This window comes from Taudactylus pleione, unplaced genomic scaffold, assembly GCF_031769625.1.
Source record: "Taudactylus pleione unplaced genomic scaffold, aTauple2 ptg001446l, whole genome shotgun sequence".
Classification (NCBI taxonomy): domain Eukaryota; kingdom Metazoa; phylum Chordata; class Amphibia; order Anura; family Myobatrachidae; genus Taudactylus; species Taudactylus pleione.
In genome coordinates, this window is record NW_028285845.1 from 93,814 (window position 1) to 165,902 (window position 72,089).

General features: G+C 42.2%; 1 protein-coding gene across 1 annotated transcript; it reads right to left on the reverse strand.

Moving 5' to 3' along the window:
- Positions 1-21,706: 21,706 nt before the first annotated feature.
- Positions 21,707-52,280, reverse strand: LOC148442579 (cell adhesion molecule CEACAM7-like; the record flags this gene model as incomplete). Its single annotated transcript, XM_088463779.1, has 4 exons — positions 52,199-52,280; positions 47,257-47,613; positions 23,295-23,412; positions 21,707-21,753 (listed from the first exon to the last, which is right to left on the reverse strand). Coding segments are annotated over exons 1-4 (604 nt in total), but the record flags the coding sequence as incomplete, so codon positions are not given.
- Positions 52,281-72,089: the final 19,809 nt, after the last annotated feature.

Sequence of the window (72,089 nt, forward strand, 5' to 3'; positions counted from 1 at the left end):
AATTAGCATATTTTTTATAAATTCTTAAACTTTTCGAAAAAAATCTTAATTTTGTTCCTTTTATGAATTTTCTATGGATTTTTTATGATTTTATAAACCCCCTTTTATAATCACTAACCTTGTGTTTTCTAACATGCACACTTATCATGTTTAACATACTTATCATTTACAACCTAACTACATATGAAATAGCAATCCTGAAAAAAACAATGAAACATAAAAGAATAAAAAACTTTTTATTTTGTATGTTTTTCTTTACAATTTTTACCATGAGCTAGACGCTTATTTGAAAATGACTTCCTGTCTTCAACCCTAAATTGGACAATAAAGCTTTTTTTAGTATAAATAAAGAGCATTAGAAGTGTAGTCCCATCCTTGAAAAAAAACTTGTGAAGTGTGAAACGCGTTGGTGTAGTGGGAAAGGGACATAGTTCGAGCAGTAACATTCCCGTCTCATATTGGGCTGCCAGTGATGTCATACAACTGCGATGTGGCGAATGTCATGAATCTGTCATCGTTTCAGCAAGCTTCTGGAGAAGCAGAAGAACGGACCGCACAGGAAGATGAGCTGGCTTATAACTGGGCTGCATCCAGGAGGAGGAAGATCACCAGTATAGGGTAAGGCAGGGACAGATTTATTCTAGTTATTGCAGATAACCACTATCATCACATTGATCCACCCTTCAACCCACTCTAACAAGAGCTGTAAACATTTATTCAAGATGTTTTTGTTTTTTATATATTGATTTTTATGTTGTTATTGTTTTAAAATGAAGATTGCTTACACATAAGAATTAGCGCTTGTTTCATACATTTTATAAGATGGGTATTGTTGTGCACCCAGGACTGCTGTGATGTGACCAGTGCCACATGTTATGTGTGCTGAAGTCTTTTAAGCAAGGCCATAGTGCAAATTGCTACTTCTTTTGCTCCTTTTTCTTATTTTTGCTCCTACCTGTGGACTTTACTGTACTAAAGTATGTACTGTAAAGTACTATACATGATAACAGACTGTTTATGGGGAACCGCTGCCATCGTCTCTGACTGCTGCCCTAAGGAGGAGGGAGGATCCTAGGATTCTGAGCTTCAAAATCCTATTCAATCTGGGAGGGTAATTAATTGATGAGATGAGCGAGTGTGCACCATACAGTATGTATACCCATTGTGGTTATATGCTTTGTAAAGTTCTTTTAAATGTGAGTGTGATGTCAGAATAAAAGTTTTTACATTTTTTTGGCTATATTGCACTATGTTTTGTGTTTTTCTCTTTTATATCTGAGCCATTGAGGAATTATTTGGAGAAGTGAAGTTTTCCTGTGTATATGGAGAAAACTTATGTCCTTAAAAACCATTGAAACTACCTCATCCAGATACAATGAAACTTTTAGATGTAAGGGCTGATTTATTTTATTGCATGTGTTTCTGCACCATCTGAGATGAGGCTATTTCTCTACAATTTAACCACTTGAGGATTTGTGAAGAGTCTTCCATTCCCCTTAGGGGCTGCATTACATGGTTTTGCGCTGTCATTATTATTATTTATAATGTGTAAGGGGCATTACTACTTTGGGCATAATGTGTAAGGGGCATTACTACTTTGGGCATAATGAGTAAGGGGCATTACTACTTTGGGCATAATGTGTAAGGGGCATTACTACTTTGGGCATAATGCGTAAGGGGCATTACTACTTTGGGCATAATGCATAAGGGGCATTACTACTTTGGGCATAATGTGTAAAGGGCATTACTACTTTGGGCATAATGTGTAAGGGGCATTACTATTTTTGGCATAATGTGTAAAGGGCATTACTACTTTGTGGATAATGTGTAAGGGGCATTACTACTGTGTGGTTATAATGTGTAAGGGACATTACTACTTTGTGGATAATGTGTAAGGGGCATTACTACTTTGTTGATAATGTGTAAGGGGCATTACTACTTTGGGCATAATGTGTAAGGAGCATTACTACTTTGTGGATAATGTGTAAGGGGCATTACTACTGTGTGGTTATAATGTGTAAGGGGCATTGCTACTGTGTGTTCATTATGTGTAAGGAGTATTACTACTGTGTGGTCATAATGTGTAAGGGGCATTACTACTGTGTGGTCATAATGTCTAAGGGGCATTACTACTATGTGTTCATAATGTGTAAGGAGCATTACTACTGTGTGGTTATAATGTGTAAGGGGCATTACTACTGTGTGGTCATAATGTGTAAGGAGCATTACTACTGTGTGGTTATAATGTGTAAGGGGCATTACTACTGTGTGGTCATAATGTGTAAGGGTCATTACTACTGTGTGGTCATAATGTGTAAGGAGCATTACTACTGTGTGGTTATAATGTGTAAGGGCATTACTACTGTGTGGTCATAATGTGTAAGGAGCATTACTACTGTGTGGTTATAATGTGTAAGGGGCATTACTACTGTGTGGTCATAATGTGTATGGGGCATTACTACTGTGTGGTTATAATGTGTAAGGGGCACTACTAATTTGTGGATAATGTGAAATGGGCATAACAACTGTGTGGTCATAATGTATAAGGGGCATTAAAACTGTGTTACTTAATGTGTAATGGCACCTACTACTGTGTGGTCATAATGTGTAAGGGGCATTACTATTGTTGTTGTGTAGCGTAACGTCTATAAGGGACACTGCTATCTAGTGTAATGTGAATAAGGGGCACTACTGTGTCTGGTAATGTGAATTGGGGGTATTATAGAGTGGCCACGACCTTTCCCTACAAGACCACAACCTTTTTTGGGCCGCATGCCTGCCGTGTGCACTGTGCCTGTTTAGACAAAGAGGGGGGGGGGTTCACCAATGCTATTTCTGGCACAGGGCATCAAAATTATTACTTACGGCTCTGGGCATCCCTATTCATAGATAAAAAACCCAACCCTGAAGTAGCACATCATTTTTTTTTTTTTCAACAAAAAAACTAGAAAAGGGGCTTTATTTGCCCCAGATATTGCCAAAACAATACAGAACAATAACAAACATAAAACAAGACTTTATTCTTATATAGCTATAGAGTATAGCTTATTGTGTATTAATATGGATTGTGTATAAAATCTGTATGTTTTACAACTGGATTTACAGGGAATTCTTCATACATCAGTCCAACGCTGACAGAGGGTGACACTATAGAAAAAATCAATGCACTTGTGGTAAGTGAATATTTCTGGTTGTATAGTGCAGAGTCTTCAGTAGGAGGGACATTCGGTCATGTTGTCCTGTTTGATTGATTTATTGTTCTTCTTTTCTACATTTTTTAACATTTTAATTTTGCAAGTGTTCATACATAAGAATAAGATATAGAAGAATATTATGAAATACAGTACAAAGTCATTTTATTTGTACCTATGAACATATTCACACCCATATTATGTACAATGATCAGCATTTACATACTTACTAAAACTTCAGATAATACATGATATCCTGGTCCCATAATGAATATTATTTGCACAGGAAGTATCTCTCAGTAAGATGAACTGTACATAAACTGCTATGTATGTGGCATGAAGACAAGTTTTCAGGACAATTTATAACAATTCTTTTGTGCTGCTACACAAATACATGAAATATATTGCTGGGTCTGTCCGCCATTTTTTCAGGTGAGCTATGAAGGACCTCAGCTGCCCGACCAGAAGCAGATGTACCTTCGTATACATCTCTTACCCCCAGGGAGGTGCGAATGAAAAACTGCGAGTTTACTCTGTACTTTCAGGTAAAAATTATCATTAATGTACAATAGTTTTTCTCATGCCGGGTATATTACACGCTGGAACAAAGTTTTTAACAAAATACAAAACAAATTACCTATTGTGTTTATGATTATGTTTGTTAGCTTAGTCAATTTTAAACTCAATCAGATTTCACAAAAACAAATTCTTGAACCCTTGTAACACAGGCATGGGCATAACTACCATAGGTGCAAGGGGTGTAGCTGGTATGTGGCCCAGAGCTGAGGGGGACCCATCTTCCTTGTCAGGGCTACATGTGTTATATACATTTAATCATTTGGTGGTACATAGGGGCCCTTACAAACGTTTGCTATGGAGCCTTCAAATACCTGCAAATTTCTAATCCTAACAATCTTAGGTATCAGTAAGAAATACCGGCGGCTGTTTAGCCTGGAGAAGCCTGACAGAAGGAGATCCCGAAGCCGGCCGGTAAGTACCCTAACCAACCCCTCTCCCCCCATAACCCTAACCCTCCCCTAGGAGTGCTTAACCCTAAAACTCCCAGGGTAGTGCCTAACCCTAAGTCCCCCTCGTGGGTGCCTAAACCTAATGCCCCCTTCCTGCACCCTAAACCTAACCCTCCCGGGGGGTGCCTAATCCTAACCTACCCCCGGGGGTGCCTAACCCTAACCCTCTCCTCTAGAGGTGCCTAATCCTAACCTTCCCCCAAAAAAATCTAACCTTAACCCCGCTACACTCCCTAAACCTAACTCTCTCCTCCCCCCCACACAGCTAACACTAAGGATGCCTCGGACTTACCTCATTCAGGCTGTCATCCTTCGGCGTTCCGACATCGGTATTAAGATAGTCCTCCGTTGGGCTTCTCCTGTTGGGATATAGACCGGCGGCATTTAGTTCGCCGGTCTATAAACTGCATCCCCAATCTCATATTTAATTTAATGTACTATTTATCCTGCTGTTATCAAGATATTACAGATCCACATTTGAACTAAGGGCACAAGAGTAGTAACTCATGAGGTAATTTATAAGGATATTATAAGTCATCAACAGTTCCATGACCATATAAAGGCATAAGGCAAAATATTTATTTCTTACTGAAATTGAGGCCTTAAGTAGTTGCATCTAAGGGGTATTTACTAAGGTGAAACTTTTTAGATGTGGAGATATTGCCCATAGCAAAAAATCAGATTCTACTTAACATTTAACTAGCACCTTCTGGAAGATAATAGCTAGAATCTGATTGGTTGCTATGGGCAACATCTCCAATTCTAAAAACTCTCACTTTAGTAAATTTACCCCTTAGAACAGTGTAAAGCTAAGTCCATGGATACAATACAGTTTAATCTATGGATACATAACAGACACAATATAGTCAGCAACATAAACTGACACAGACGTTCTCCAGCAAGTCCATAATCTGCGTTTATTTTGAGACATGAATTATATAGTATGTTATCAGTCTTTCCAACATCACAGCGATCTCTTCAAGGTGAGAACAATATATTGTGACACTGACCAGCCATAGACAGCTCATGTTCCGCTATCACAGACTTAGCTACTTCCTGACATTGCCAGACCAACATCTTATCCTTCAGACAGCGTCACAAGAAGATGATCACTCCTAAAATCCTGATGCAGAGCTGACGTGTGATAAAATGAATGAATTGTAGAAATAATGGAATACTGTTTCCCATTCGGGGAAGAGGTCACTGTAATCTTATTTCGGAGTATACAATGTTCTCAGCTGGAGGCTGCCCCTGTGAACTCCCATTTTCATACAATGCTCCTGATGGAGGCTAAAAGAAAAAAATACATGGACAGGTTATTAAATGAGTAAATTGTTTTTAAAATATTATTCACTGTATATAATGTACAGGCAGGATGTACTGACCGCCAATGTACATACATAGAGATAGCAGCAACTGCATTCACCACATAGGCAAATTAGGCAGTTGCCTAAAGGTAGCACTGTTCTGTGTAGTTACATTATATGCTTATATGATATTGTATATTTTTTATTCGGTTACAAGTATAATTAATCTAATGAGCATCATATAAATATTTTTTGTTAATTACATTTAATTATTTTTTTCTAATTTTCCCTTTTGCTACTTGATTGCAATCACGTTAAATAATGGAGGAGCTCAGGTAGATATTGGACATAGAGGTACAAAGACATAGCACGCACACTTACTAGTTGTGAAAGTCACAAATACTTGTGATGTAAAGATTGAAACTGAAATGCTTTTACTTATTATCCAGTGAATGTTTTAATATGAAAAATTTAGGAAGATAGGTTCACTTGCAATGCAATCTGGGAAAACTCACTGATTCCCTAGTACTCTTAAAACAGGTAACTATGAGCAACCAACACCCAAATTTATCAACGAGTAAAATTTTTGTTATCATTTGATTCTAATCTTAAATAGTGCTCCAACCAATCAGCTCCTAACTGTCATTTTTTAAATACATGACAGTTAGGATTAGTAACGATATCATTATCGTTCAATAACATTCCGTGTGTAAGCATGACATCGCTAACTATGAGTTCTCCCGCGGATTGTTAACGATGTCTGCTGTCGCCCGAAAATGCAGGCCAACCTGATGATATCGTCAGGCCCTGCATGTTCGGGGACTGTGGCCGGTGACGTCACTGACTGATATTGTTAACGATATCATTCAGCGTGTATGCTCAATGTTGGGAACGACATTGAGCCCGGTAGATGAGGGGACAACACTGAATGATATCGCTCATAGAGCATATCGTTCCTTGTGTACCTGACTTAACTGTCATGTTACAGACTGTGTTTGAAAAATGACAGGTAGGAGCTGGTTGGTTGGTACTTTATCTCCGTCCACTTTATCTCCATCCAAAGCTTAGTAAATAGACCGTCTCCTCTCTCCAAGGCTTGATACATCTCCCACTATAGTCTTAATACAATCTACTGGGCTCTAAGTACTGTAACTAATGTACTTGAAGCCTCAGTTCTCTGCTGCCATATGTAATAAATAAGCTGTTATGTATATATTGAAACGTTGCTCAAAGAGCAGAGGGACCGGAGGATGTAGGCACAGGGAGGGTAAATGGGGGCATCACAACAGGCTGTCCCATGACCACATTACCATATGGTGTCACATATATAATCCCTATCCGATCCTCTCTAGTAGAGTATATATAGAGCTTGATTCAGATGTGGACGCAATACTGATATTTAATGCAGATTGAGCGATTGCACATAGGCATGTCGGGACCATTTAAACAGTGTTTTCTGGGCATGCATAAATTAGGCTCTGCGTCCTTGCTGGCAGCAGGAGAGCCCTCTGTGTGTCTGGAGACCCACTGTGTCTGCGACAGCTTAGACCTACTCAGAAGGCTGATGGCCGCCTGATCTGTATCCCATGTATCTGGTTTTGTGCATGAGAGGTGGATGTGAGATGCTGTCAGTGGGCGTCAAGCGCCGGGCGGTTAGAGGCTCATTAGTATAATTTTGCAATTGTGATCCGTGAGAGATTCCAGCTGCAATGGCATTTGTGTCTATCTCTGGATCAAGCCCATAGCTCTTGCCTATCCTGCATCTCCTGCCATGGGCTGTAGTAAAGCTGTACTGAGGGCCTGATTCAGAGTTGGGAATAGAGAGAGATATAGCACTTAACTGTGAACCTGGACAAACCATATTGCAATGCAAGGGGTGTAAATACATACATTTTTAACATGTGGGATAAATACTGGCTGATTTTGCATGTAGCCCACAAATACTGCACAGCTTTATTACTCTACAGTTTAGAAATCAGTTTGGACACCTCCCTCCCAGATCTAAATCTCTCTGCACATTTTAAATCTGCCCCACCTGCAGTGCAGCATGGTTTCACCAAGATGATCAGTTGAGCGATATCTCTCTCTATTCCCAACTCTGAATCAGGCCCTGAGCCCTCTGCCTACAGCCGCCCCTCTCACAATGTAAAATGAACATATATACTGTATTCATGCAGTTAAACCTGAACAGTGAAAATTACTATTTGTGCTACTCTGTTAAAAGCTGACTATGATGATAATAATAATAATATAACGATAGCTACCGTAACATTACATAATATAACATTACCATTATATACTATTACAATGGCAAGTAAGTGTTAGGGAGGGGGCTTCACCTGTTGTTTTCCTGGATCTTTGTTCTTGAATGCAATATCGGCATATTGTAGCTCTGGCTGTTCCTGTAATAAAATATTAATACGGGTTAGAAAAAGTCTGATTTTTCCAGGTTGTCATTTGCTAACATATAATGGTGGCAGTCTGCCCTTCTATACGTCTAGCTGTGCTTCTCCTTTTGTATAGCAGTAGCACTAATACATGCTCCTACCCTGCCAATATGGTGCTGGTTACTGTACATGTCCTGTAAGCTGATCAACTGCTCTGATGTAGCCACGGTCATCCCAAAGCGATGATTCAAACTATTTGAGTTAAAGCTGCTCTACTTAGCAATGCTTAAAATCATTTGCTCAATTTCTAGGTATCTTTAGATGATAATGGCCTTACTATGTGGAGTTTGTATATTCTCCCTATGATGGCGTGGGTTTCTTCTGGGTGCTCTGGTTTCCTTCCACAATCCAAATATATACTGATAGGTTCACTGGCTCTTGACAAAAAAAATAACCCTAGTGTGTAAGTGTGATAGGGAATATAATATGTGATAATATGTGATAGGGGATATAATATGTGATAAGGAATATAATATGTGATAATATGTGATAGGGGATATAATATGTGATAAGGACTGATGTGAATGGCCAAAAATTGTCTGTAAAGCACTGCGGAATATGTGTGCGCAATATAAATAACTGGTAATAATAATAATAATCTACACCACTGATATAATAATAATAATAATAATAATAATAATAATAATAATAATAATAATAGTAAATTACAGTAATGTGATTACTAACCATAGATGGAGAGCCACTATGACCTAAATGGACCTCTCTTCACATAAATGAGACCATAAACAACAGTAATGGAGTTTGTGAGTCTGCATTTGTTCTCAGCAATAAACCCTCAAATTAGAACTGTTCCACTTAAATTGGGTAGTTGGGAGGTATGAAACCCATAGAATCAAAACAGGCAGTGAAAGCAGGGCCGCAACTAGGGGGGGGGGGGGCTGGAGGTGCATGTGCACTGGGTGCGCCGCTGTACCCGGTGCCAGTGACCTCCAGCCCGGCTCTGCAGAGAGGCTCCAAGCTCGGCGCCCACTGGTAATATTTATTACCAGCAGGCGCCCGGCTCCTTCTCTGCAGCGGCGCGGTGTAGCCGGAGCCGGAGGCTGGAGTTCTCTCCCGAACTCCAGCTTCCGGCTCTCCCCATGGGCACTATGGGGGAGACGTCATGATGTTTCCCCCATAGTTCCGAGGAGCAGCCGGCGGACCGGACGCGATGCTGGATGCAGGAGCAGGGTTCAAGGTAAGTATTTTTTTTTTTAATAAGCTGCACTACAGGGGCATTATTATGGGGGCAGGGGCATTACTATGGGGGCATGGGCAATAATGGGCATTACTAATGGGGCATGAGCACTACAGGGGCTTTACTATTGGGGCATGGGCACTACAGAGGCATTACCACAGGGGCATTGCTGTGGGGGCATGAGCACTACAGGGCATTACTGTAAAGGCACTACAGGGATATTACTATGGGGGCATGGGCACTACAGGGGCATTACTATGATAGCATGGACACTACAGGGGCATTACAACAAGGGCATTAATATGGGAGCATGGGCACTACAGGGGCATTACTATGGGGGTATTAACATATGGGCATTACAATATGGGCACTACTACAGGGGCATTGCTATGGGGGCATTACTATGGGGGCATTATCATATGGGCACTACTACAGGGGCATTACTATATGGGCACTACTACAGGGGCATTACCTCAGGGGGCATTACTATAGGGGTACTACTGCAGAGGGAATTACCAGGGGGGGCGCCAAATTACTGTCTTGCCCCTGGTGACAAAAATCCTAGTTTCGGCCCTGGTGAAAATTGCATCAGGTCAGCAGCATAAGGGGAAATGAAATGTACACTCACTCAGTTATGGAAAAATTCCAGGCACAAATATTGAAAAGCTGGGACGTCCCTTGGAAAATAGGCGCTACCAAGTTATTAAAACACACTGGATCTAATGCTGTAGTCCAATTAACCTTCTGTGAGGGTTAAAAAGATAATATAGCCAATATGATACAAAGAACTGCGCAATGGAAACAGTTACTAAATTGTCACAGTATAAACCATGTTTATTTTACTTATAAAAAATGTTTCATCCAGACAATACAATACAATGTATCAATATGTAGCAAACATCACATTAGGCTTAAAAAGAGGAGAAAGATAATAATAATTAAAAAGTAAAGATAAAAAAAAATAAAAAAATCTCACAAGATTTCAATATATATGTCCCTTAATGGATACCTGTCGAAATAAAAAAAATTGGCACACCTCACAGTCTGATTCAGCTGTGCCAGTGTCCCAAAAAACAGATGATCAATAAACGAGGCCTCCATTATATACGGGCTTGCGTGCTTGGGGATCTAAGGAAAATGAGGAGTCACAAATTGATTTAGCCAGGGTGCTGTGTACTACCTTGCGCAAGGAGTTAGTTTATGGGGGGTTAGGGTTGGGCACTAAGGAGAGGTTAGAGTTAAATTATGAGGGGTAAAGGTTAGACTCTAGGGGAAGGTTAGCGTTAGATTATGGGGAGTTAGGGTTATGCACTAGGAGGAGAGTTAGGATTAGGCTACAGATGCAGGGAGGTTAGGGTTAGGTACTAGGGAGAGGTTACAGTTAGATTATAGGGTGTTAGGGTTAGGCACTATGGAGAGGTTAGAGTTAAATTATTGGGGTTTAGGGTTAGGCTCTAGGGTAAGGTTAGAGTTAGATTAGGGGGCTAGGGTTAGATACAAGGAGGAGAGTTAGGGTTAGGCTACAGATGTAGGGAGGTTAGGGTTAGGCTCTAGGGGAAGGTTATAGTTAGATTATGGGAGGATTAGGGTTAGGCACTAGGAGGAGTGTAAGGGTTAAATTATGGGGGTTAGAGTTAGGCACTAGGGAGAGGTTGGAATTAGATTATCGGAGTAAGGGTTAAACACTAGGGAAACCGTACAAATGTGTGATCTGTAGATTGAGACTGCTCCTAATCACTAATAATATGTATGAAGCAATACAGCAGGGAGTGAGAAAGCTCACACCATTTGCTTTAAACGCTATGAGCGTTGCTTCACTCTTTTGTATACCTGTAACTTCCCTGTTCTGAGTTTGCGTAAGAACTTGTAGAGTACAGTACGTAAAAACCTAAATCATTATTTGCCAGCCTAGCCACACAAAGGCACTCAGCCGGTTTATTTTTATTTTGGCTTTGTAAGCCTAATGCAAATATTAAGAGCTGAGCGTGTAATAATGATGTCATGTTTGCAGAATGGGAAGTTGCAGAATGGGAACAGGCTTATAGGCAGGAGTACAGAGATGAGGGGCAGGGCACTATGTAAGCTACACAGGTTGGGCATGAGATGGCAGAGGTACAGGGCTGGCATTCTACTTTGCATAGCATTATTGGAGCCTTAATTTGTATAGCTTAAGTTATACAGACTCCATTACAGCTGATCTATTTTAATTGATTGTATAGAGATGCAGTGGGAGCTAGCACCACGGAAATCTACAGTAAGTTAAATGGCATAGGTGGTGGTGTAGGTGGTGGTGTAGGTGATGGTGTAGGTTAGGGGTGGGCAATAAGCGGTCCTCCAGGTATTGTAGAATCAAATCACAGCATGCCCTGCCACATTTTTGCTATTTAGCCATGCTAAAACTTGCAAGGCATGCTGGGATTTGCCACTTATTGTCCACCCCTGGTATAGGTGGTGGTAGGGGATGGGTACGGGATAGATCAGTGAGATGGAACACATTTGATGAATGGGGTAAGAGCTGGGTAAGTAGGGTAGGTAAGGACACAGAGCAGGGATTGTGAATAAGGATTAGGGAAGGAGGAGCTGGGAGTGGGGCTTGGGAACAACAATAGCTTATCTGTCTTGCAGATCAGGAAGGTCTGAGCTGGACTGGTGAGTCTATTAATATAGGGGTATATCTGGGAGGGTGCATTGTGATTGGTGGCTGGATTTGGGGGACGTCTGTTTGCCCAAGAAAAGCTATGTGCTGTACTGTACATGATTAGGGCATTCACTTTTGGGCTTTGCTTTTAGCATTTCGCTTACCTAAAGAAAACACTTTTCTAGAAAGCGGATGACAGAAACTAGATGTAAATCAGGAAGGAATCACCTCAAACTAATTTCTATTGAACTTTCATCATTTACATCTACATTCCACTTCCTCATCTCATGGTCTGCACTTCCAAAAAAACATTATCATAACACACTGAGTGAACATGAATCCTCTTCCCCTATAGGTTAGACACACAAACCTGTCTTCTCCACAGGACGGCACTGTGATCACAGACAAGGTTACACAATACCACATGTTCCTATTTTTGAGAAGCAGAACTCAGAGGCTGCTTTCTTATTCTTACTGTTTGTTAATGATATGCAGTAGGGGTGTGCACCGGCCACTTTTCGTGTTTTGGTTTTGGATCTGGATCTTTCTTTGTGTTTTGGATCTGGATTGGTTTTGCCAAAACCACCCTTCCGTGTTTTGGGTTCTGGGTTTTGTGTTTTGGATCTGTATTTTTTTTTTAAAAAGCATAAAAACAGCTAAAATCACAGAATTTGTTGGTTTCTCTGCTCCTATGCTATTATTAACCTCAATAACCTTAATTTCCACTCATTTCCAGTCTATTCTAAACACCTCACACCTCACAATAGTGTTTTCATGTCCAAAAGGTTGCACCGAGGTAGCTGGATGACTATGCTAAGCGACACGAGTGGGCGACACAAACACGTGACCCATCTAGGAGTGACACTGCAGTGGCAGACAGGATGGCAGTTAGAAAAACTAGGCCCCAAACTGTACATAATGCAAAGAAAAAAAAGAAGTGCAAGATGGAATTGTCCTTGGGCCCTCCCACCCACCCTTATGTTGTATAAACAGGACATGCACACTTTAACAAATCAATCATTTCAGCGCCAGGGTCTGCCACACAACTGTGGCTGAAATGATTGGTTCGTTTGGGCCCCCACAAAACAAGCTGGCAATTAATGTGTCCCTGCACAAACTGGCTCTACGGAGGCAAGATGTCATCCTCATCCTCCTCATCCACCAATTCCTCACCCTCTTCAGTGTGTACATCCTCATCCTCACAAAGTATTAACTCGTCCCCACTTGAATCCACCACCACAGGTCCCTCTGTACCTTCTGGAGGCTGGTCTCCCTGGAAGAGCTGATAATTCATTTTGATGAATATCATCTTCTCCACATTCTGTGGAAGCAACCTCCTACGCCTTTCGCTGACAAGGTTCCCGGCTGCACTAAACACTCTTTCGGAGTACACACTGGAGGGGGGGCAACTCAGGTAAAATAGAGCCAGCTTGTACAGGGGCCTCCAAATTGCCTCTTTTTCCTGCCAGTACAGGTATGGACTGTCTGACATGCCTACTTGGATGCTGTCACCGATGTAATCCTCCACCATTCTGTCAATGGTGACAGTATCATATGCAGTGACAGTAGACATGTCAGAAATTGTTGCCAGGTCCTTCAGTCCGGACCAGATGTCCAAACTTGGTCCTGCCTGCCCTGCATCACCACCAGCGGGTTGCTTAGGATACCTAAGTTTTTTCCTGGCAGCCCCAGTTGCGGGAGAAAATGAAGAAGGAGCCGTTGACGTGTCACGTTCCGCTTCAGCTGACAGTGTGTTCACCAGCAGGTCTTTGCACCTCTGCAGGCTTGTGTCGGCCGGAAAGAGAGACACCACATAGGCTTTAAACCTAGGATCAAGCACGGTGGCCAAAATGTAGTGGTCTGATTTCAACAGATTGACCACCCTGGAATCCTGGCAAAGCGAATGAAGGGCTTCATCCACAAGTCCCACATGCCGAGCGGAATCGCTCCATCTTAGCTCCTCCTTCACTTTCTCCAGCTGCTTCTGCAAAAGCCTGATGAGGGGAATGACCTGACTCAAGCTGGCTGTGTCTGAACTGACTTCACGTGTGGCAAGTTCGAAGGGCTGGAGAACCTTGCACAACACGGAAATCATTCTCCACTGCGCTTGAGTCAGGTGCATACCCCCTCCTTTGCCTATGTCATAGGTGGATGTATAGGCTTGTATGGCCTTTTGCTGCTCCTCCATCCTCTGAAGCATATAGAGGGTTGAGTTCCACCGCGTCACAACCTCTTGCTTCAGGTGATGGCGGGGCAGGTTCAAGAGTGTTTGCTGGCGCTCCAGTCTTCGGCGCGCAGTCGCTGAATGGCGAAAGTGGCCAGAAATTTTTCGGGCCACCCAAAGCGTCTCCTGCACGCCCCTGTCGCTTTTCAGAAAATTCTGCACCACCAAGTTTATTGTGTGAGCAAAACATGGGACGTGCTGGAATTTGCCCAGATGTAATGCCCGCACAATATTGGTGGCGTTGTCAGATATCACAAATCCCCAGGAGAGTCTAAGTGGGGTAAGCCACTGGGCGATGATTTCCCTCAGTTTCTCTAAGAGGTTGTCGGCGGTGTGCCTCTTACTGAAACCGGTGATACACAGCGTAGCCTGCCTTGTAACGAGCTGGCGTTTCTGAGATGCTGCTACTGGTGACGCTGCTGCTGTTGCTGCGTAAGGTGATACATCTACCCAGTGGGCTGTCACAGTCATATAGTCCTTAGTCTGCCCTGTTCCACTTGTCCACAAGTCCGTGGTTAAGTGGACATTGTGTACAACGGCATTTTTCAGGACACTGAGGACACTTTTTCTGACGTTTCTGTACAGTCTCGGTATCGCCTGCCCAGTGAAGTGGAATCTAGACGGGATTTGGAACCGGGGACACACTACCTCCATCAATTGTCTAAATCCCACTGCACTAATGGCGGATACCGGACGCACGTCTAACACCAACATAGCAGTCAAGGCCTCAGTTATACGTTTTGCTTCAGGATGACTGCTGTCGTACTTCATCCTCCTCGCTAAGGACTGTTGGAGGGTCAATTGTTTAGTAAAAGTAGTGGTGTTCCTACTTCCTCTCTGGGAAGATGAACGACTCCCAGCAGCAGCAACAGCAGCAGCGGCAGCAGTAGGCGTAGCAATGCAGGATCCTCCAGAGGAATCCCGGATAGGAGAGTCAGTCATGCCAGTGACATGGCCTGCAGGACTACTTCCGATCCTGACTAAGGAGGAAATTGACGAGGAGGGAGTTGACGGTGTGGTTTGCAGGCGCTTGGATACAACAGGACAACGGGATTTAGGTGTCCCTGGACTGCTTACGGTCTTAGCCAAAGTTTCTGAACTTGACAGTAACTTTTTATGAACGCGCTGCAGGTGCCGTATAAGGGAGGATGTTCCTAGGTGGTTGACGTCCCTACCCCTACTTATTTCACCTTTACATATGGTACATATGGCAAGACAGTTGTTGTCCGGATTTGGATAGAAATATTGCCAGACCAAAGAGGTGGAATGTTTGGTCTTCTGCCCAGGCATGACCGTGATGGGCTTTTTCATCCCACGGACAACAACTGTCTCCCCCGGAGCCTGATTTAAACAAACCACATCACCATCAGAATCCTCCTCGCCAACTTCCTCCTCAGCGCCAGCTACACCAGTATCCTCATCCTGTTGTATTTCAACAGTGACATCTTCAATTTGCATATCAGCAAGTGGACTGTGGGTGCTCCTTTCAGCACTTGCAGGGGGCGTGCAAATGGTGGAAAGAGCCACCTCTTCCCGTCCAGTGCTGGGAAGGTCAGGCATCGCAACCACCACCACACTTGGACTCTCCTTGGGGATTTGTGATATCTTCTTAGAAAGCACAGTTCTTCGCTGTGCTTTTGCCAGCTTAACTCTTTTGATTTTTTTAGTGGGAGGAGGGCTTCCATCGTCATGTGAAGCTGAACCACTAGTCATGAACATACTAGGGATCGACCTTAGCCGTTCCTTGCCACTCCGTGTCGTAAATGGCATATTGGCAAGTTTACATTTCTCTTCAGCTGATTTAAATATCTTTTTCAAGGTCATTTTCCTGAACTTTGCCATTTGGGATTGTATGTGCCCTCTACTATGACATTGGGCATCGGCCTTGGCAGACGACGTTGATGGCATGTTATCGTCTATGTCATGACTAGTGGCAGCAGCTTCAGCACTAGGAGGAAGTGGTTCTTGATCTTTCTCTATTTTATTTTTATCGGAGAAAGTTTGGTCCTCCATTTATGTTATATCGATTTGATATATACGTGCGGCTAAACACAGAAAATTATTTTTTTTTGGTTTGGACTGGAGTGTACTTTGGGGGTTACAGCACCCTTTAACGGTCAAGCCAGCCGGCCCTTTACTTATGACACAGGCGCACGCTTGGCACTACTTTGTTGATGCACGTGCGGCTACTGCGCACACAATTCACAAACACAGAAAATATTTTTTTTTTTGGTTTGGACTGGAGTGTACTTTCGGGGGTTACAGCACCCTTAACGGTCAAGCCAGCCGGCCCTTTACTTATGACACAGGCGCACTCTTGGCACTACTTTGTTGATGCACGTGCGGCTACTGCGCACACAATTCACAAACAAAGAAAATAATTTTTTTTTTGGTTTGGACTGGAGTGTACTTTCGGGGGTTACAGCACCCTTTAACGGTCAAGCCAGCCAGCCCTTTACTTATGACACAGGCGCACGCTTGGCACTACTTTGTTGATGCACGTGCGGCTACTGCGCACACAATTCACAAACACAGAAAATATTTTTTTTTTTGGTTTGGACTGGAGTGTACTTTCGGGGGTTACAGCACCCTTAACGGTCAAGCCAGCCGGCCCTTTACTTATGACACAGGCGCACTCTTGGCACTACTTTGTTGATGCACGTGCGGCTACTGCGCACACAATTCACAAACAAAGAAAATAATTTTTTTTTTGGTTTGGACTGGAGTGTACTTTCGGGGGTTACAGCACCCTTTAACGGTCAAGCCAGCCGGCCCTTTACTTATGACACAGGCGCACGCTTGGCACTACTTTGTTGATGCACGTGCGGCTACTGCGCACACAATTCACAAACACAGAAAATAATTTTTTTTTTGGTTTGGACTGGAGTGTACTTTGGGGGTTACAGCACCCTTTAACGGTCAAGCCAGCCGGCCCTTTACTTATGACACAGGCGCACGCTTGGCACTACTTTGTTGATGCACGTGCGGCTACTGCGCACACAATTCACAAACACAGAAAATAATTTTTTTTTTGGTTTGGACTGGAGTGTACTTTCGGGGGTTACAGCACCCTTAACGGTCAAGCCAGCCGGCCCTTTACTTATGACACAGGCGCACGCTTGGCACTACTTTGTTGATGCACGTGCGGCTACTGCGCACACAATTCACAAACACAGAAAATAATTTTTTTTTGGTTTGGACTGGAGTGTACTTTCGGGGGTTACAGCACCCTTTAACGGTCAAGCCAGCCGGCCCTTTACTTAAGACACAGGCGCACGCTTGGCACTACTTTGTTGATGCACGTGCGGCTACTGCGCACACAATTCACAAACACAGAAAATAATTTTTTTTTTTGTTTGGACTGGAGTGTACTTTGGGGGTTACAGCACCCTTTAACGGTCAAGCCAGCCGGCCCTTTACTTATGACACAGGCGCACGCTTGGCACTACTTTGTTGATGCACGTGCGGCTACTGCGCACACAATTCACAAACACAGAAAATAATTTTTTTTTTGGTTTGGACTGGAGTGTACTTTGGGGGTTACAGCACCCTTTAATGGTCAAGCCAGCCGGCCCTTTACTTATGACACAGGCGCACGCTTGGCACTACTTTGTTGATGCACGTGCGGCTACTGCGCACACAATTCACAAACACAGAAAATAATTTTTTTTTTGGTTTGGACTGGAGTGTACTTTCGGGGGTTACAGCACCCTTAACGATCAAGCCAGCCGGCCCTTTACTTATGACACAGGCGCACGTTTGGCACTACTTTGTTGATGCACGTGCGGCTACTGCGCACACAATTCACAAACACAGAAAATAATTTTTTTTTGGTTTGGACTGGAGTGTACTTTGGGGGTTACAGCACCCTTTAACGGTCAAGCCAGCCGGCCCTTTACTTATGACACAGTCGCACGCTTGGCACTACTTTGTTGATGCACGTGCGGCTACTGCGCACACAATTCACAAACACAGAAAATAATTTTTTTTTTGGTTTGGACTGGAGTGTACTTTCGGGGGTTACAGCACCCTTAACGGTCAAGCCAGCCGGCCCTTTACTTATGACACAGTCGCACGCTTGGCACTACTTTGTTGATGCACGTGCGGCTACTGCGCACACAATTCACAAACACAGAAAATAATTTTTTTTTTGGTTTGGACTGGAGTGTAATTTCGGGGGTTACAGCACCCTTAACGGTCAAGCCAGCCGGCCCTTTACTTATGACACAGGCGCACGCTTGGCACTACTTTGTTGATGCACGTGCGGCTACTGCGCACACAATTCACAAACACAGAAAATAATTTTTTTTTTGGTTTGGACTGGAGTGTACTTTCGGGGGTTACAGCACCCTTTAACGGTCAAGCCAGCCGGCCCTTTACTTATGACACAGGCGCACGCTTGGCACTACTTTGTTGATGCACGTGCGGCTACTGCGCACACAATTCACAAACACAGAAAATAATTTTTTTTTGGTTTGGACTGGAGTGTACTTTCGGGGGTTACAGCACCCTTTAACGGTCAAGCCAGCCGGCCCTTTACTTATGACACAGGCGCACGCTTGGCACTACTTTTTTGATGCACGTGCGGCTACTGCGCACACAATTCACAAACACAGAAAATATATTATTTTTTAGCACTTGGGGGGAGCACCCCTGATGGACAGAGCACCCCCTGGACAACACTACAGCACTCCTTTAGGACTGGGACACTGCACAGGACTTTGGAGTGGACACAGCCCCTATGGAGAACTGACTGCACAACACAGTCCAGCCAGCCCCTATGGACTTTGAAGTAGTGGACACAGCCCCTATTAACAACAGCAGCACAGCACAACACAGCCAGCCCCTATGGACTTTGAAGTAGTGGACAACAGCAGCACTACACTACACTACACTACACAGCCCTAACTCCCACCCTCCCTCTTCACTGTCCACAGCCGAGTGAGAAAATGGCGCCGACGCGGGTACCTTATATATGATCCAAAACCCGCGAGACTCGGAAGGGGGGATGATGACGTTTTGCCTCGATTTCAGATCCGAGTCAGGCGGGAAAAGTCGAGCCTGACTCGGATCGGACTCGGATCGGGGGGGCTCGGGGGGGTTCGGATTTCAGAAATCCGAACCCGCTCACCCCTAATATGCAGTAGTTTTGTCTTCCCATGAAATACAGGATAATTACATATATTTGGAATATAATAATATAGATGCATATAAATGGTGTTTGCATAATATGTTCTGCAGATGCTTATTAAAACACACAATTGTGAAGTCAGGCATACAGTATGTGGCTGGCTGTGGGGGTGGGGTGGGGGGTTTGAGGCATTACCAGAAGTCTTTAGGTAACTGCTTATGTTGTGGGAAGGAGATAGAAGCATTTCACTTTTTGCTACAGTATGTCGCAGCACAATGTAACAATGTATTTAATCATAAATACATGTATGCAACAATCTTTAATAAGTATATAATCACACAGCATGAAGTAATAAAATGTCTATAAGCTAGAACATCCTTGAATCTTTGGAAACTTCTTTATATTTATTAAAAGGTTCTAACGTCCAGACTGAATCAATCCTAGTATAGTTATAATATTAAAAGCCCTTATTCTATAGTCACAGCAGAGTATACTTGGAATAGATTACCAAAGGTGAAGATAACTTGACTCTCACTTGCGGGATGTTGGGACTCAAGAAGAGTTTCCTGGTGTGGTAGCAGTCCCTCCATGTAAACTGGAATGGGTAATAGTGTGATGTAAATCGTGTGACTCTTCCATGACCCCAAGTTAGCAGGTGCAGTTCTCAGAAATGTTTGAGCAATAAGATAGCTATGTGGGCTTGTAACAAAATGTCCAGTGGTTAGTAGGTCTAACGCATTTCACCACTATCAGCACCTTATCAAAAAGGTGGCCTCTGGTATTTACTCCTGATGTTCATCTCTGGTGTTTAAATGGTGTTAAGTGCTCTAGAGTCTATACTGGGTTTGCAACTTATATTTGGACTGAGTCAAAGCAGTGCAATTGTATATAACATAGGTTGTGATTCAGCATCGGATGGCATTGCAAAGCTGCACGCAGGCAGGCTTTGCAATTCCGTTCTTGCTAATATGGAAATGAAGCAGGAGGTGTATGACACCCCCTGCGGCATTTGTGATCACAGTCCTGCAACTGAGGTTGCAAGCTGGGATCACCATTGTGACCATCGGCACCATGCTGTTGGCTAGCTGAGTAAACCTCAGCTTACTCAGGCTGGCAGGCTTGCGAGGCCAGGAAGCTGCATCCGTCAATGCAGTACCTGGCCTAGCCACTCTCGGAAAATGGGGTGGACACGACCCCTGTTTCCAGAAATGCCGGCCAACTTTGCCCCTGCACCACCCCTTAAATGCCATGCAGGGTCCGATTACGCAGGACCCATTCTGAAACAGCATACACTATTGTGCTTTCCTATATATATACATAGATATATATTTTTATTTAATTTTTTGTTTACATTCTCATGATAGAATATAGCAGAAGACAAGAACACTGTTGGAATAATACACACTATATTCTGGAGATATATATATATATATATATATATATATATGTGGGGCAGCACAGACGGTGTAATGGTTAGCATTACTGCCTCACAGCACTGAGGTCATGGGTTCAATTCCCACCATGGCCCTAACTGTGCGGAGCTTATATATTCTCCCTGTGCTTGCGTGGGTTTCCTCCGGGTACTCTGGTTTCCTCCCACACTCCAAAAATATACCGGTAGGTTAATTAGCTCAAAACAAAAATTAACCCTAGTATGTGTGTGTGCATGTGAAAGGGAGCATAGATTGTAAGCTCCACTGGGGCAGGGACTGATGTGAATGGCCAACTATTCTCTGTAAAGCGCTGCGGAATATGTGTGTGCCATATAAATAACTGGTAATAAATAAATAAATATATACATATATAAGAATATATAAGATAAAGAAGATTTTATATGAAGGTAAATCATCACTGAATATACTGGCTTAATTCTAAGTCAGGTGTGCGTCTGTGCGTCTTTTGCCGATATTGCTTCTGTGACTTTATGCAAATACTGCTACAAGCCCTTCCCCAGTGTACAGTCAGGAGTCTGCATGTGTGAGGACAGATACGCCCACTTAGAGCTGCCACTTGGTGTGTCTGTAGATGTAACCGTCAGTCGCTCCATTGTTACTTGTACCAGCCCCATGCTACTATAGGAGCAGATTGTCTGTCAGAGTATTGTCTCCTGTGTGAAGGATTAAGCATCTGTGTACATAACAACTTCTGCAACATGCTCACGACACTTACATAACACGCCCAGAAGACTGACAATCTCCATGCTTCTGCAGAGCCAGCTTCCTGTCACCTTCCAGTCACTGCCCAAGAATGCAAAATACATTTCATAGACATTTCTGAGGCTGTGCATCTTAATCACAGCTGCAAGCCTGTGCGCAAGTGCTCTGGAGGGATGCGCCCTGCCACTTACTGTAGACACATGTGCAGTATAAAAAAGAATGCTCAGCTGCGTCCATCATCGACATTGCCTCTGACCCAGAATCAGGCCTTTTATGTTCTAATTCATGATATTGGCAGAATTGCCTGATATCGGCTGAGCTATTGCTGCATTTGTGGGCGTCTTACACTTTATACACTAAAGACAGATATGGTTGATGCAACTTACCATTGCTAGTTGGCATTTCCATCACTGAATTCATGTTACTTGAAGGCCTGAAAAATAGCAGTGATTTCATCAAAGACTATAGATGCACTCCTCAGTGTGACAATACTAAAAAAGAGAGACTTGCCAGGTAGAATATCTAAATCCTGGGACTATCCTTGGTAGGGCTGGATTAAGGGGCCTAGAGGGGAGGGAGGGGGCAACATAGGGCGGTCGCCCTGGGTCTCCCACACACAGGGGGGCCACCGAGCATGGTTGGTCTGACCCTAAAATTGTCAAGAGCATGTGCCCAGCACCTGTTCCTGGCATGTGTGGTGAGGTCAATGGCTGGGGAGGCACACATGGAGATGGGTCTGGGTGCTGGGAGCCTGTCTCACCCCCTCCTCACTGTAACTCTCCTCTAACTACACTAAGTTTCAGTATCCATTGATTCTCCTACCTGCGTCACTGTGTCTTCTCTTGTTTCTGCTGACTGAGCTGAGTGAGCTCCATTCTCTAAACACTGCAGTGCACTTCCTGGTCACATGACACATATTCAGAGGCATGCCACTATTAGCTCTCTTTCTGTGCAGCTTACTGTCCTTGGTTTGGCCCCGTCCCCAGCTCTTGAAGCAGTGTCTGACTATACAGAAACGAGGCTGAGCTGTTGCTGCTTCATCTCTTGTCACCCTGCAGTACCAGGGTGCTTTACAGAGATGGTGAGTATTAACTAAAAAATTATTACAGTAAACAAAGAATATGTTTATGTTATAAAGATCTTCTTTCTATTATTCTAATAATTTTTATACCAACTCTCTGCCTCCCCTGCCTACCCTCACTGAACGTCCCTGGTTCCTGGACAGGGGCAAATGTGTTCTGCATGCACAGTACATACAGAGCAGGGTGGCTCCTGAGTCTCCTCATCAGCCTCATGTGACACATCACATCTGTGAAACTGATGATGGGACTCGGGAGATGCTTTGAGCTGTATGCATTGTGCATGCAGAGCACAGAGCTGGAAATATTCAAGTGGAGCCTGGCCATGCCATGGGAAGTGAGTACTCAGGGGCACTGGGGGGGGTGTGGGGTGGCACTGTGTAGCAAAAAGGGGGCACTGTGGGGCAGGGTTATGGGAATAGTAGCAGTGGGGTGTCAATTTTATTGGTGGGGCTCCTACAATTTAGTTACCCCGGAGCTACCACAAGCCTTAATCCAACCCTAAACCTTGAAAAAAAAGACCTATTTGGTAACTATGACAATGAAAGGTGATAGACCAGAGGTTCCCAAATGCAGTGCTCAAGGCTCCCCAACTGTTCAGGTTTTAGAGATATCCATGGTTGAGCACAGGTGGTTAAATCAAATTGACTGAGGTACTAATAAAGTCACCTGTGCTCAGCCATGGATAGCTTTAAAAATCTGAACTGTTGAGGAGACTTGAGGACCGCATTTGGGAACTTCTGTGATAGAGTGAACAATGAGATACAGTACAATGAAGAACAACATAGAGGAGGAACAAACAACAATAATTCTGCAAGAGCTACAAGGACCTAGGTTATCTACTCCAGCTGACTGTATTAGGAATTGAGAATGTTGTTTTATGTCAGTTACTTACTTTTTGCGCCGTGTACGTACAATGAACAGATAATATAACGCAGCAACAAGAGCCACCACTAACAGAACTGCAACCAGAATTACTATGATAAGTCCTACATTTGTGCCAGGTGGGAATTCTGTAAAAAAAAATGTAGTACAGTACAAATTAGCATTGTAGGAAAAGCCGAGAGCAAATAAAATGAACATGTTAGGCTATAACGTGACAGTTCTGCAAGTAGAAACCTTTCATCTGCGTTTCTGTATAAAACTTTGTATACTGAAGGTGAGTACAAGAAATAGGGTGCTAGTATAGTAAATATTAAAGGGGTTCTAGTGGCAAGTGCAACTACAATACAACATCTCATGCACAGATTTTGGGGGCAGGAAGGGGTGAGTGTCAGGGACAAAGAGGCCTGTCTAGTGAATGAGTCTGCCTTATATCCATTTCTAAAACCCACCATGCAACAAACCTCCTCCAACAATCATAGATTCCCTTACAATTGTCAATCACCCAGCCCCCAGTTAAAGACCTTCAAGGGGGTTGTAGTATCAAGCAGTGTGAAGAGTGGAGAAGTGGACCAGGGGAGTAGTTGCCCATAGCAACTACAGATGTATGCAGACCCCCTTATTTTGGTTCTAAATCATAGTCGTGTTTTGGTAAAACCAACCTCAAGTGTTATGGTTTTGGTTTTGCATTCCTTTAAAAAATTATAAAAACAGCTAAACTCTTGTAATTTGGACCTGCTTTTGTTCCTATAGTACTATTAACATCATTAACATTCTTTTCCATTCATGTTTTGACCACCACACAGCACCTGAAATCACGATTTATATGCAATTCAAAATACGTAAGATCCAGTTTTTTTAGATCCGCGTTTCAAACTTGCGAGAAGACCCGAGTCAGGACTCGGAACCCCCAAAGTGATCTAAGCTGGGACTCTGTTAGGCTCAGAATCCCAACTTCTGTATTTAACGGCCATCAGGCTTAAAAACAGCCTTTAGTTTCCTGGTTTGTATTGAGTCTCTGATGTACAGTGCCTAAACACTAATTACCTTCCACGGAAACATTTTTACATAATTTCATCAATAAACAAATTAATTGTGAAAGTAATTTTAGTGCTGATTGCCCATAGCAACCAATCAGATTCTACTTAACATTAATCTAACACCTTCTAGAAGATAATAGCTAAAATCTGATTGGCTGCTATGGGCAACATCTCCACTTCTAAAAACCCGTACTTTAGTAAATATACCCCCAGGTGTCTAGAATTTCCTTCTAGGTTAAAATACGTGTTATGGAGCGTACACACGGTCAGATTTGTCAGATTTGTCAGATTTGTCAGATGAACGACTGAACGATTTGAACGATTTTACCAAAGTTTTGAACGATTTGAATGATTGAACGATTTTTGACTGCATTAAAATGAATGGAATCGTCCAAGTCTGACTGCAAACACATCAGATGTCAGATATCGTTATCTGACAAACGGGAACGCGCATCGTTGATCGTACCATCGTTCAGGCATGTCAGATATGAACGATTTTCCTTCAGATATGAACGACTGAACGATTTTTAAATCGTTATCGTTCATATCTGAAGGAAAAATCTGATCGTGTGTATGCACCATTACTCTACAGGAGATTTCCAATTGCATGATATTAATCATTAAGGAGTCTATTTACTAATACGCTGCGTTAATGCCACTCCTGCTTCGCCTGCTACCGCTGTGAAGCAGGAGATGGCTAACGCAGCACTTACTAAAAATAGACCAGCCGTGGAGGGTGAACGTTTAGTCACCCCCTCAGTGGTAACAGCTGACACTCCCTTCCCCTGACAGCCCTGTGTGTGACTCACCATCTCCAGGCTCCGGCCGCCAGCAGCAGCAACAGCAGTGACTTTTTTTTTTTCAACACACTTTATTTAAAAACGGCCAACCTGACACAGCTGAAGTCCTGCTTCTCCAGTGAGGAGTAGCAGATATCAGCAGCTACAGGAGGCGATATCAGCGCTGGGGAAGTCAGATGACGGTAAGTGACATCTCCTCTTAGTAATACCTGGGACATAGGTGTTTATGGCAGCGCTAAGTGCCCTAGGTCCAGTGTGATATTGTAGCCTGCACTTAGCGCTGGCAGGCTATAGGCAGAGAAAATCCCTTTAGTACATACAGAGAAGCGGTATGTACAGGGATTTTCTCTGCCTTTAGCATTTTTACCCCTTTTCTCCCTTTAGTACATAGACCCCTGAATCACATAACAGGAGAAAATAGAGAAACCATATATTAAATATTGTATGCAGCTTCCAGTCAGCAGGAACTAATAGGATCAAAAGAATGGAAGAAAGATGATAATTTAAGAATACCTTTCAATACTAAGTATAGTAGCCAACATCAGGAACTAGAAAGAATAATAAAGAAACATTGGGGACTATTACTTAAGGATCCCATTATTGTTAAGTATCTTCAAGAGAAACCTAAATTTGTCTACCGTAAGGCGGACAATATATGAAAACACATAGGGGTAAATTTACTAAGATGGGAGTTCTATTAAGAAGTGATGTTGCCCATAGCAACCAATCAGATTCCAGGTATTATCTTCTAGAAGGTGTTAGATAAATGAGAAGTAGAATCTGATTGGTTGCTATGGGCAACATCTCCACTTCTTAAATAGAACTCCCATCTTAGCAAATTTACTCCATAGTGAGGAGTGCTCTGGACACACAACCGATGATTAAGCCTATTAAGTCTAAGGGGTCAATTTACTAAGCAGTGTTAGGAGACAGAGTGAAAACTGAGAAGGTGCCAGCCAATCAGCTCCCAACTGTCATTTTTCAAACACAGCCTGTGAGATGGCAGTTAGGAGCTGATTGGCTGGCACCTTATCACTGATCACTCTGTCTCCTAACACTGCTTAGTAAATAGACCCCTAAAGGTTTTTATCGATGTGGCCAGTGCCCCATGTGCAAAAATTGTAAAAGCACGTATTCAGTTATTACAAAATACATTTCGAGTTATAATAAAAAAGAATTTGAAATTATAGCATTATAACTTGTCACAGCAAAAGTGTAGTTTATTTATTAAGGTGTGATTGTGACAAACAATATGTAGGGCGGACTACGCATAAACTAAAAGAGAGAATGGCTGAACTTCTCCGAAACATTAAAAAGGGCCTTATAACACATGGAGTTTCAGCACATTTTAAAGATCAACATGAATGCAATCCATCTAAGTTCATTTCTTTCTGTGGTATACAATTGGTGCCCAATTATTGGAGGAAAACAAGATGGAAGAACGCTTAGCCAGGACAGAGATGAGTACTATCTTCAGTTTAGGCACTTTTACACCTAAAGGTTTAAACTTAGAGTTCAAAACAAAATGGTTTCTATAAGATATTTAAATCCCATACTGTCCGTTTGACATCTGTATGAATTTTAGTGTACTAGTGAACATTCTCGTTTTATGTTGATGTAACATTTTTGTATCTGTTTTTATGGAACATGTCATTATTTATTATGTAATTTATCACATTGTTTAATCATAGGAGATTTTGGGCTTGATTCTGACCCGCTCGCGAGCGCTGAGCACTCGCAAGCGGGTCAATGGTGCCCAAGTGCACATGCGCACGATGGAGGCGGCTCCGTCGTGCGCATGCACAGACCCGAATAACGACGGCCCAGCCGTCGTTAAAGGTCTCGCACCAAAGGGGGCGTGCTGTCGATGGTGAGTGACAGCACGCCCCCTTTGGTGGGCGTGCCAGGGGCGTGGCTGCCCAGACGGAGGCGTTCCCATGGATGGTCTTGACCATCACGACCATCTTTTTGGCCGCTCACATAAGCTGTGGGTGGTCACCCACAGACATGCGAGCGGCCAGGAGGCTGCTCCAATAATAGGTAGGACGGCCCTGATTCAGAGCGAGCGCTCTTGTCAGAGCGTCCGGCTCTGAATCAGGCCCTTTGTGTCATAATGCTATTTTTAAAAAATTTTGGAAGTATTATGAAAGCATTTTATATGTATTTTTAAACATACAATTATATTTACACAGATATTTTATATATATTATATGTATGTGTATATATATATTTCTTACATATGCATTCTAGATATCCTATACAAGATGTTTATTTATGCTCTTTTTTATTTCAGCGGTATTAGGTTTACCACGTGTCAGTGTAAGCTATCCACACTTAGTAAATTTTGCACTAAGTGGGGAGGGTTCTAAACCACGAGGGTTTGGTGGCGGTTTGACGGCGGGTTCTATTCTGTTCGAAACTCCAGGGGTTTGGTGGCGGTTTTTCAGCAGTTTCTAAATGACAGCCCTGTTCTATTCTAATCTAAAATGTGTTTTGATGGCAGTTTTGCAGCGATTTTGGTCTTAGTAAATCTGCATATAGCAAAACTGCCGCCAAACCAGTCAAAACACATTTTAGAACCCGCCGCTTAGTAAATTTTGTCCTTAGTGTAAACATATGATGAGATCATATTTTGGCTGACACACACAGCCATGTTTTCCATTAGAAGATGCTTCCCCCCTGGAACGCACGGCCATTTTAGATTATGCGCAGTGGTTACATCACGTGTCCCTCTGCATAGATGTCAGCGTGGGGATAGGCGCAGCGTTACGTCGCATCACCATGAGACGAGCTAGTCCCATCACGCTTGATGGTGATAGATGTAATACCACTTCCAGTGGACACACTGTGCTTTCCAGACTATGGAACACACAAGCCGTGGTCCCGGAAGTAAGTAAGGAAGACCTCCTTGATCCTTATAAGGACCATGAGAATAATGGACACGAAAATCCCGGTAATAGAATATAAGGTATCTATAATGTATATTATACAGTATAGATACCTTTATGGTTATATTGTTTATAAAGATGACCACACCCCCTATTTAAAGGGATTTCCGGTTTGGGGGTATTTAAGTCTGCTCCATGGCCCTGGCAGTGACACCTTAAAAAAGACATTGCGCACACCCCTGCCGGGGACACACTAAACGATGTCGCTCATGGAGCGAACCGTCTAGTGTGTATGCCCCTTAAATTATTTGTCCTAGTGATGGTGAAGCTATGTATGTACAGTACAACATACGTCCTACACTTTCTCTTAGTAAAATAATATAAATCAGCAAGATTGGGATAACTTTCTTACACTTTTGTCACTATTTTATTATTAGAGCACGAGTTATTGTTTTTCAATTCTGTACACTACTCCTTCACACTTCTTATCACCTCCCTTCTTTTATCATTATTTATTTATTTTCACTTTTCCCATTACAAATTATCACTTATGCATATCACATTTTTACACCATGCAGAATTATTCATTTTTTTAGCATATTTTTAATCTTGATCATTTTTTATTTTCTTCATTTCACACATCAATAATTTTTGTACATTAAGTATAAATTTAATTTTATCATATAATGTGGGCATTTTTTATGTATCTACACTGATAATATCTATTAGTTTCTATAGTTCAGTATTTAATCTTTAATTTATAGTTTTTCATCTTTCTCACATATTGTACAGTGCATATTGTATGCAAATGGACTGTTTTTGTGATGAGAGGAGATGACTTTTTCTGAACCCCCCCTTTTTTAAGTAATTTCCATTTATCTCTGATTATAAGTTATACTATACTTACCTTGATTTGTTACTAGCATAAGTATCTCTTATAAGTTATACCATACTTATCTGGTTTCGTTATTAACATCAAATCCTGACCAATATTCATTTATATATTTTTCTTAAATTTAATAATGCCGTGTAGTACTGTTTCCATGAGTCAACATTAAGTAAATTAATTGATTATAGTAGGGACGGTTTGTGTTGCTATGTTTTCTTTATAGACACTAAACCAGCCCTCAGATGTGTTATTTACTGCGCTATTGGAACATTATTTCCGCAGTTGGCATTGGAGGATTACTCTGTCTATTAGAGCATCCTATCCAATCATGAGATGGCTGGTGGGATTTATTTCCGGCCACAACATCAACACGTGAGCCCTCTTGACAAAGTCTCTCAGGCGAAACGCGCGTCGGGGGACGGGAGTCCCTGTGCACACAGGCACTCTGGATCACACGGACGGCAGCTCAGGCATTATTTTTCTCTTCCTCTCCCTGCTGATTGCGCTACCAGGTATTTTCTGTACTATCCTCCTTTCACCAGACTCTCATCAGTTGCCAGCTATGTTGTTCCCACCCTGCAATACTGCGGCAACAGGGGGATCCCACTGCCTGCACTGACAGCAGAGAGAGTGCTTTCTATATTTCACTGTGCTTTGGGACGGGGACTCTCATTCCCAGTCCTATGCTTATGTAAGGCTGGCAATAGGAGATCCACAATTCCCTGTAAATGCACAGATACTTTCTTTTCAATTTCCTGCAATCTGCCATGGGGATGATTTTTGAATAATGAGGGACGCCTCAGATTTTCTGTCAATTACCAAACTGTCAGGTCCGTGTTATCACTGCATTCATTGAAATAGGCAATGATTTATGTATTAATTATTGACATTTATATTTAAATTTATTTTTATTTTCGCCTTCTACACTCTTTTTAACTAATATAGAGGGTTGTCTCATCATGTCCTTGTGATACACACACGTATGCACTTTTGCACTTTGTATTGATGCACCTATAGTATTAACAATGCATGATATGAGAAATGGTCATTGTTCATGCATGCAATGAATATTCTGATTTAATAACTGTTTGACAAATTTGTTTCATATTCTTTTCATATTTATATTAATTTAAATGACATTGTTGTGTTTAAGTTTTTTCTACAACATCTACTTGACTTGTGTAGGTTTGTATTTTTGCACTGTACATCAATCATAGTGGTACCACAAAGTTATAGCATGGGAATAATTAGTGATCATATACACAAGGAAGATATTGATTGGATGAATTGTTTTATACCAAACTTGTATTCTTTCATTGTTATTCTCATGTGTATCAACACTTAGGAATTTTTTGCTGCTATTTTTAGGATATTTTTGCACTTAGCACTTTGACATTTCATTTATTGTTAATCTATATATCAATGGTATCTTTCAGATATATGTGTATTAATTTTTGCTGCTATTTCTAGGACATTCTTGATTGCACTAACACTTTGATTTGTTTGCTGCTAATTCGAATGGGTATGGTATCTCTTAAATACATAAATGATATATGATTGCATACCTTCCTATTTCTCATACTAGGTGTGATCACACTCTAGTTTCTTTGGTTTAAACATAATGACCATATGATGTGTTTTTTTGTACAAAGAATGTTTAATTTATTCAATTAAAAGTTACATTTTAATATATGTGACACAGTGTGCCTCAATCAAAGGAGTTACTTTTCTCTTTTTTCCCTTGTACTCAGTTTTTTACTCCTTGAGAGCACCTCTGTCAGACATAACCATTGCATCATGTGATTATATTTTCTATAATTTAGTGAACACATTGTCTGTATTTACTTGTGCTACGTTCCCCTTTTCCCCATCATCCCTTACCCCTGTTTATTGTATTGGGTTTTTTTTGCTTCCATGATTTATGTACAGATGTGTCCTCATCCTCATACACCTGTGCTCAAATCATGCCACGGACCTTGCGACTTAGCCACACTACACATCTTTTTCTTTGAATATGCAACATAATGGCATCACTTAATGGCTTACTAATCTATTGACCACATTTGTTAGTTCATGGTAACTGATCTGCCTGTGAGTATATAAAATGCTGATTTTATACCTTTTATATACTATAATTATGGCAAGCATGTGCATGTCATAACTGCTAATTTGATAGATACATATTTATAATTATTATTATTATTATTCATTTATTTATATGGCACTACAAGGGTTCTGCAGCACCTAACAAAGTACATAAACAAATGAGCGAACAAGAAACCAGTGACTTACAGTACATAACAATGCAGGACAAGGACATGGTTATACACATTGCACCATTAGCGATCATAACACTCAAAATAAGCAGCAGCAGCAACCAAGTGTTAGGTGCCCTTGTGGGGAGTTTGGAGTAGATGATAGTATAAGTAAGGAAAGGAGAGGCACATAAGGGAAGAGGGCCCTGCTTGTAAGAGCTTACATTCTAATGGGGAGAGGCATACAAAGGGCCATAGCTAGGGAAGTCTGACCAGTGCCATGGCACAGGGCACCGCAGGGCAGGGTGCGATGTTTGGGCCTGTCAATTTTCCTGTTTATTATCATTCTCACTTGTAGCTTCCTCTTCTTTTATCCCCAGCATCTCCTGGCCTCTCCTATCTCTTCTCTGGCCCTTCCCCAGGAGGCTATGGCCCTTTTTCAAGTGCACTATCTTATGTCCATATTTAAAAAATGGGGTGCTCTCTCTGGCACAGGGCACCAAAAAGTTTAGTTACGGCTCTGGGCATACAGACGGGTGACACAGATGGAGTAGATAGACAGAGAGAATGGAGAATGGAGCAGCTGGTTAGAATGAGGGCTGGAAGGATTTTATAATAGTGCAGTGACCATTTCTTCTCATGTGCTTAGTATGCAGTATGCTGCTTTGTTAGTGCCAATACACATATTAATGGTTAGTGAAGTGCCATTACATATATCTGCCCCCCCTTTATATTTATCATTTGGGCTTGTTTCTTTCTGCACATTCCTTCTATTTTTAGAGGGTCTGATTCTCTTTGCCCCATACTATATTTTTTTATTTATTCATGCCTGGTCCTATCTGACACCATCCCGTATATAGTTGTTCATGTGGGCCTTTTTACAAATGTCATACACATCATTAAGCCTCCTCTACCCCACCATTTTCTTACCTTATGCCATTGGTTCCCAAACTTGGTGCCCTAGAGTACAGTATCAGCATTGTTTTCATGGTATCCCTAGGCCAAAATTTTTAATGAGAAATTCAACAAATATTATTATATGAAGTAAATTGTACTTATATGTCATCCTGAGGTTCAGTTATGTGATGGTAGACAGGATTGCGTTCCTGTTTGTACACATATTTTATGATTGGCAGCCACCTATATTGGTTTTGCCTATCATACCCATAGCACTCCTGCAAGTGCCCCATGGCAACATTAGAGTGCCACAGCACTCATTTTGGTAACGACTGTCATATGCCATTAAGTGACTCCTTCTCTCTTGCAATAACTATTTTATCTCTGGTTCTCTATTTCTCTTTTCCTTCCTTTTTCTCTCTCCTCTTTATTTTTTGCATGAACTGCGGTGCTATTACACGGCTCCTTTCTGGCAGTATTGCTGTGTTGCTGCGTGATGATGTTCATCAGGGATAAAAGCAGAGAGCTGAGCACCATTCAGTGTCAATGTGAGGCAGCAGCACCGGATTCATGTGGGACTGAGGATCTGATTCAGACCCGGACGCTAAGCCGTGAACGCACGCTATGGCCAATAATTGCATGTTCGCGCATGCGTATGCATCAATATGCGCATGCGCAAGTCACTCACTGCGCTCAGGAATTGTGCACTCTTATTACACAGACGGGATGCTACTTTGAGTGACAGCGCCGTTTGTGGGTGGTAACAGGGGAAGGTTCTTGTGAACGGGGGAGTGGTGCTGCGAACGCCGGCGTGTCTGGGCGTCTAAACGGTGTTTTAGGGTTGTGCATAATTATCAAAGATGCGTCATTGTACAAGTCACTTGGTTGTATTTTAGACAGCACTGATCGCTGTGCTTGCGGTGGGGTAGGGTCTACCTCAAGCGCTGCGTGCAGCTCCGATGGCTCTCAATGTCCCCGATTAGTCACACACTTCCTGTAGATGACGTGTGCTAAGAGAGAAAGGTGGGCATCTTTATACTGGCTTGCGTTCACTCTGCCGTCGCTCTCTAAGGCATAGAGGGCGTCCTTCCAACAGACAGTGTGATCGCGGCATTTGCATACCCGGTCCCTTTTGGCTGCATTTGCTCGCGGCTTAGCGTCCGGGTCTGAATCTGGCCCTGAGTTGCCACTGGATATTGCAAAGAGAGATTTTTCATTCGATGCCGCCAGGTGTCGGCGAGGAGTAATGTAATAACAAAATATGATCCTTTTTCCTGGTGGTGGTGCCCCGAGACTGCAGCCTATTAGCATACCCTAAATCTGGCCATGATCTGGCACTTACAGTCAGTCACTTGAATGTGCTTCAGTTACCATAACCATTTCCTTACTGGTAAGCAGCTGAATGGCTGTGAGGGGATGTAGTCAGCATCCAGGCGTTCAGGATACTGGTGATCAGAATCCCGGCACTGAAATCACGACAGCAGTCTGAATCCCGGCTCCAAGATCTTGACCGATGACATCCCAACAGTGAGTATTAAGGTTAGGGTTAGGATTAGAGTTAGGTTTAAAGTTAGGCATTTAGGGCATCGTTAGGGTTAGGCTGTGGGAGGGAAGGGTTAAGGTTAAGCTGCGAGAGGGGGAGGGTTAGGGTTAGGCTGTGGGAAAGGTGGGTTAGGGGGAAGGTTAGGGTTAGAATACTTATCAAAGTCTGTTGGCATTCTGACTATCGGGGTGCCACTGTGAGTATTCTGAACTTTGGCATTCTGTCCGTCGGGATCCCGTACCCAACCCACTGTGAGTGACTGTCTACGTCTATCAATGGCCAGCCTGCTGATTGGCTCAGAGATAGTAATTCAAAGCCAATCAAAGGTCTGTTTCCTTCAGCAGCAGCCGTTCATTGGCTGGCGGGGCTCCAAGTGCAGGAACACACTCGTGTGACATTCGGCATCAGTACTGTATGTATAGTATGTACATATATAGCTCTGCTATGTCCGTCTGTTAGGTTTGTTATTTTCTTACCTAAGGATGCTACTTAAGAGGACTAATCTTCACCTAGGATGCTACTGGACAAGGGGACGAACCAACACAAGAGACAAGTTCAGTATGTAGTGTGAGTGCGAGTGAGTGAATGAGTGACTGCATGTATAATAAAAGAATAAAACATTTAGTGTGTGTACAGTATACTGTCAATATTTTTATATTTCTTTTACATGGAGACTACAGGTACCAGCGGGCCCTTAATGCCCCTCATGTTGTGCACTTGTGGTTCTATGAAGTACCGGCATGCAGGGGAGGCTGTGGCATTACCCACCCACTAGTGGAGCCTGGTGTTGGTTCTAAAAATACGGGACCCCTACTCAAAGTTTTCTGCATATTTTTAGGACGAGGGCAGATCCAAGAGCCCGGTGCTGGGTCAATAAATACGGGGGACCCCTGCACATTTTTTTCCCTGTTTTTTTTTTAACCAAGGCTGGTTTAAAAGAGCCTTAGACTTGTTATGCTTGGGAGAGGGGACCCAACATCATTATTTTTTTAATTAACACTTTAAAGGCTTTTTTTACACAGAGAAGCATGCACGGATCTCACTAATCTATATTTGCTTCTGATAAACACGCTACTGGAATTTGTGAATTCATGTGTGATTATGGGTCAATACAAGTGAAGTCGCACACACCAGAACATGGTGAGTATCACCATCAAATGCCAGCCAAATACACTCTTTAGTAAATTTGTGATTTACAGTGGAAAATGTTCAGATGAAGAGCTGTGATTAGAGATCACACACCAATATGAATCTTAGTATATTTCCCCCTTAGTATAAGATCTGAGTGGATTTTGCAGTCTGAGTCAGATGCTGCTATAAGAGGACCTTCCAAAGCAAGGGATAAATGGCCTGCTTCATTACGGATTGCAATAGCGATTACGCGATAGTATGCTAATCCACTGCGATCGCTATGCCGACGCAGCACAACATAAGTACCAGTGCCGTATCTGGGTGGCAGTGTGCCCTGTGATGCACTGCCACCCCTCGTATTCCCCTCCACCCCCTCCTCCTTCTGAGTGCTTACCTATTTCCACCTGGGGGTGGGTGGAGGGCGGGTAACTTCTTCGGCGTCGCTCTGCGGGTGCCAAGTAGCACTGCAGGAGGTCTCTCTACAGACCTCCGGAGCCGGACAGGTTGCGGGCCTGTGACCTTGGATGCTACCGCCCTGTGCGGAGGTACCAGCCGCACCACCCTCCCTACGGCTGTGATAAGTACAGCCACTTTACCTTACACACATTCGTAATCCTTAGCAAGACCGCAAAACCATTTATAACATCGAGTACCATCGCAGCCTCACGCACAGACCAGTGAGGAGCGCAGAACTGGAGCTGTGTAGGTGTTAAAAGCAGGAGTCAGTAGGATAAGAAAATAAATGCCAACTAGATCCTAAGTGAAGTTCTGTGACAGTGCGCTCAAAGTGAAACATGGGGGTGGGTTTGGGACACACGGGGAGGGAGTTGTGTGCAGCTGTGTTTGGAGGTGTCCAGCCTCTCTAATTGTCATAGATAGAAGGAGTGAATCAGCACTGTAATGCGGGGGGGGGGGGGAGGGGGGTTGATTGAAATACTGGTGGTGTTTAATGTGTGTAGAGAGAGAAAAATATATAAAAAAAAGGCCTATCACCACCCCCATTGCAGTGCTATCCCACTCCTTCTATATAGATCCTCAGTGAGATTTAAATATTCCTCTCCCTTACCCTGGTGTGTCTGGTTGAAAAGGGGGAGAAGTGGGTATGTTCTCCATATACATTTGTGGTCCAGTAATCGGGGCAGAGTGTAAAGATATTTCTTCAGTGTTACAGCCAGTGCAGCACAGACATTTCTTTACTACTCTACACAAAGGCCTGCTTGTTCTGCATCTGTACCCATTGTTGTAATTGCATGCTCAACAAGTGACCTTTGTGTGTGTGTGTGTGTATGTGCAAATATGTATGTATGTGTATATATGTGTGCTATATTTCTCTGTATATATATATAAGCATGTGTGTGTGAATATGTAATTGAGGAGGTGGGGAATGAATTGCCCAAAGTCAGAGATGAAATAAGACTGTTTAATAGCAGCCATCTTGATACCTTGACCACTGATAATACTGAGAGTTGGTTGGTGAAATTGCAAGAACAGACTAACAGTTATCAGAGGGACCTTATTACGTTTAAACATAAAAAAATAGCTACTGTTAATTCTGACTATACTAACCACCAAGTCTTTCGGTGGCTTAGGGGCGATAATTTTTCTAGATGCCCAGGTGGTACCCCAAAATATACGGTTCCTGCTAGATTTGATATGTCATCTTCCCAATCAAATTCTGAAAGTGAATCAAGTAACCAACGTCCTCCTAGTGGAGTTTTTTTAGGCAGAGGCCAAGGCCTAGGTTCCAGACGGGCCCCCGATACCCAAGCAAGCTCAGGGGTAAATACAAGAAAATGGGGAAGGGGGCGACAGAAGAACTAGAGCCTATTTATAATCTCTCTAGTAGATCACTTACTCAGGCTGAAACAGAGGTCCTCTCACTTGGTCTTTCTTTTGTACCTACGGTACAACACGATAAATTTAATTGGTCTGTAGAACATTATAAATTTGGACGTAAATTACATCTTCGTGAATATTTCTCAAACTCTAGTGAAATGAACACCGTTAGCAAATTTAAAAATCCCAGCTCGTTTGATCCTCAGTCAAGTAACGCCAGTATCAAGACTTTTTTACGACTAGTGGAACATGATATGTCCGTCTCCGATGTTTCCAAAAGATATGACAACTTGACTTATGTACAGAGACAAGCATTACATAGATTGATACATGATGAGTCACTGGTGATACGTCAGGCAGATAAGGGTGGGGCCGTTGTGGAACAAGACTGGTACGACTATGACCGGGAAGTGCTTCGCCAGTTGAGTGATACACATACTTAGACCAAGGTGGCTACCAATCCAATGTATAAGATCAAAGGTAGGGTTGATCAGGTAGTTAGTAGGGCAGTGCAAAATGGGTGGATTGATGAAAGTGTGGCAGCCTATTTAACAGTTCCACATCCTATATGCCCGATTATCTACCTACTACCCAAAATACACAAGACATTGGTCGACCCACCAGGGCATCCAATTATATCTGCTAGGGGCTCTGCGCTTCAGCCCCTAGTAATTTTTGTTGATGGGTTTCTCCAACCGCGTGTAGTTGCAAAGGAGAGTTATTTACGTGATACAACTGATTTCCTTGACAAAATTTTGTTACTGAATTATCTTACTGATGTGATGTGGTTGGCCACCTTGGATGTATCATCCCTTTATATCGTGATACCACACCAGGATGGTATTGAGGTGGTCAGAACCAGTCTTGGTAGTGGTACGCATGTGGGACCTCCAATTGAGTTCCTATGTGAGCTAAGTGATCTTGTACTTGGTTCTAATAATTTTTTCTACTGTGGTGATTATTATATTCAATTGTTGGGCATGGCGATGGGGTAGAATCTGGCCCCATCGTATGCCAATCTGTACATGCAGCAGTATGAAAAGAAATATATTTTGGGCCATTTTGGCCCAAAGATTGTTTGTTATGAAAGGTATATTGACAATCTGTTTTTGATTTGGAGGGGTACCGATGTTGAATTTTTCAACATGGTTTCTGCCCTCAATGCAATCGATGGCCCCATACGCTTCACCACTAATTTAGATAAATATACTATAAATTTCCTTGACGTGACCATTTCACATCATGGTACAGGTGTGAGCTCAACCCTATATCGCAAATCTACAGACCGTAATACATTGCTGCATGCATCTTGCCATCACATAAGCAACCTGTAGGAGTCACTCCCCATATCACAATTTCTACGTGTTCTAAGAAATAATACATCTCAGGATGTGTCTGAAATACAATTGTTGGAGATGCGTGACAGATTCCTCGCACGAGGGTACTCACCGACAGTAGTAAATAGATGTTTGTCAAATATTAACCTGTCAAGAATGATATACCCTGCTACCTACGATTTGGCTGATAAGACTACAAATAAGGCCATCAGACGTCATTGGTCCATTATCACCACTGATCCAGCTCTTAAAAGTATTAACAAACAACCAGCCTTGATGGCGTACCGCCGTGGTCCCAATTTGCGCCAACTACTAATGCGCCCTATGCAATAACCCTGGTGTGTCTGGTTGAAAAGGGTGAGAAGTTTTGACAAACATCATCATTCCTGGACTTTGTCTGGGAATGATGATGTTTGTGCATGCAAGATGACGTTTTGCCTCGTTCTGAGTTCCGTTTTTTTGGAGGGAAAAATCCGAACTCGGCGTGCAAACTCGAACCTATCCGAGCCTGCACATCCCTAATATATATATATATATATATATATATATATATATATATATATATATATATATACAGTGTATATTTTTTTTTTATATTACATTGTGGTGAGAGGGGTGGTCTCTCACCTGAGTTGCCCACATTCTGGTGGGATCAGCAGGGAAATATATACTAAAGTGCGGGTTTTTTGAATTGGAGATGTTGCCCATAGCAACCAATCAGATTCTACTTACTATTTATCTAGCAGCTTCTAGAAGATAATAGCTAGAATCTGACTGGTTGATATGGGCAATATCTCCACTTCTAAAAACCCGCACTTTAGTAAATATACCCCTAAGGGAGAAGAAAACAAGACCAGCATATTCTGCAGCTACAGCAGCAGTTTGGAACTTCGGGTTTTCTGGGCTGCACAGCTCAAAGTGGAAATATGGAATTCCGGGTTTTCTATGTCACCGAGTCAGCATGAAATCAGCAGCAGAGGAGGAGTCTAAACCCCCCATTCACCTAGTCTTCCTTGCACTGATGCCGGCAAGCAGCCAATTAGTAGGCCTAAGTGGCTGTAGTGCCAGGGACAAAGAGCTATGCTGCGAGAGCATGGCTGATTGTTGCTGCAAGCCACTGCAGTGGACTGACAAGCAAGAGGAGTGCTGGGATCTTTTATGTTCATTTGATTATTTTCTGTATGTACCTGTGCTTCCTTCTTCAAGAAGTCTGTTACCCGGATAAAACGCGTTGGAGACTTCTCTCACCTTTCATGAACTTACCATTGTTTTACCTGATAACTCATTTTTATATACTTCATGTGATGTGTTATGTACAGTATATAATTAATTAATTTATTTTTTTAACCACTTAACGGGCAAATTCTTTTCCCAAAAACAGCTCCGAAATTGTCGGGTTTTTTATGATTGAATTAGGTCAAGAACATCTAGTTAAAACTTATTCAACACAATTTTATTAAAGAAAATCTTTTTTTTTTCTGTTTTTTTTTCTATTTTGAAACATAGTATACCATAAAATAGCAATTTTTTTTAAATTCATGAACTTGAACTTTAAACACTTTTAAACTATTTAAGACTTATATAAAACTCATTTAACAGTAATTTTCAGTGTAATGGAACATTTAGACATTTTTTTCAGTATGAAAGTCTTTGAAACAAGGCACAGCACAAAGTCCAACGTCGCACTCTATGCAGTAGAATCGTGTCTCTTTGCGTATTTTTTTGCCACTTTCATCTCTCTTAGAGCAGCAAACAGCACATTTTCTGGCTGCATTGTCTTTTTCTGTAGTAGGGACATACTCTGGGAAGTGCCTCTCTGTTAGCTGTAAGCGGTTTGGGCTAGGTGGTGGCCGGCCACGTTTTGTTGTGCAGGTCTCTGCTGTGTGGTGATTCTCTATTAGCTCCAGTCTAAATTGTAGGTGGGTTTTACCACCTCCATTTTTTTTAAACAGGATGTAAGCATTCCAAATTGCTTGGTCTAATAGGTGGGTAAATATTTTGATATAAAATGTCTTACCCCTTTTACGGCTTATGGGATAATTAGTAATGTGCTGGTCTGCACGGTCTACCCCACCCATTGTCAAATTATAATCAATAACAGCCTGTGGTTTGATTTTGGTTGTGTAGGATTTTTCAGTTTCTACAAGTTCTATGTTGTGGACTGTAGATAAGATACAGACATCTTTTTTTTATCTCTCCACCTCATCACACACACTTTTCCCCGTTGAATGCCTACAATATCTCCTTTTTGCAGTTTTTTCTTCTTCAGTGCTTCAGGGGCATCTTTTCAGGTCATTCTCAGGGTCCCATAGGTGTCAGTCCGATAGGTCAGCAATATATCGGCCAATAGAGGGGATGTATAAAAATTGTCTGTTGTGAAGCAATATCCCTTATTGAGTAAGGGTTTCAATAGACTCATTACTATTTGCACAGATAATGGTAAACCTTGGTATTATGTGTCCACTATAGTCCCTTTGCCTGTATATATAATGCTGGTGCCAAATGTATCCTGATTTTGCTTCACACAGCATGTACATTTTTATTCCAAATCTGGATATTTAACTTGGAATATACTGCTTCCACCCCAGTCTGCCTTTGTACAGCAGTAGACTTTCATCAATGGAGATGTCTCTGTCACAGCTACAGACACTTGAGGCTCCTGGGAAGAGTCAGGCTTACTAGGAAATATAAACTGAGGTGGTTTTAGGAATGACTTTTTCATGAAATATCACTGACACGAAATAAAAGTAAATAGAAGAACAAGAATTCAAGAACAAAAACTGTATGGCAAAGTTCCACATTAAATCTAAATAACACAAAGTTCATGACATGCACTAACAGGTGCAGGGGAATGCCCCTGTGAGAAACAAAGTTCAAAGTACACATTGAACTGGTGTGGGGTGGAACCCCGAGTTCAACACAAGGCTAGGGCCTCAGGATAGAATGGAGGTCAATAACAGGGTTGAGCCCTGTAGCGTGACGGAGGTCCGGAACAATGTTGATCCCTGAGATGTAAATAGATCCGGAATGAGGTTAAGCCCTGAGACGTAATGAGGATCCGGAACAGGGTTGAGCCCTGAGACGTGATGAGGGTCCGGAATGCGGTTGAGCCCTGAGACGTGATGAGGGTCCGGAACTTGGTTGAGCGCTGAGATGTGATGAGGGTCCGGAACAGGGTTGAGCCCTGAGATGTGATGAGGGTCCGGAACATGGTTGAGTCCTGCGATGTGATGAAGGCCTGGAGCAGGGTTGAGCCCTGCGGTAGGATGAAGGTCCGGAGCAGGGTTGAGCCCTGCGGCGTAATGAAGGTCCGGAGTGGGGTTGAGCCCTGAGGCATAATGCAGTCCTGGTAGGATAGACTGTAACAGTGCAGTTGACAACTGTAGAAGAAGTAACCCCAGTGTCCGTATGAGTCAATAATAACAAGTAAACCAAATAGTGTAGCGTAGAATGGAATAGCAGTAATAGAGCAGGATAACAACGGAAAAACAATGGCAATGCTGAGCTCTGTAGTGCAGCTGATAACATGTATCAGAACTTGAACCGGAACACAAGCAGGAATGTAGCGAGGTCCACAGCATACACCAGGCACAGCGGGGATCTGGCAGAGTCCAATGAAGACCTGAAAGTAACGTTGCACAGACATAGTTGAGGCATATGAGGCATAGTTAGTAACAGGGGTTTATACTAGAGGTCTGTGATCCATAGGAAGTTCAGAACATGTGACCCAAATAGAATCAGGTTTGGAATAATAAGCAATCAAGGAATCCAACAACCTGACCACACCTAAGAAACAGATGATCACTTTAACACTCTGTGCACTGGATGTGATGAATGCCAGTAACAAGGATAGATCCTCCAACGACCACAGTGGAACTTTCGGCAAGTGTAGTTTGTCTTTATGTACTGAAATAGTTAAAGTCCTGACAGTCTCGTTCTGGGGTCAGTAGTTCAGAAAACCTCTTGGACAAGTAGGACTAAACAAGCCATATTTTCTGGTGTTTGGGGTTGGGATGGGCTTTTTCTTCAGCCTGATTATCTACAAAATGTAGGAATTTTTTCAGTAAGATAAACCATCTGTGGGACATTATTGATGCAAAAAATGGTGTCGCCAGGGCATTCCTTTTAGACCAGTACCACTCCAGCAGAGGTTTTTGTATCAAGCCTTGCAGCACTAGCAGAGATAAGAATACCAGTATTTCTGCAGCCCTTGTTGGGACCCAATCATTGCTTCTTGAAAACTGGCGTGGTGTTGCACCGTTCAGCATACCGATTTGTTTCCACAGTAATCAATTCGACCAAGTGTAGGTCAAAAAACAATTTGAAATATCCCAGAATTCCACTTTCTATTGTCACTTGGTGTTCACCCATGAAGGGAAATTGTGGTGGCGCTGGACCACAGTTTTGCGCGTATAGAGCGCAAAATTGGCGCCCCTCCTCTTGATCTTGCTCTTCATGAGTGGCATCAAAAAGTAGTTATTCTTCATCACTGGAATACATGTCACTTCCAGAATCAGAATCTATATCACTGGTGGACATCGCTGCACTCTTATTGTAGATGATACATGGATAATGGTTTTCACCGTACTTTGATGATCACAGTTTTTATAACTTTTTTATAATTGTGTCAGTCACTGTAATATCTAACAATTGTATCCTTATCTCAATCACTGATGTCTATCTCTCTCTCTCCTCAGCTACACTATCACAGGACTCACAACAATATGTCTCCAATATCATGAGGTGAATAATCCTCATAGGTTTGTCCACCCCTTTTGCTGGGAAGAGATGGAGAGGTAGGAGTGAACAATCCTTAGGATTGCCTACCCCTGTTGTTTGGAAGAGAAGAAGGAGGAGAAGTGTGTGTAGGTATGAATTGGGCATACTTCAGGGGCCATCATACAGTATGATCTGTGTGGGTCAAGGATGAGCAGTACACACTTCAGGGGCCAGCATATGATCTGTGTCGGTCAGGAATGAGCAGCACACTTCAAGAGCACCAAATATTCTGTAAGCAGGGCAGAAGGGATGGATCGGGGATAAAGTATGAGTTCCAAATCACTGTAACCTGCCAATGGCCGTCCTTCTCTTTTTTAGAGTGGCCTCCTGGCTGCTCGCATAGCTGTGGGTGACCACCCACAGCTTATGCGAGTGGCCAAAAGGATGGTCGCGATGGTCAAGACCATTGCGACCATCGGGCTTGCGATGAGACCCTTGTGGTAGGGTCTCATTGCCGTAAGCCCTGGAGTGCTTTTGGCTCTATCAGAGCCGAGAGCACTCCCACTGACATCACTTGTGATGTCAGTGAGGCCGGCCCCAGATGGTAGGCGTTCCCATGGGAACGCCTCCGTCTGGGCAGCCACGCCCACCAAAGGGGGCGTGCTGTCTCTCACCATCGACAGCACGCCCCCTTTGTAGCGAGACCCAGAGCGATGGCTTGGCCGTCGCTATCCGGGTCTCGCGCATGCGCACGACTGACCCGGCTCCCTCGTGCGCCTGCGCACTGGGCCAACATTGACCCGCTTGCGAGCGCTCAGCACTCGCGAGCGGGTCTGAATCAGGCCCAGAGTTTCCAGTCACTGAATTTCCCCGGCAGTGCAGCATCATGGTTACACAGGAGCACAGGCTTCATTCATTGTAATAACCTGGCATCTGTGAGGAGCAGCGCCAGGTCTAAACCAGGGGGGGCAGCAGCTGTGTATGTGTTCATTACCCCAGCATCTGCGAGTAGCCACGCTGGGGTTACACAGGAGCACAGGCTCCATTCAGTCTTATAACCCGGCGTCTGCGTGGAGCAGCGCCAGGTCTAATCAGGGGGCCAGCGGCTATATATTCATTACCACAGGAGCACAGGCTCCTTTCATAGCAACCGCCCAGCATCTGCAAGGAGCAGCGCCGAGCTGATCAGTGAAGAGGGGAGCGAGTGGCTGGGAGGGAGCAGGCAGAGGCTGCACGGGGCTTACATAGGAGCAGAGGCTCCATTTAGTTCACTAACCCGGCATCTGCCAGGAGCAGCACCGGGTGTGTGCATAGAGGGGGGCAGGCGCCGGGCTGGCTGATCACTGTGCCCAGCAGTGATCAGCAAAAACGATTAGAAAATGTAGTTGCAGAGGGACCGTGGAGGTCCCTCTGGGGCTGGTGGCTGCAGGAACATTCTCCTCCAACAGCCACCCACCCACAGGGCATTTCTGACTGGTTGTATCAGATCAGATACGACCAAGTCAGGGAAAGCCCAGTCTGGTATGGTCGTATCTGATACGACCGTGCCAGGCAAGTGGTTAAAAAAAATGTGCAATGCATGTTGACTTATTGTCTACTCCACCTCTTATGTCTAGATATTGTCTTATTAAATTGCTCTTTTAGCTCAAAGTAATTGTGTATCCATTTTTTGCATATTTATATATATTAATAGGTGATAGTATTGCTGCACAAAATGATAGGTGCTGTGGAATTCTAGTATGCACCTTTTTTGCACAATGCACTGATATAAACAATTATTTTTATCAGTTTTAGATATTGTTTATTGTTTAGATATTGTTTTAGATCATTGTTTAAGGGTATATTGTTGCATTTACTGATGTATACATAAACATGGTGCACTTTAAAAGCATTAAGAAAAGTCTATTATGTACTACTTTTTTTGCATGATGCACTCTATGGTATGAATGTACTATAATTTTCGAATACACAAAATACCAAAGTTTATTAGAGTTTTATCAAATTTTTTGCACATTAGCACATATTGCACTTTGAAATAATTACCTTATTACATGGAATTGAATATTCCTTTTTGTATACACATAAGATATACAAGACATTGGGTGCTCAAATGCAGATTTAATTATTGTATGTTTCCATCAGCAACAGATCTCCAGTGTTGCACTTCTGATTGAGCCGACACCTATATTGCTGGGGAGTGCTGTATACAGGTAGCTCACCATCTATACAGGTTTTCTTTCCCATTGGTCTCTGGGCCTGATTCAGATCCGGTCGCAAGCACTGAGCACTCGCAACCGGGTCGATGGTGGCCGGCTCCGTTGTCCGCATGCGCGAGACCCGGCTAGCGACGGGAAATCCGTCAATCAGGGTCTCGCAACAAAGGGGGCGAGCTGTCGATGTTAAGTGACAGCTCGCCCCCTTTGGTGGGCGGACCGGGGGGGTGGCTGCCCAAACGGAGGCGTTCCCATGTGAACGCCTGCCATTTGGGGGCGGCCCCACTGACATCACGAGTGATGTTAGTGGATAGATTCCGGCTCTGTTAGAGCCGAAATCTCTCTGGGGCTTGCGGCCACGACACCCTACCACAAGGGTCTCATCGCAAGCCCGATGGTCACGATGGTCTTGACCATCGTGACCATCATCCTGGCCGCTCGCTATAGCTGTGGGTGGTCACACAAAAAAAAAACGCCCTGATTTAGAGCGAGTGCTCTTTCCGAGCGTCCGGCTCTGAATCAGGGCCTCTATACATTAATTTGTGTATACAATTATACAATTATGGAAAAAAACCTTTTTTTTTATAAATCAGTGTAAGAGTTTCTACCTCTTTTGGTGCTGCAATTTTCCATCTCCATATATATATTTATGTATATATAAGGGTGTGTGCTATCTACCCTATATAAGGGCGTTATACATATTGAGGTGTGATATTATTTTATATCAATACAACTCTGAATTCTATCTGGCTGTATACTGTTGATTGAAAAAGATTTTATGTATAATAAATATTTTTATATTAATGGTGGCCTTTGGGCCTTCTTTGGGTGTATTCTTGGTGCAAGGGTTTATTTTTAGATATTTATCTCCTTAAGAAGATAAGGAGTTTTTCTTCATATTAAGAAAATCCAATTGTATGGGAGAAAAGCCACACTGAAGTTTTTAGTATACATAAAGTGCACAAGTCGGCCGTAGGATCCATCTCTTCTAAGAATTTATAATACTGCAAATTGGATTACGAGCTTATTTTATATTGGACTTTTTTTATATATTTAATTGAAGTGAACAATTCGTTATTTGTTTTCTTTGGGGCACATCTTCTATACTACTCTATAAAATATTGTGTTCTAGCCCCTACTAACAGGGGGATTGTTTTAGACGTTTTGTAGCCATTTATTATATACTAATAAAGCTGAGCGCAGGTTAAGGGCATTTCTTTGTGTGTTTATATATATATATATATATATATATATAAATATAAATATCCCCACTGTCATATTTCTGCATTTACCCCTGAACCTGTTTCACCTCTCCAGTCATACGGACTTTAGAGGTGATATAGTTGTATATGTATGTATTTTTTGGAGTGCATTTACAATACAGAAAGCATATTTTACACTAACAGAACAGATGTAAGTAAAATTTTGTATGAGGCCGAGAGTGTCTCTCACCAATGAGGAGAAAGACCCATCATTGTCAGACCGAGATTGCATCCCAACCTTTCAGATGGTCAAAGAGTGGCAGTTGAGTCTTAGGGGGTCTATTTACTAAGCCTTGGATGGAGATAAAGTACCAGGCAATCAGCTCCTAATTGCCATGTCACAGGCTGTGTTTGAAAAATGGCAGTTAGGAGCTGATTGGCTGGTACTTTATCTCCATCCACTTTATCTCTCTCCAAAGCTTAGTAAATAGACCCCATAAAGTGGAGGAGGTGTGGCCAGTGCTTTGTGGGTGTGGCCAGTAACATGTAGGAGTGTACATTCCTTCACTATCAGCCCCAATTTCTCCCTAAATACATGTAAGCAGAAAAATTGCATAATTTTGTGAGGAAAATACAAACACAATTTTATTACTTCTGATTTATGGATGACCATGTGGCCAGCTGGGTGACTGATCATCATGCTGTCATTATGATTGGCCTAGTTTTATGTGGAAGCCTGGGGCTGTAGCCCCATCTGCCGAATTGTTAATCTGGGCCTGCTTGTCCCACTCTATGATTTCCAGCCTAGTAGTAAGGGCTGATGTAATATAAACATATCCAGAGCTGGAGCTACCACTGTACCCAGCAGCCGCACACATAGAAGGTACCAATCATTATTCACAGGGCCGTAGCTAGGGTAGTGTGGCCGGTGCCATCGCACAGGGCACCACAGGTCAAGGGGCGCTGTTTGGGCCTGTCAAATTTCTGTTTATTATCATTCTTGCTTGTAGCTTCCTCTTATTTCATCCCCAGCATCTCCTGGCCTTTCCTATCTCTTCCCTTGCCCTTCCCCATGAAGCCATGGCCCTTTTTTGGGTGCATTATGTCCCTTTGAAAAATGAGGGGGGCACCAATGCTCTTTCTGGCACAGGGCACCAAAAAGTCTAGTTACGGCTCTGATTATTCATCACACATCTGCCTGGCACAGTGACTACACGTTACTCACCATAGACAGTCAGGGTCACAGAGGCTTGTTCTTGTGGTTTCTCTGTCTGTATCTGCACTGTGTAATCACCGCTGTCTGTTATATGGAGATCTGAGATCAGTAATGAGCCATTAGGTAAAGGCCTGGCCCGAGGGAAGTACTGAGGCCAAGGAATTAGTGAGGGAGTAACACCAGGAATATATGTGAGGATTTGATCCCCAGCACTGGTGTTTAGTCCTTTATACCAAGTGACAGACACAATACTCCCAGTGATCTCAGTAACACTCAGGGTGACAGATTCCTGGATCACTGGATACTGAGGGATCAGCTGAATATTAATCATCCCACTGGTCAAATCCATCCACAGACTGAGGAGAGCTGAAAGAGAAACAAACATATATCAGGTAATAGAATGCTTGCCTACCCTCCCAAATTCCGCGGGAGCTTCCCGAATTGAGGTGGGAGCTCCCGCTACCCCGCAAACTAGATGTAATCCCCCGCATTCCTCACAGCGCTGCAGAAAGTCCGGACTGCGCATGCGCAAGTCCAGATGTAGACGCAGGGTCAGGGAGTCCGTTTATTACAGAGAGATCCCTCCTGGGTCCACCCCTGCACAGAGCAGCTGACTAACCAGCCAAAGTTCACACAGACTGCTTGGAGAGACTGATGCTCCCAGCATTCTCTGCCCAGCCATTCCCGAGGAGGACACATGGAGGAGGAGCTGATGCTGAGCTGTCTGAGCCCGAGGAGGACACATGGAGGAGGAGCTGATGCTGAGCTGTCTGAGCCCGAGGAGGACACATGGAGGAGGAGCTGATGCTGAGCTGTCTGAGCCCGAGGAGGACACATGGAGGAGGAGCTGATGCTGAGCTGTCTGAGCCCGAGGAGGACACATGGAGGAGGAGCTGATACTGAGCTGTCTGAGCCCGAGGAGAACACATGGAGGAGGAGCTGATGCTGAGCTGTCTGAGCCCGAGGAGGACACATGGAGGAGGAGCTGATGCTGAGCTGTCTGAGCCCGAGGAGAACACATGGAGGAGGAGCTGATGCTGAGCTGTCTGAGCCCGAGGAGAACACATGGAGGAGGAGCTGATGCTGAGCTGTCTGAGCCCGAGGAGGACACATGGAGGAGGAGCTGATGCTGAGCTGTCTGAGCCCGAGGAGTTGTGTGTGAGTGTTTCACAATTCAGAGGCTGAGCCAAAAAAATCTCCTTTATATCTGTTGTGGTCAGTGTCAGTGCTGCAGGAGAGGTGAGGTGAGGGGAATGTGTGTGTGTGTGCGTGTTTGTGGGTGGTGGAATCTATTAATGTGAATGTTTATGTGTGTGTGGGGGATCTGGTAATGTTAATGTGGTAGGGGGAGATCTAGTAATGTCAGTGTGGCAGAGAAGAGACATATTAATGTCAGTGGGGGGGCTAGGGTGTCAGCATATAGTAAGATGTGTTATTATATTTGTGTGGTCATCTATTGAAGAATTTTAATTAGAATCGTTGTGGGGGAGCAGATTCTTATTTTGTCCACATTTCCTTTTGCAAGGCCCTCTTATGCCCGTGTCTATGGGAATGTACTGACATAATTTGCCTCCATGTCAGCAATACAGAATATTTTGGTATCACATGCCAAGTATTTACTTAAAGTAATTGTAATTTAATTTGGTCCAGAACACACCCAATTGGCAACAGATACGCCCATAGGTGGATCTAGACACGCCTTTTGGGTGGTGTCAGACATCTAGCGCCGCACTTTTTACTATAGTGTGTAATCTCCCTGAAACTACTTTTCAAAAGTAGGCAAAGACAGATGTTACCAAGGCTTGTACAAATACAATATAATATAATACTGCATGATTACATTTATTGATAAATAAGGACATTTCAGAGTGATTTATACAGTTATGTTGTTATTAGCCTTGTGTCATTGTATAATGCCAAAGGTTTAATACAGGGAAGGGAATTCCTAGTGACTGGCTAGAAGTAATTGACTGTCTACTGCTTTTAGTGATATATTTTTGATGCTATATAACCACATGTAGGGGCTGAGTTGGGTACAATGCTGATGTTTTTTTGCGACTGTGCATCCGTCTAAATCTCTAAAGTTGCACCGCGTATGCGTCACTTGGTCTCTGGGCCTGATTCAGAGCTGAATGCTCTGACCAGAGCGCTCGCTCTCAATCAGGGCCCTCCTCCCTCAACTTGGAGCGGCCTCCAGGCCGCTCGCGTAGCTGTGGGTGACCACCCACAGCATATGCAAGCGTCCATGATGATGGTCGCGATGGTCTTGACCATCGCGACCATCGGGCTTGCGACGGAGACCCTGCGGTAGGGTCTCGCTGCCGCAAGCCCTGGGGTGATTTTGGTTCTATCAGAGCCAAAATCACTCCCACTGACATCACTAATGACGGTAGGCGTTCCCATGGGAAGCCCATCTCTCGACGGGTCTCACGCATGCACACGATGGAGCTCCCTCCGTCGCGTGCATGCGCAGTAGGGCACAATCGACCCGCTTGCGAGCGTCCTGCGCTCGTAAGCGGGTCTGAATCAGGCCCTCTGTGCAGTGTGCACAGAGATGGAGGATAAATTGAGATGCATAGACTCTGCAATATGCTGGGTGTTCCTGGGCAGTGACTGGGAGGTGGCTATGCAGATGCACAAAGATCTTCCATCTGATAGGCATGTTATGGGAGCATTGGCGTATTTATAATGGATGCAGGGTGTGCGCAGCACACAGGCCCCTGGGTGCAGGGGGGCCCACACTGAACATCTTGCACTCATATAAAAATTATATTTACCTCTCCAGAGGAGTACCACGTTGACCAGTTCTATAGAATTTAATCACCAGGAAAATGACGCTGTGGACATTTTCCCAGTGATTTGCACATATTCAGTAAAGATGTCCCCAGACATAAGTCACGGACGCCATGTTCCCGGAGACCTGCGCATGTGCCGTAGACTCAGGCACAAAGCCACAGTCTACTGCTCTGCTGAAGAGGAGAGGGCCCATACAGCTGCACACAGGCCCCTGTATGGGAGTTTTGCGGGCATGTTGCAGGGGTGTACTCTGGTCCTGATTCAGAGATGGATGCTGTTAGCATCCTTGGATGCAGCAGCGGCGCTACCACTAGGCAACTGTAGAGAGCTACCACAGGTGTCGTCACCTAAGGAGGCCACTGTTGAGGCCGCCTATCAAGCAAATGAGGGATTTCTCTGAAACAGACTCCTTTTTTCGATGATGCCTACGACTGCCACAGGTCTTATTAGCTGGGACCGACACTATCTCCTCATTTCTTCCTTGCTTTTGGCCTCAATGGCAATTTCATGTGTTCTGTGAAAAAGCCAGCACAACTTCTGATTCTGGTCCCCTGCTCAATTTGTGCTACAGTAGCTTTTCTGTGTGATAGGACCAGACAGGCTAGCCTTCATCCCACATGCACATTAATAAGCCTTGGCGCATATGACCATGTTGCTGGTTTACTGTCTGTCCTTCCTTGGACCACTTCTGGTAAGTTCTAAGCACTGCATACTGGAAGAGCTGCCGTTTTAGAAATGCTCTGACCTAGTCGTCTAAACATCACAATTTGACGCTTGTCAAAGTTACTCAGATTCTAACGCTTGTCCATTTCTCCTACTTCAAAGTTCGGGGTCTATTCTGATCATTTTTATGCCCGATATGTAAAAGGGTGATGCTTTTCCTAGCAAGACACGGCTAGTAAAAGCATTGTCCTTTTAAATATTGGGCATAGTCATAAATATGATCAGAAACACCCGGATTTACAACCAGACACTTTGTAAATAAACCCCATCAACTTCAAGAACTGACGGCTCACTTGTTGCATAATATACTCCACCCATTGACAGGTGCCATTGTAACAAGATATTTAATGTTTTCACCTGTAAGGTTATGGCTGATATATATAAATGTGTGTGTGTGCAGATATGTCTGTGCAGCTGTATATATGTGTCTGTACAATAGTGTCGGTGTAAAAAAAAAAAATATATATATATGTGTGTGTGTTTGTGAAACTTTTTGTGTAACTGTGTACATATGTGTCTTTAACTGTTGGCATGCATATAGGTTGTGCACCTGCATACCCCTTAGCACCGGAGAGCTCAGCAACACCAAAAGACCCGGAAGACCATGGAAAACAACTGTGGTGGATGACAGAAGAATTATTTCCCGGTGCGTTCTTTCTTTTTAAGAATGTTCCAAACAGTTGATTTGGCCACACCTAATGTTTTTGCTATCTCTCTGATGGGTTTGTTTTGATTTTTCAGCCTAATGATGGCTTGCTTCACTGATGATGACAGCTCTTTGGATCTCATATTGAGAGTCGACCGCAACTGATTCCAAATGCAAATGTCACACCTAGAATCAACTCCAGACCTTTTACCTGCTTAATTGATAATGAAATAACGAGGGAATAGCCCACACCTGTCCATGAAATAGCTTTTGAGTTGATAGTCCCATTACTTTTGGCCCCTTAAAAAGTGGGAGGCACATATAGAAACCGTTGTCAATCCTACACCGTTCACCTGATTTGGATGTAATTACCCTCAAATTAAATCTGAAAGTCTGCAGTTAAAGCACATCTTGTTTGTTTCATTTCAAAGCCATTGTGGTGGTGAATAGAGGCCAAAATATGAAAATTCTGTCAATGTCCCAATATTTATGCACCTGACTGTATATGCGCTGGGAAACCATTTCAGTGATGTATCACAATAACTGGAATAGGGGTTATGACAACTATATTAATACCAAAGATGGAGAACTAATTGTACTTATGGACCACCAATCCACCATGCAGATGTGCCTGGGATTTGTACAGAGATGCCCACAAACAGTCCCTGACCAAAAGAGGCCCACAAAGTGCTTGCGAGAGCATGGGTTTCACTAGCCAACCCCCGATACGTCCAATAATCATTCACCAACTGTCAACTGTCCCATCACCACTCTAATCTCACTTGCCTCCATCTAATATCTTAATTCTGGTAATGACACTTAATTTAAGTTCAATCTTTACTTGAACCACTGCTGTGTGAACTTTCATGCTGAATTTCCTGCCTCTCCTAAGAGAGAGGCTTTATATTTTATTTTACTATTCCAATTCCAACTTTCCCATGCACTCTGGCCCAAGATCTCTGATCCCATTGTGTACTGTGATCTATAGTTCTACTCTTCCTCCACTCCTACCCTGCTGAGATAGCTTTCCAGATCAATGAATAGTATATACAGGGCAGTGCAAATATAATTTCAATCTCATTAGATGGAGAAGGTTGAGTTCCCTCATACAGTTTAACACTGGAGATGTTTCCTGAGTCTTCAGTATTCACTCTCCAGAAGCCACCCTTCTCCACTTTTTTCTGTAAAAGTTTATGTGAAGAAATGGAAGGTACAGATCACTACAGTGAGTAATCAGAGGTGGATGGGGGTTTTAAATTAAAAATGGCAAAGAAATGCTGATTTCAGAAGAGTGGAGATAGCTACTCCAACATTGTAACACAGCTACAGCCCTGGAATGTTGTCAGGTTTGTAAGTGCCTTAAAATTTTCATACTTGATCACTGAATTGGTAATATCGATTTGAGAGTGCAATTTTTGAGACAGAAAAATCTAATGTCGTGCCCATTTTTTCACCTAGGGTATGTGCACTCCCAATTCCTGCGGTATTCAATTTTAAAAAATCGGGTGCAAATATTTTTATGAAAATATACCCATGCAAAAATTAGAAAAAATCAGTCTGTCACCCCCAAAAACAAAAAAAAATATAAAAAACAAACTTTTTCTTGTCAAACATTTTCTTGTTTAATTTTGTACGCATAAAACAAATAAAAATTATAAAAAAAAGTGATTTCGGGGTAATTTTAGGTCAATAAAAAAATTAATATGTAAAAAAAATCTAAAAAAACAATTTAGGTTAGATTCAAATGAAAACACAAATTTATATAAAACATAAAAATACCGGTACTCACTTTGTTGCAGTGCCTTCCAAATGCTTGCTGGGGTGCTCACCTTGGGGTGTGGTACCCCTCCACATATATATATAAGAGATAAGTGGCATTCCCAGTCCAAATACTCAGAGAAAAAACAGTGCTTCACTGTACTGTTTTTGCTCTGAGTATTTGGGCTGGGAGTGACAGTTATTTCTTGTGTGTGTGTATATATATATATATATATATATATATATATATATATATATATATATAAGCAAAAAGGTCCACTTTCACGTTTTTGTATCACCATTGCTGGGGTCGCAGACTCGAACGGGCATAGTAGCTCCAAAAGCATAGAAACATATTGAGCGCACTCACCAGACTTGTAGTTGTAGAAAAAGGATTTTATTATCAGAAAGCCATCATAAGTAGTCAACGTTTCAGTCCTCCCTTGGACTTTTGTCTTGATACAGTGGTAGATTGCATTGGTTTAAAATATACTCTATATTTTACGTTGAATTAATATATTATCTTACTACCACGGTTACATCTGTGCACATCTATACTTGATTTATGTTTAAATATTTATTTGTACATGTGAGGATGCATGTGTACATCAAGGCATGCATGTACCCACATGTATATATTTAATTTATTTGTATCTGTTTATTGTTTAAGTTCTATTAGTGTGTATTTTTAATTTTTGTATATATTTTTATATATTTTTTTATTGTTGATTTTCTTATTGTTGATCTTGTTTTTTTTTCATTTTTTTTTTATTTTTTCTTTTTGCACATAGGAGATGTGTGTGGTGTTTATATTTTTTTCTCTCTGTTTTTGTGATATTGTTACTATAGGATGGAATATACCAATGTGTTTACTCAGGCTTTAATATTTTTCCATTGTAGACGTATGTGTAGAGTTTCCATTTATCTCTTCTTCTTGGTATTGACAGCATGGATGGAATCTAACACTGTGTCTATTCAGGCTCCAATAATCTGTCTTCCTCTACATTAATGTACTATAGCGATTAAGTCTATTAAATGTTCGTTTTTATCCAAAGAATGAATGGTTAACCATGTCCCTCCCTGTGAGTAGATATGCAGATTAACTTTGAGTTACTTTAGTCAGTATAGAGTGCGCTATGCCCCGATCGTTTACCATGTATACATGGCAACCTATGGAACGCAACCAGACTGATGGTGACAGACTCTAGCGTAGGGAACTTCAGGCCTGACAGGGAACATGTGACCAGGGGTTGGTCTGTGACCACTTCTGCCGGGATGCATAGTTGAGCAACCTGGGGGATTGCAAGCAGTTGGGGACACACACGTGTGTGTGTGTTAGTGTACCGGAGTCCCACATTGCCCGTGAGTGGAGATAGCGGAGTGTGGTGTTCATTTGAACCTGGTAAGCGCACGTCTTTTTGTCATATGCTCTGTGTTTAGTTGGATGTTGTATCTAAGGTTGACTATTTAATATTTCTAGGCTATCAATGATTGTGTGGCAATGTCATCGTTAGCACTTATGTTTGTGATATATTTCTTTATGTGATTGTGCACACTTCATTGATATTCAACTGTATAGGTATCCATGATGCACACTCGCTGGGACAATTGTGTAACATAGTCCTGATTGGGTTTTGGGTTGCAGCATTTGGAGTTCTGTGATACTCCTAGCTTTTTCTTTTGGAATGCTAATATGTGTACATATATATATACACATAATCTTCTTGTCCAGTCGTGTATGTGTTAATGTGGTTGGTCTTTTGTGCAGATTTTGTATGGAGCCTGATAGACTGTGTCACTGTGTCTTGTATTTTCTATTTTTCTATTGGTAATTTGAGTTTTCAATTTATATTGATTATATCTTTGTTGTTTCATTTTTAGATGTAATATGAAATATGCACACATGGTGCATTTTTGCAATTTGTTGCCGGTCTTGAAAAAGGTTCATATTCGAACCGAAACGTCGACAAATTATTTATATGGCAATCGTTTGGACAAATTATGCTGAATAAATTGTGTCATTTTTGGATTACATATTGAATGACTTCTTGGAGACTGGATATTGTGTGGATATTAATTGGATCAGTTTAAAATTTGATCTTGGATAGCAACCCACCGACGAATTATTCTTGATGTGAGTGCAGGATTCGATTGTATATATGTATGTATGTATATATATATATATATATATATATATATATATATATAAAAAATGATGATTTTTGGGTAATTTATTTTTAAGCCATTTTTAGTTTTGACAAACAGTAATTACATGGAATTGTTGGACTAATTAAGCTAATTGGAAACTTTCCACAATTAGTCATGGGGGAGTGTCTTAGAGGCACGTCCTGACAATATTTCCTAAAAATAAAGATTTTAGAAATAAGATTTGGTTTGGAGGTGTTCAAATAGAATTTGATAAAAATCACGCACCCTATTGGATAGGGAAAACCTTATGGCTGCAGGTAAAACCCATCGCTGCTATGTTTTTCAAAATTACGGTTGCAATTGGATATGCCCCAATGTGAGTAATGACTAGGACCATTGACAACATCTGTCTGTCACTCGTCATTTCACCACCAGTTTGAAAGTGTCACTTAACACAAGGAGTTAATTTTGAATTACTCCAAGGACTTATGTGCTAATAATTTCTTAATTAGTGCCAGAAAAACTAGCACTTTATTTCAGTGATGATAAGATTATGGCCTGATTCAGAGGTGGACACTGATGCAGACGTAAGGACTGAGACGCCCACTCGCAGTATCGTACAATGCTGCATTACCGGCTGGTGCATCTTTAGACACATCATCGGTCTCACCTTGAAACTTGCACCAGCCCTTTGTCAGGGTAATTTTTCCATTGGTGTACGGCCTCCCATTTAAGCAGCTGTATGTCTGAGTATAGCCGCTTTCACCTGCAACACTCGCATAGCATGCTACCTCTGCATGCGCCGGATTTGGCACCCCTCTGTTACCTCCCGATCTCTGTCCAGGAATGCCCCATACTGCCTATACACTTCCCTGTGCATGCACTGGAATCTGTACTGTGTCATCTTAGTCAGACCCTGTACAATAACCTCATTATCATTATCATTTTTTTTTCACATGAGGCTGCCTGTTTAAACAGTATCTCAAAGGGGGGACAGATAAAAGAAATGACAATCTGGAATGATCTTGGTGTTATTACCATCACCTTACACGTGTTCTGGGAAACGTCACCTGTAAAATGAGTCCCCCTATCACTTTTAATAATTGTAGGGATATAGTATCTGCATACAGGTTCCTGCAATTAAATCTTGTTATTAATAGCTACTGCTCTAAATAATGCCTGGACCCCTGGGTTGGACAGTATTCCGAGTATTTGACCTTAGCCTGGCATGGCTGCCGTTTATCCTTAGCAACCTTGTGTCCTGTGGGTGGGAGATAAAGCACAACAGTTTAATATCATTTAAACATGACCTAAATACAACAATAAATCATCCACATTTTACATTAGAACAGATCCATTGGCAGATTGAAAAGATTGAAAACAGTCATATAAGGCCTGGGAGAAGATACTGGGGTTGCCTATGAACCCATGGGAAACCTGTGTTCATGTGTGGTGTTCTTTACTTTGCAGTACTTACTTATGTGTCCCACTTGGTTGCAGTTAAAACATGTTTTTGAGTGGGGTGGATGAAAATATTGTTGTGGGATTTGAGCAAGAGGGAAAGGTGGTGGGTATGGGTAAGGATATTGAGGGAAAGGATTTTGTGGGGGGTATGGAGTTTGTGGGTAGTATGGGACTTGTGGTAGTGCGTGATAAGTGGGATAAGGCTGTGCGTGCAGTGGTGTGGGATTGGTGAGGACGTGTAACTGTTCAGGTGTAGGTGTGTGTGGGTGCAGGTGTGTCTGCTGGCTGTGATGTTACCTTCATTCCTTCCAGAGCTTGGATACTGACAGCCATTAGTTTTTCGCTCTGGGTCTCTCTCTTCTTTGGGATGTTTTTATCATGTTCTATGGCAGATTCTATGAGGGTATCTATTGTGACTCCCCTCCACCCAGGTTGTGAGGTCTGAACCCGGGTCTTTAGATTTTCTTTAAGACCATCCATGAGTATAGTGACAATCATTCCCCTATGGTGAGTGCTATCTTTAATATCCTCTAACCCAGTGTACTGGGTGATAGCCTGCAGAGCCCGGTCGCAATAATCTTCTGCAGATTCACTCTCCTTTTGCTTTATAATGAAAATTTAGTTCCAGTTAACTACTACTGGAAAATATGTACCCAATTGAGTTATGATGCGGGAAATATTATCTTGGTTTACTTGGTCTGTTAAGGGAACGTCACCATCCAATACACAATCCGTGACAAATTTTGTCACGTCGGTATTACGTGGTAGACAGGCCCTTAACACCACACGCCAATCTTTATTAGTTGGCTCATGAGAACTACCCAAATTCCTCAAAAATCTTTGACATTTGGCTAGTTCCTTTTTGGGATTGGGGAAATCATTTATGATGGAATTTAGTTCTGCTCTTGTCCAAGGACAATGCATCACCACTTCCCTCATGGGCACTACACCGTTCGCATCTGCATTTCCGTTTGGAACAGTTATTGTCCGAATGGGATGCAGACCAGCAGCGCTGCTACCTTTGACCTTGTTACCTGGCTGTGGGGTTTAATCTGCTGCTGCTACGTATGGTATGAACAACTTCCACTACGGGTGCAGAGGGTGTTAACACTTCCCTTACTGTTACTGATGGAGATGACGGCACCACTCATGATTGTGGTGATGCAGCATCTATCGTCTGTACAGCATGGGAAATGGCAGACATTACAATAGGCTCATCATCCACATCATGAACATTTTCTTTATGGTTGCTTAAGAGAGGGTAAAAATTGCTTGTTACATTTTTATGGGTATTTTTGATAACTGCACTTGCACCTCCATCCACATAAGGTGGAGGTGGTGTGTGTGAACTGCTGGCAATACCTTCCACAACGCTACCTTGCCGCACGTGCGCGCCATTTTGAGGCTCGCCCGTATTGCAATTTAGCGTCGCGGATGTATTTTCTGGCAATGCACTTGCAACGCTAGTTTGCGTCGCTTGCGCATTTTTAAGCCATGCATACCCTTCATGCTGCCACAACTTTAAACATTCATAATATTTTACCTTTTTCTCTCGGGAGTGTATCAGATTGATGTGTACCCGGACATTATCTAATACATCCTTATCAAAACTACCAATTCTAGGAAACAGTTTAACACTCTTCCTAGTCATATTAAACCATAAATCACAATACCTAGTTTCATTGGCACCGTACTTGATATGCATAATATGCCGCGCCGACCCAAGAGGCACTTCCAACAGCAGCAAATCATTTAACATCTCTACCAATCGCTTGGTCCTCATCCTGGGAGAACCCTAAGTTTTTCAATAAAGATTTAATTTGGTGAAAGACAGTCTAGATACTCTCACTTACCTACGGAAGAAATTTCTTGATGCCCCCGCTCACCTACGGAAGAAATTTCTAGATGCCCCCGCTCACCTATGGAAGAAATTACTAGATGCCCCCGCTCACCTACAGAAGAAATTTCTAGATGCCCCAGCTCACCTATTATCTCTCAGTTTACAATCACAAGTTTCCAATGCGGCTTAATTACAATGCTCTAGAAACCCAACCTAATTACTGAACACTGCAATCACACTGAGAGTTGGTCCCTACAACAAAGACAACATGTACACCTGCCGATGTGTATAGAATGGTAAGCTACTTACCGAGCTACTAGGCCAACCCCTGCGCCTAGTACTTAAGGGTCATACAATAACCTTAACCTTTAGGTCCCGTGTTACACCCTAAACAAATACTCACAATCACACACTCTTTTCCTGCGCAGAAAACTACATGTTAACCCAATTATTGTAAACCTCAATGGCTTTGTTTAAACACGTGGCAGCACAACCGGAAGTACATATACGTTATTGTGCAACCAGTCGCATACACAATAATGCGACTACCACACAACCATATAACAACCTTTAGCTGCGTGCACAAAAGTGTGTCTTTACGGTGCGCAAAACTGTGACTCAGCTGCGTGTTCAATACTTCGGCACCCCTTTAAACATTATTGTTCTATCAACAAACGAAAACAAACTTTTTCCTCTCTTGTCCCTGGATTCTAGTCAGCGTCCTCGGCTCATACGAAAACGGGTAGCAATTTCTCAGCACCGAGCGGTTGCAGGCAAACCCTGCATGTGGCCACTCCACCCTTTGGTGAGATATCGATAACTGTATGTGCCGTGTGAGTAGGTAAGTGACTTCACTATGAGCCCCCAACTAAGGAATCTATATTTGAACCTCTATACACTCCTGCCTATACCTTCTAATGTCCTGCCTATACCTTCTAAGGATGACACTATTTTGCGTACACAATCATACAGTAAATAAAGACTCCAGACCTAGAACATGTGGTTCCAAAGCACAAAGTATTATTCAAGAAAAAGTACAGTCAGTTACACGCTATGATCTGTGTACAATTTAGCGCAAAGGAATTATACAGACCCAAGTACAGTATACATACGCAGCGCTTCTGGACCAGATGTAGGCATCAGCAAGAAACCCCCGTCAATCAGCATTCAGCAAGAAGACTAACAACCCAGGGTTAGAGCACACATATTTATACCCCCCAGAAATAGACAACACAATAGAAAGGCTTGTTGCTGATGCCATTGGTTCCCAAGGGGGGCGCATCTGTTACAAAGCATTTAACAGGTTGGTTCAAATGGACACAGAACAGCCTCTAACAGCTTGTTGCCTCCTCTATTTCCCCTGCATGCACAAAAATACATTTTGGTTCTTTATGTCTTTACGGTCCATAAGTTGCGAATGCATGTTCCGATCTTCACACCGTTGATACCGGGAAGCTGTGGATAAAGTGCGGATCAGTATAATATCAAAAATGGCTTACTTATCATGTATTAAACCTTAGATACCAAAATAGTCTTTATTTCACAGCATTTGTAATAAATGAATAAAACTTGAATCTTTTACTTTATAGCTATGGAACCTTTTGTGTAAGTGTGCATTATGTAAGTATTAGGGATATGGGAAAAGACGCTAGTTAACTTGGGGCAGATGCATGCGCATGAGGCTAATAAACAGCATTTGCATGCAGGATATTGTGTATTCGCTACTGAGCGTCATGTTAGCAGCTCAGCTGTGCATAATGTGTGGTGCTTATGCATGAGATTCCATCTATGATGGACTTAACATATACATATATATACATATATACATGTACATACACACATATATATATATATATACACACATACATACATACATTCCTCACTCACAGTTTCAGACTGCAATGCAAATGTGTTACCCCCAGCTGTGAAGCCGGGGCCATTCTGTCTGGGCGCGGGACTAAAACCTGTTTAGGATTCAGACAAATTCAATTGTGTAGATCAATGCCTGGGTTATATTGCAATTGCCACAACTATACTTGTCTACATACAGGGATTCCCAATTTGTATGTAAAACACTCACAGTATTCTGGTGCATTGTCTCTTCTATTTACTTTTTCTCAGGAGGCAGTTCTTCCAGTTGCCCTTGGTAGATTATCAAAAACATTGCCATATGTACTTAGCTCGTGAGTTGTAACTGAAAATGGCGCTGGTCGCAAAATGGCGTTTTGCAGATTCTTATTTCTAAAATGGAGTCTAGCTGCCATTCGCAAGATGGCATCACGCATGCTTCAATTTTAAACTGATCTTGTCTCAGCCAATTATCCAGCTTCGACAGCAGAGTTCCCGGCAGCGGAAGCCCGACAGCGCTGGAAATCACGATCGTCGATAGGTAAGTACTGACTAACCTAACCTAACCCCCTAACCCTCCTTAGGGGTGCCTAACCCTAACCTCCCCCCCAAGTGCCTAACCCTAAACCCCCCTCTAAGTGCCTAACCCTAACCCCCCCTTTCCCGATGCCTAAACCTAAGTCCCTCAGGGGGGTGCCTAACCTTAAGTCCCCCCCGGGGTGCCTAACTCTAACCCTCCCTCCCCCTAGCCTACCCCTAACCCTCCCGGGGGGTGCCTAACCCTAAGTCCCCCCCAGGTGCACTAAACCTAACCCTCCCCCCCCAGCTGTCCGCTCGCAGCGCCCGCATCCCTTCAATCGGGATACCAGGCACCTGTCTCCCAGCATTGGGGAAATGTCAGGCGTCTACATCCAGACGCCCGGCATTTCACCCTCGCCGGGATATGACAGTCGGGAAGCCGGCTGCCGATATTATTAATATCGGCAGCTGGCTTCCCAATTGTATACCGTGTAAACAGCAGCCTGTGGAGGTTATTGGGTTGAGCTGAACTCCACCTGAAAGTGGCATTCAGTAATATCATCATGTTCCGAAAACAATGCTTTTTCGGAACTTGATGAATAGCCCCGACACTTACTTTTCACAAAAGTATGTGAAAATGTTAATTTTCACATGCTTTTGTGAAAAATAAGTGATGATAAATAGGCCCCCATGTATCTGTGTATACTTTCATCCCTTTGCATGTTAGGGTCTGTATGTGTGTGTTTATTCATGTATATGAGTTTATATGAGTATATGTGTACCTATGTAATAATGCATGTACAGCATAAATAAACAAAATGCAGTGTATATATATATATATATATATATATATATATGAGTGTATTTGTGTGTGTGTGTATCTATGTATACTGTAGGTAAGTCTACGCACCTCTCTCTCTCTCCCGCTATATATCTATATCTGTATACGTGTATGACTGTCTGTTATAGCCCCAACCCTAGAATTGGTGACCTCTTTGATGGTTGGGGATGTGGCACCACATTCCTGTAATTGTGGCCCTGCTCCCTGCATTTTACAGTCAGTGGGGCTAGAATGACATCATTCAATGCAAATTGCATGTAGTGAGGGAAAAGGGAGAGATCGTCACACTGGCTGAATAGCAATACAGAACATTTAATAATAATAATAATAATAAGATATATATGGATGGAAGAACTGTGGTTCCTTTATTGTCACACTACCAATAGTAAGTTATCGAGGTCACGGTGGTGCTCACTAGAGTTGGGGTATAGAGATATCAGTAAAAGGACAGAAAGAAAAGAACTCTGTTTGGTGAGCACTCTGAAAAAATGTGATTGGATAATATTAAGAATGAACTTTTAATATGCAAATGTTAACATCCTATTCCTTGTAGATACATACACTCTATATGTCAGTGATCATACACCTGACACTAGGTAGAGATGGTATACATAATGCTACCAAGCTAATATTTAAATCTCTGATGTTGTTCACAATGAAAAATTTGCACACACAAATAAAGGTTATTTTAAATAATATAGAAAAACTGTAAAAGTGCATAAAGGAGATAGAAATTCCCCTGGCCTATATATTAATGGCGAAAAATCACAAATGTTGTATAGTAAATGAATATCATAATAAAATTACTTCAATTTGTCTCCATGATATTATCCTTTTTAAGAAAAGAAAGTATAAGGATGGTCAGGGTAAAGAATCTGCTATTACTGATGCTGCTACTCCTCACCTGGGCCTAAGCTCATCTATGAGGAGGGAGTGATCACTAAAGAGCAGGTTGCCCCTAGAAACAACAGTGTAACAGTGATGTTGCTCAGCTGTTCATTTCTGCTGTTGAAGGTCTTACTAATTTAGCATTGGACCCACAATGAGAGAATTACTAAACCTGAGATAATCAGCTGTTAATAGAGAGATAGAAGGAGAAGGTTTTAAGATGTTAACATATATAAGTATTAAATGACATTCAATAACCTTCAGTTTGCAATCCAAAAAAATAACATTTAAGTATTTTTGTCAGATTATTCTGTCTTTGTTTTGATACAGATGGTAATAAAACTTGCTGTATTTTTATCTTAGTTTCAAAAATATGTTACACTTTCTCAGATTCATAGTAATACATGGAGCTACTATAATCATTGAAACAAATAAACACACATCTCAGTGATCTCAAAGTTGTCATAAAAGATTGAAAAAAGTCTCACCATTTATGTATGGTTACTAGACTGCTAAAGTTTCACATGCATTAGAAAAAGGGGGCAACCAATCTCTTCTGTTCTCTTTTTTTTTGAACTACAAATGATTTTTGCATATTCCCTTAATGAAAATCGTTCAGTTGGTCAGTCTGACTGAACTACAAACTACAAACGCGCATGAGCGATAATCGATCATCGTTTTAACTCAGAAAGTGAACGATTTTTTCAACGATTGAACGATAAACGATATCGTTATCGATAATCGTTCAAAAAATCGTTGTGTGTATATGCATCTTATGTGTAGATCATACTATATGTAAATAACATCCAACGATTTAATCCACCTATGAGACACTGAGGCATTCATGCTCTAGAATACTGACGGTGGTTTATAAACCCCTCCATTCCTTATATTGACACAAATTTTACATAAAGAGATTGGTTGCCCCCTTTTTCTAATGCATGTGAAACTTTAGCAGTCTAGTAACCATACATAAATGGTGAGACTTTTTTCAATCTTTTATGACAACTTTGAGATCACTGAGATGTGTGTTTATTTGTTTCAATGATTATAGTAGCTCCATGTATTACTATGAATCTGAGAAAGTGTAACATATTTTTGAAACTAAGATAAAAATACAGCAAGTTTTATTACCATCTGTATCAAAACAAAGACAGAAAAATCTGACAAAAATGCTTAAATGTTGTTTTTTTGGATTGCAAACTGAAGGTTATTGAATGTCATTTAATACTTATATATGTTAACATCTTAAAACCTTCTCCTTCTATCTCTCTATTAACAGCTGATTATCTCAGGTTTAGTAATTCTCTCATTGTGGGTCCAATGCTAAATTAGTAAGACCTTCAACAGCAGAAATGAACAGCTGAGCAACATCACTGTTACACTGTTGTTTCTAGGGGCAACCTGCTCTTTAGTGATCACTCCCTCCTCATAGATGAGCTTAGGCCCAGGTGAGGAGTAGCAGCATCAGTAATAGCAGATTCTTTACCCTGACCATCCTTATACTTTCTTTTCTTAAAAAGGATAATATCATGGAGACAAATTGAAGTCTAGGGATACTAGTAATTTTATTATGATATTCATTTACTATACAACTGTGTGATTTTTCGCCATTAATATATAGGCCAGGGGAATTTCTATCTCCTTTATGCACTTTTACAGTTTTTCTATATTATGTAAAATAACCTTTATTTGTGTGTGCAAAATTTTCATTGTGAACAACATCAGAGATTTAAATATTAGCTTGGTAGCATTATGTATACTATCTCTACCTAGTGTCAGGTGTATGATCACTGACATATAGAGTGTATGTATCTACAAGGAATAGTATGCACAACAACTTTTTAAACTTAATTTTCTTGCTCATTATGACAGAGTAATATTTTAACATTTGCATAGTAAACGTTAATTCTTAAGCTGATTGGTTGGAATGAAAATCTGGTAACATGTGGGAGTAACTGATGATCAGCAATTTACTCCTAAATGCCAGAAAACAGAGGAAAATGGTCATCAGACAAGTTTGTTAAATATTTGATCTAAACAATTTGTTCAAACAACAGTTTTTGTTCATTTTCTGGCATTTGGGAGCAACTTGCCGCCCACTTCAGTCAGGTAGAGGCTGGCACCGGGAGACTGGCTAACTCTGTCAGGAGACCGGAAGAACCCCCCAAATTCAAGACTCACAAGGACCTTCCGGGAGAGTTGGGAAGTAAGCCCTACATCCTCTCCAGTGGTCCTTGTTTGTCCATTAAAAACTCCAACCTGCTTCTTTCTGCTGAGGGCGCTCACAACTTGAGCTTGTATATGACCATTTTTATTCCATTAGCAATCTATAAGGGAGAATGCACTATTGTACCTGATATGAGTTGATACTGAGGACTACGATTGTGAAGACTGCACATGTGCAGTACCATTCTTATTGTTTTTATCACTGTCATTGACAGTAGGGTGGCACCAATGTTCGTTATTCTGCTGGCAGTCGGTCTCTTTGTGCTAAGTATGTTGCCATCCATAGATATGCAGATGGTTTATGCATGCGCAAAAATGCCGGAAAAATGGCCGCGGCGGTCATTCTCTGGCGTTTTGAGCAGCCCTGAGAAATCTGACGCATGAGCTCGGAGAGGTAAGTTTTAGATAATATGGGCGCAGGGCGTTCGGTGCAGGCCCCCCTAGTTCTGGGGGCCTGTGTGCACCGCACACCCATTATAGATATGCCCCTGGATGTGCGGCCCATACTAACTGTTTATTTATGTTTGTGGGGGGCATGTGACTACAGCACATGTGCTGGGGAAAGCAGGGGTGGTTAAGCACTGGCCCTGTTTGCACCCATGCACCCTCCACAATATTTGCACCCATGCACCCTCCACAATATTTGCACCCATGCACCCTCCACATTATTTGGACCTATGCACCCTCCACAATATTTGCACCTATGCACCCTCCACAATATTTGCACCCATGCACCCTCCGCAATATTTGCACCTATGCACCATCCACATTATTTGCACCTATGCACCCTCCACATTATTTGCACCCATGCACCCTCCACAATATTTGCACCCATGCACCCTCCACAATATTTGCACCCATGCACCCTCCACATTATTTGCACCCATGCACCCTCCACATTATTTGCACCTATGCACCCTCCACATTATTTGCACCCATGCACCCTCCACATTATTTGCACCTATGCACCCTCCACATTATTTGCACCCATGCACCCTCCACAATATTTGCACCTATGCACCCTCCACAATATTTGCACCTATGCACCCTCCACATTATTTGCACCCATGCACCCTCCACAATATTTGCACCTATGCACCCTCCACATTATTTGCACCCATGCACCCTCCACAATATTTGCACCTATGCACCCTCCACAATATTTGCACCTATGCACCCTCCACACTATTTGCACCTATGCACCCTCCACATTATTTGCACCTATGCACCCTCCACATTATTTGCACCTATGCACCCTCCACATTATTTGCACCTATGCACCCTCCACATTATTTGCACCTATGCACCCTCCACAATTTTTGCACCTATGCACCCTCCACATTATTTGCACGCATGCACCCTCCACAATATTTGCACCCATGCACCCTCCGCAATATTTGCACCTATGCACCATCCACATTATTTGCACCTATGCACCTCCACACTATTTGCACCTATGCACCCTCCACATTATTTGCACCTATGCACCCTCCACATTGTTTGCACCTTGCACCCTCCACATTATTTGCACCTATGCGCCCTCCACATTATTTGCACCTATGCACCCTCCACATTATTTGCACCTATGCACCCTCCACATTATTTGCACCTATGCACCCTCCACATTATTTGCACCTATGCACCCTCCACATTATTTGCACCTATGCACCCTCCACATTATTTACACCTATGTACCCTCCACATTATGTTTTTAGTGAGAGAAAGGTGGCTGGTGAGCAACAAATAGCATAGACTAGTATAAAATAGACATACCATTGAAGAATCTGATATTAAGCGATCCACATAAGACTCCATTTTGTAACAAGATGGATGATCTGTGCCTATAAAGTTATTCATAGCTTTAAATTGCAGAATATTACAGAGAAAGATTTTTGCTAACCTTTGAGTTTTACAACCTTGGAATGTGCAGATGGTTTCACACCAGATAATGCTATGAATAGACCGTGTATTCTAACCTCCCTAACAGTTCACTCCCTCGTGTATAGATAATAATGTAATTAATACTAACAATGACTGCTGTATTAAGATGTAGTGTGAAAATACTGATATGTTGCAATGTGATGCTTTATATTATTAGATGACATGTAATTATAGTCAGAGGATCTTAAAGCACAAGACTGGTGGCTGTGTGTTGATTTACCTCTCCAGAGTACTCTGTAACACAAGGGTCTGACATACTATAAATGAGCTTTGGTTGGTGATTAACCAAAGAAAATGTATTAATTGATCCGTCAAACTTGGAGGTTCCCGTACCGAGATGTCCTGTGCTGATCTGAGGGCGGACACGTCGGGAGTGACCGGGACAGTGGATTCTAACTCTAACCCTGAGATCAGTAGTTTTCTGCTCAATTTAGACTGCGCTGTATTAGGGAACTCCTGTGTCTTCCTGAGGATTCAGGTACAGATGTGTCTCTGACTCTTGTTTTTGTTTTTTTGTTTTTAAGGTTTTGGGTTTTGTTTTATGAAATGACATGTCTAATGAACCTTTAAAAATGTATACAGATTATAATCCTTATAGATTTGAATATGAGCAAATGTGTTATTGTGTTTAACAGTCTGATAATTTGTTTCCCTGATTAGCATGAGTATTGTCCCTTAATACAACTTGTGATCTTTATACTTCCAGAGTGAATAGACTCTGGAAGTATAGGTTGTTGGTAGGTTGCCATATTGATGGAGATTATCTCCAGACCATAGTAGGAGAATTTTGGGATTTGTTTATATCAACTTTGCCAATCAATCTATATCCCAAAGGTACGGTTATGGTGTGCCCAGAACTACTAAGGAAACCCACAGAATAAGGGTTTGGTGAAACCCACAGAATAAGGGTTTGGTAAAATCCACAGAATAGGGTTTTGTAGAACCCACCGATATGGGTAATGCGGACAGCAAACATCTGTCTAGTTTTCAGACCCCCATGGATATTATATGTATAGTTTTAGGTCCTGGGGTGACAGAAGGAATGGAATTGGCACACTTGATCCAATTAAAATTATAACGGATACGTAAATTATATGGCCCCTGCATAAAAAGTATCACACTTGAAGGCAAACTTTTGAATTGGATAAAAGTGTTAAAACTAGAGATGTGCACTGACCCCCGTGTTTTGGTTTTGGATCTGGGTGTCCCCTGGTTTTGGATCTGGATCTGGTTTTGGATTTTTTTTATTGGTGTTTTGTTGTTAGGTTTCGGTTTTGGATCTGTATGTTTTCCCCAAAATTCTATAAACAGCTAAAACCACATAATGTGGGCCTATTTTTGTTCCTACAGTATTATTAACCTTAATAACAATAACTTTCAGGCATTTCCATGCATTTTTAACCAACTCACAGCTCACTATTTTTCACCAATATAGGTCAAAGACTGCAGCGAGCTGGCTGGCCAAAGTAAGCGACAGAGCAGCGACACAAATGCACCGCAGTTTAAAAAAATGTAGGACATCTATGAAACATTGCCACACAGCAGTGGCAGACTAGATGGCTGTTTAATAAATTATAATAATGTCAGTCGGCAATGCCCCTATTATGCAAAATGTAAAGAAAAGAGATGCAAGATGGAATAGTCCCTCCCACCCACTCTTATGTGGGATATTAAAATGGACATGCACAGTTTAACAAACCAAGCACTTTAGCCACCAGGACTGACACTTTCATGGCTGAACTCCTTGGTTTGTTTGGGCCCCCACAAAACATTTTTTGGAAGGACTACCTGAAATTATAAAGGAGGAGGTTGATGATGAGGGTGTTGGTGGTGGAGATTGCATGTGCTGGTCCAAACTGCTGGTAGCTGATACTGGACTGTTGTTATTAAATTAAAAATTATAACTTTATTAAACAAGTTGCATGAACTCGCTGCAAATGATGTAACAGGGCGGAGGTGCCTAGATGGTTAACGTCCCTTCCTCTGCTAACTTTTGCTTTACAAATGGAACAGATGCCTTAACAACTGTTGTCAGAATTTAGATTAAAATAATTCCACACCCAAGATGTGGCTTTTCTGGCTTTCTTTTTATCATAAACAAGAACTGCTACCACTGGTGCCTGATTTACGCAAACAATATCCTCATCATCAACATCCTCATTACCATCAGATAGGACACAAATTTCCCCCTCATCCTCCTTTTGCACTTCCTCCACACTATCATCCTCATTTTATTATTATTTCACCATCTAATACTAGCAGAGCCATCATGGCGTCAGTGATCCGTTGTGAACACAGCTGTTATACAGTACTTACTTCCTCTATCAAAGGATTGTTTCATAGTCAATTGTTTTTTTTAAATTACTGCTAGTAGTAGTCTTCTTGGTCCCTTTCTAGGATGAAAATCCACCCCCAGCAGCAGCAACAGGCGTAGCACTCCAGGATCCTTCTGAGTTATCACAGAAAGGAGAGGAGTCAGTCATGCTTATGAATTTGGATGCAGGACTACTTCTGATCACAAATGAGGATGTTGATGATGATGCATGTGTTGGTGGTAGAGATTGCAGGCGCTTGGATCCAGATAGAAGGGAGCAGCTAGGTGACACTGGACTGATTGTTGTTTGGTTTCTTTGTCCCCAAAGTTTTAGAATTTGAAATACCCTTTCCAATTTGATGAATGCGCTGCAAGTGACGTAACAGGGAGGAGGTTGCAAGATGGTTAAGCTTCTTACCTCTACTCACTGTTACTTGGCAATGGTTACAAATGGCTTGGCAAAGGTTGTCCGGATATGGGTGGAAATAATTCCACACATGAGATGTGGAGTTTTTGGTCCTTTGCCCAGGCAAGCCAACAATTAAATTTTTCCCACCATGGCAACAACTGTTGCCTGATTTACAGTTTTTACACAGTCAACATCCTCATCATCATCAACATCCTCATCATCCTTGTTGTTATTGCCAACTAGATAAATATCCTCCTCATCTTCCTCGTGCGATTCCACAGAAGCATCCTCGATTTCTACGTCAGATGGCGCACAAATGGTGGACGGAGGATCCTCTTCAAGTACAGTATTAGAAAGGTTAGGCTCACACATGGCAACCGCGGACACACTTGGACTCTCCTCGGGGATTTGTGATTTTTCCGAGCACACAGTTGGTTCCAGTGTCTTTCTCATCTTAACAATTTGAATTTTCTTTTTACCTGTCCTACCAGCAGAGGGGCTTAAATTATCATTAGAACCATCAGTCATAAATACAGGCCAATGCCTTATCCTTTCCTTGCCACTTCGTGTAGTGAATGGCATATTGCCAATTTTTTGTTTCTCTAAAGCTGACTTAGCTTTACATTTTTTTTGCTTTAACAGGGTAAAAGTAGATTTTTTTAGCCTGACTTTTTGGCCTGACTTAAGCCCTGGTACATCTGCCTTCATAGATGACGTTGACGGCCTTGCATCGTCATCATGCCTGCTGCCGGCAGCTACAAGACTGGTATGTGGATCCTGCTCTCCGATCATGTGACTACGCACACAACCACAAACAAAAAAAATTGTTTATATATTTTTTGGGCAGCAGCCCCTTTACAGACAGGAGCACAGAACCCCTGCGCACCTAAGCCGATGATAGGTGTGGCGAACACGCACACAAAAAAAATTGTTTATTTATTTTTTGGGCAGCAGCCCCTTGACAGACAGGGCCACAGCACCCCTGCGCACCTACGCTGATGACAGGTGTAGCTAACCTAACCCTCCCCCCCACGGCTGTCCACGCCCGGCACCCGGCTTACCTTCGATCTGTAAACCGAGTGTCGGGCTCCCGGCATAGGTCTAATGACTGGCGTCGGGATTTTGATGCCTGTCATTTGTACCTTGCCTGGATTTGACAGTTGGGAAGCCGGCGGTCGACATTGCGACCGTCGGCTTCCTGACTGCATCCCATTGGTTTATGTGTAGGATTTATTTAAGTCCCTTATAGATTTTATTACACTAGCTGAAGAATGTCTGAGACAAAATGTATCTATGGATAAGCCTCCTGAGAAGGGGTGATTTTGTTGCAGTGCACACACCAATTATCACACATATGCTGTGGGAATTACAATAGTCCTTAAGTAAATAAGGTGTTGTAACATTACGCATATACATCCTGATATATTTTTTCATTATGCTTCTGTCCAGACCAAGCTATTAAGTTTAATAACATGAATAATCTATGTGTAAGATATTTAATAGGGTAATACATTACACCCCGAATTATATGAATGCTCTGGAATTTGTTACAATTCCTAAGTGAGTGTTATGTTATTGTTTGTACATCATAACCAATATTGCTGGATTATATCTATGTCCTGACCAACTTATCGGATCTGGATAACGATTTGGGTCACCTAAGACATACGGCACCTATTAGATCAATACATTATACCTGTTGGGTTGAAACATCTCTCAGATTTATTGTACAATCTTAATTTGGATATATAAGACAGGAATGATGATTAAGGGATAAGACCCCTGAATATTATCTTTATCTTACATTTATTCAATATTAGAAATACGACTTGTCCTCAGCTCTACATACACCCAAAAAATACATGTACCATCATTAATGGAATATTACTATACTCATTTCAAGAAATAATTATACAAGAGATATATAGTGGTTTCATTTCTTTATTTTTTACATATTTTTTGGGTCATATTCTTGATCCTTATATGAATTCATACTGTTATATTTTGTGGACAACTTTACAATTTTTGATATAATAATAACAGTTATACTGTATTTTAAGTTTTGTCAATATCTCCATTGCTAAATTCCTCCAATAGTAGAAATTATTGTTCCATGTGTGCCCAATTAAGGAATATCTTGTTCTCTTTATATTGCTTTATATAGCCTACACTATACAATAAGTAGGAAGTAATCATAAGAAAATATAACCTGTGCTTACAATCTATTATTGGTACAGGCAAACGCATAAGACAAAATCCTGTCCTACAATGCGTATGCGTATGGTAGTATAACATAAGAAACACATATTAGCAAAAAGGACGGACGGTTCTGTCCTTCTGATCTTACAAACAACTTACGTGTTAAATAGATGACAGATAAATAAATTATTATTTTGTAATACTAATGGAAAATTAGGGCTTAGTTAATAGAGCTAGCGCCATGGAGATGGTTACAAATAAAGGAAACTGGTGAGTGCG